The sequence below is a fragment of the Ascaphus truei genome, chromosome 2, assembly GCF_040206685.1.
Source record: "Ascaphus truei isolate aAscTru1 chromosome 2, aAscTru1.hap1, whole genome shotgun sequence".
Taxonomy (NCBI): Eukaryota; Metazoa; Chordata; class Amphibia; order Anura; family Ascaphidae; genus Ascaphus; species Ascaphus truei.
Window position 1 is genome coordinate 273,823,488 of NC_134484.1, and position 72,089 is coordinate 273,895,576.

At 43.5% G+C, this 72,089-nt stretch overlaps 1 pseudogene; it reads right to left on the reverse strand.

Annotated features, from left to right (window-relative positions):
- Nucleotides 1-30,545: 30,545 nt before the first annotated feature.
- On the reverse strand, nt 30,546-58,033 carry LOC142488211 (polyadenylate-binding protein-interacting protein 1-like; annotated as a pseudogene).
- Between the last annotated feature and the right edge of the window lie 14,056 nt (nt 58,034-72,089).

The window sequence follows — 72,089 nt, forward strand, 5'->3', positions numbered from 1 at the left end:
TCTCCCTGTCTTAAACCTCTCTCACTGACTGCCCCACACCTCTGGAAGCTCTTTCTCTCAATACCAGACTAGCACCCCCTCTATCCACCTTTAAGACCCACCTTAAGACACACTTGCTTAAAGAAGCAAATGAATAGCACTGTGGATAATACTGGACACATGATACATAAATCTTGGCCACCTGCAGACGCACTTACCAGAATTCCCTGCTACTGTCTCTGTACGTTCTCCCTACCTACCTATTAGATTGTAAGCTCCTCGGAGCAGGGACTCCTCTCCCTTAATGTTACATTTATGTCTGGATCACTTATTCTTATGACCTGTTATTTATATTATTTGTTATATTTATGATTACCATGTGTATTACTTCTGTGAAGTGCTATGCACATTAATGGTGCTATATAAACAAAGATATACAATACAATACAATATATAATTCAAACAGTGCGTGTGAGCTTTTACCAGAATCTTTTTAAAATATTCCCAAACATATCCTAATCCTATAGAAATACAATTGAAACATGTTTTTACTGGTTACACACAACCAGAAACACAATACAGAACACAGACAAAACTTCTCTCATACACAGTCATTCAACTTCACAAAATTAACAAACAAACAAAAGAAAAAAACATTTCTCACCTATTACAAAACAGTTGCATCCTGCAAACAAATTAATAAAAATGTCCTTCTCTTTCTTTATTCTCATAAATAATCTGCTCTCAAAACTAATTTGATGCTCCGGAATTTTTGAGTTAACTTTTGTATCCTTTGCACATTCCTCAAGCTGGAAAAGAGGGGGGGGGAGGCGTGGTCTGTGCTGCTGATTTTCTGATTCTCTTTCTTGTTGACATTTGAGCAGAAGGAAAATAATTATCTCCTGGTTTAAAAAAAACTCATCCCTCTGGCCAGAACAATTAAAATTTTTAAATATTTATCAGTGACAGGGCTAATTTATCATATGCCCATTCTTTTTCGTTCTCTTCTTCTTCTACGGACACCCAAACTCTCCTTTTTTCAGTGTTGTTCACTTCGTATTATAATGAGTGTACACCTTTTAGAAATTTGAACTTCATTGTGAGAAATTAATAATATTTGTGTTTTTGTAAGCACTTGCAAGTTAATGGATGGCTATTTGTATACATATGATAATTAGCATGATTTACAGTATCTTTCACACAGGGAATCATTCAGGAAAAATGTATTAGGGTATTCAAATCCATTGTACAGCTCTTCATCAAGGGCATAACAATTTAATTGACGTTTGTATCAGGAAGTGACTTATAACCACTTATTGCTGTGGGGAAATGGAGCATAAGGCTTATTCTCGCATACCTGATTTCTGCCGCTTCAGTCAGCCGGGCATGCCATGCCTAACTTTAGGCACAAAAACCTCATAAAATCTGAAGATTTAAACTGCCACAGACATTCATAGGGTTTCAAACAAACTTTTTACATGAGTTGGCGTGTTTTTCACTGGGACTTGCGTGTTTTTATTTTCACTGGGACTTCCAATACTTGAGAATCTGAGATTCTAAATCCTGGTGTGGAAGACCCATTTTGGTTTAGACAAAAACAATCTGTTTGAGAATAATCTTGATTTCTCTGGTTCTCTCTCTTTGGATGGTTCTGCAATTCCTGGCAAAATGTCCTGACACTTTACAATTATAACACTTTCTTTCCTTGATCCTCAACAGAATTCTTTTGGCCTATATTAACCTAAGGTATGTTTCCCTGTGGGATTCACAAAGAAAAAGATCCCTCTTTTATTTAAACATGTGCACAGTTGTCCTCTGTATCCATTTTTTTATTATTTTTGTCTGCAGACACATAACCTCTAACGGCAAACTTTGAGAACTTTGGTCTCCCATTATTCTCCTGCTACAATGATCAAATTTAAGTGATCATGTACAATTCTGCGAAACAATAATTAAATTTAGAAGGATCATCGCAGCAGGGAAAGGAGATGGAGCACAGCCGTGGAAGCAAGGAGTGAATTCAGATCCGTTGAAAATTTCTTTATTAATGAGACAACATGGTGCAGACAGATAACAAATTCCTCTTACGCGTTTCACACCGCACGTGGTGCTTCGTCAGAAAGAATACAGCATATGCCACCCCACTCTCAAAAATTGAGTGTAAACACACAGGACACAAATATAAGATAAAAAGTTCATGACATGTGCTACCAACTATGTCATTTATAAATTAAACTGTGCATGTGGCAAAACATATATAGGGAGAACAATACGACCCCTTAAAAATTAGAATATCTGAGCATCTCAGATCAATTAAGAAAAAAGATGACAGATTTCATGTGTCTCTGCATTTTTCTACCTGTCCTGAGGGTTCGATTAGTACCTTTACATTCAATGCCCTAGAACATGTTCCTAAACATGCTAGAGGAGGCAATAGAGAAGCAGTCCTTAACCAGAAAGATATGTTTTGGATTTATACCCTCGGGTCACTTGTACCCGGGGGTATAAATACCGATTGGGAACTTAAACACTTTTTGGTATAACTCTGTTCTTTTCCAATGACTTATTCATGAATTCATAAACTATGCTTCACTACATGTCGCTCCAATTATCATGAATTCTCTGCACTATTGATTATCATTATGATAATGACAATATATTTGCCATATACCGTATTTCCTCGATTCTAAGACGCACTTTTTTTCCCAATTTCACATCTCTGAAATAGGGGTGCGTATTAGAATCGATGTACAAAAAAAAAAAAAAACCTGCTTGGGGCGCTGCAGACGGAGGGCGTGCACCTTTCAGCGTTTTACCAAAAAGCGCGGTAGCCGGCTGCTTGAGCCACGGCCCCCCGCCCGCTCTCCCCCTTGTCTCAGTTGGTTGCTTGAAGTGCTGGACCCCCCTCTGCGACCCACAGCAGAGCGGCTGTAGCGGCACCACCAGCTGACCGCCCCTGACTGCTACTCACAGCTTCCAGCCCCACGAGCCCTCTGCTACTCACAGCTGTGACTGTCAGTCCCATGAGCCCTCTGCTACTCACAGCTTCCAGCCCCATGAACCCTCCGCCCCCCCTCTGCTACTCACAGCTTCCTGCCCCATGAACCCTCCGCCCCACCCACTCTGCTACTCACAGCTTCCAGCCCCACGAGCCCTCTGCTACTCACAGCTTCCAGCCCCACGAGCCCTCTGCTACTCACAGCTTCCAACCCCACGAGCCCTCTGCTACTCACAGCTTCCAGCCCCATGAACCCTCTGCTACTCACAGCTTCCAGCCCCACGAGCCCTCTGCTACTCACAGCTTCCAACCCCACGAGCCCTCTGCTACTCACAGCTTCCAGCCCCATGAACCCTCTGCTACTCACAGCTTCCAGCCCCACGAGCCCTCTGCTACTCACAGCTTCCTGCCCCATGAACCCTCTGCTACTCACAGCTTCCAGCCCCATGAACCCTCCGCCCCCCCTCTGCTACTCACAGCTTCGGCTGCCAGCCCCACGAGCCCTCCGACCCCTCCTTTGTCTCTGTCACTCTGTGTGTGTGTGTGTGTGTGTGTGTGATTCTCTGTCACTCTGTGTGTGTGTGTGTGTCTCTCTCTCTGTGTGATTCTCTGTCACTCTGTGTGTGTATGCGTCTCTCTGTGTGATTTTCTGTCACTCTGTGTGTGTGTATGTGTCTCTGTGTGATTCTCTGTCACTGTGTGTGTGTGTGTGTGTGTGTGTGTGTGTGTGTGTGTGTGTGTGTGTGTGTGTGTATGTGTCTCTCTCTGTGTGATTCTCTGTCACTCTGTGTGTGTATGTGTCTCTCTCTGTGTGATTCTGTCACTCTGTGTGTATGTGTCTCTCTGTGTGATTCTCTGTCACTGTGTGTGTGTGTGTGTGTGTGTGTGTGTGTGTGTGTGTGTGTGTGTGTGTGTGTGTGTGTGTGTGTGTGTGTGTGTGTGTGTGTGTGTGTGTGTGTGTGTGTCTGTGTGTGTATGTGTCTCTCTGTGTGATTCTCTGTCACTCTGTGTGTGTGTGTGTGTATGTGTCTCTCTGTGTGATTCTCTGTCACTCTGTGTGTGTGTGTGTGTGTGTGTGTGTGTGTGTGTGTGTGTGTGTGTGTGTGTGTGTGTGTGTGTGTGTGTGTGTGTGTGTGTGTGTGTGTGTGTGTGTGTGTATGTGTCTCTCTGTGTTATTCTCTGTCACTGTGTGTGTATGTGTCTCTCTCTGTGTGTCTGTCACCCTGTGTGTGTTTGTGTATGTGTCTCTGTGTGTGTGTATGTGTCTCTCTCTGTGTGACTCTGTGTGTGTTTGTGTATGTGTGTGTCTCTGTCACTCTGTGTTTGTGTATGTGTCTCTGTGTATGTCCCCCTCCCCTGCACTGTCTCCCTGCCCCCCTCCCCTTCACTGTCTCCCTCCCCCCTCCCCTCCACTGTCTCCCTCCCCCCTCCCCTCCACTGTCTCCCTCCCCCCTCCCCTCCACTGTCTGCCTCCCCCCCCTCCCCTCCACTGTCTGCCTCCCCCCCTCCCCTCCACTGTCTGCCTCCCCTCCACTGTCTCCCTCCCCCCCTCCTCTCCACTGTCTCCCTCCCCCCTCCCCTCCACTGTCTCCCTCCCCCCCCTCCTCTCCACTGTCTCCCTCCCCCCTCCCCTCCACTGTCTCCCTCCCCCCTCCCCTCCACTGTCTCCCTCCCCCCTCCCCTCCACTGTCTCCCTCCCCCCCTCCCCTCCACTGTCTCCCTCCCCCCCTCCCCTCCACTGTCTCCCTCCCCCCTCCCCTCCACTGTCTCCCTCCCCCCCTCCCCTCCACTGTCTCCCTCCCCCCCTCCCCTCCACTGTCTCCCTCCCCCCCTCCCCTCCACTGTCTCCCTCCCCCCTCCCCTCCACTGTCTCCCTCCCCCCCTCCCCTCCACTGTCTCCCTCCCCCCCTCCCCTCCACTGTCTCCCTCCCCCCCTCCCCTCCACTGTCTCCCTCCCCCTCCCCTCCACTGTCTCCCTCCCCCCCTCCCCTCCACTGTCTCCCTCCCCCCCTCCCCTCCACTGTCTCCCTCCCCCCCTCCCCTCCACTGTCTCCCTCCCCCCTCCCCTCCACTGTCTCCCTCCCCCCTCCCCTCCACTGTCTCCCTCCCCCCTCCCCTCCACTGTCTCCCTCCCCCCTCCCCTCCACTGTCTCCCTCCCCCCCTCCCCTCCACTGTCTCCCTCCCCCCCTCCACTGTCTCCCTCCCCCGTCTCCCTCCCCCCCCTCCCCTCCACTGTCTCCCTCCCCCCTCCCCTCCACTGTCTCCCTCCCCCCTCCCCTCCACTGTCTCCCTCCCCTCCTCCCCTCCACTGTCTCCCTCCCCTCCACTGTCTCCCTCCCCTCCTCCCCTCCACTGTCTCCCTCCCCTCCTCCCCTCCACTGTCTCCCTCCTCCCCTCCACTGTCTCCCTCCCCTCCACTGTCTCCCTTCTCCCCCATCCCCTTCTCCCCCATCCCCTTCTCCCCCATCTCCTTCTACCCCCCATCCCTCCATTCCCTCCTTTCTCCCCCCCCCTTCCCTCCTTTCTCCTACCCCTTCCCTCCTTTCTCCCCCCCCCCCCATTCCCTCCTTTCTCCCCCCCCCCTTTCTCCCCCCCTTCCCTCCTTTCTTCCCCCCCCTTCCCTCCTTTCTCCCCCCCTTCCCTCCTTTCTCCCCCCCCCTTCCCTCCTTTCTCCCCCCTTCCCTCCTTTCTCCCCCCCTTCCCTCCTTTCTCCCCCCACTTCCCTCCTTTCTCCCCCCCCCTTCCCTCCTTTCTCCCCCCCCTTCCCTCCTTTCTCCCCCCCCTTCCCTCCTTTCTCCCCCCCCCTTCCCTCCTTTCTCTCCTTCCTCCCCCCATCCATTCTCTCTCTGCTCATCCGATACTGTCTCTCTCTCTCCCCATTCTGTGTCTGCCTCTCTCTAGTGCAGATAAATGTATGCTACTGTTTGCTTTAAAAAATAAAAAAAAATCTGCACTTTTAATATATTGGGATTTTTTTTTCCACATTTTTTTTTATTAAATCAAGGGTGCGTCTTAGAATCGATGGCGTCTTAGAATTGAGGAAATAGGGTACTTTATATTGATTATTCTTATGGAATCTTTGATCATTTATATTATTAATTATTATTATAGATAGTTTTATCTATACATATGATAACATTATTTTATTTCAAATATATCTTTTTTATATATATATTATCACGATCTTTCTTTATTAGCTTTATCATCATAAATCTACATTTATTATTAATTAATTCATTAAAATTATACAACACATATGTATTCTTAATTAATTTATTTTTTTATTTATATCTATAAGGATTAATGACCTTTTTACTATTTTCTCTATATTTATCTGATTTGATATGCCATATATACCTATATATAATATATTATAGATAATATGATTCTGATGTCCTCAAGAAATTCACACAATACAGCATTTTTTGCTTTGTGTTTAATCGTTGTTGTTTTTAATCACTATATGTTTTTCCGCATTGATTGTATTAACTCTGCAGATTATTTGGATAAATGTGACTCCTCTCTTATGGCCATTTGACATCTAAATATATTATTGTCATTCTAGCTACAGTATAAAGGACAAGTATACTCCGATACATCACTTCCGGGAGGGAGAAGCAGGTACTGAGTCTATGAGCCCTCCCTCACTACCATAGGACATTTTTGTCCTTCTTCTCCACTCGTAGCTCAAACATTATGTGACGTTTATCCTCATCACCAACCAATGACTATACTTACATGCTCCGATACTTCACTTCCGATATCGAGTAACCGGCAAAAAGAGGGGACTCACACACCAATGCTGTATACTCTCTGACGAAGCACCACGTGCGGTGTGAAACGCGTAAGAGGATTTTTTTTATCTGTCTGCACCATGTTGTCTCATTAATAAAGAAATTTTCATCGCATCTTTTTGGCCCTGAATTCACTCCTTGCTTGCATGGCTGTGCTCTATCTCCTTTCCCTGCTGAGATGATCCTGTTGCCTCTATTATCTGGATGCATGCCATTGGAGGAAGTACAGGTGACCTGATGTGAGATAAGTAACCAATTTTGATATATCTTTGGTTTGCTGGGATACCGTACATGGTTTTGCATACTCTGGGGAAGCAGTCCCAATAGGAGGTGACGTAGTGAGTAACATTCATTTCTCATATGTATCACCTACCAGGACATTATATCCTATGCATCTCACCCATGAGTATATACCTGTATACTCCAGCACTCACTGTGATTTAGGTCACCTGTTTTATTTGCCCTCTTCAATCAAGCTATATATTTATTACTCTACATATTCATGTGAATAGTGTCCTGCCAAATTTGAGCACTGTAAATACGGAACTTTGTTCTATATACAATACCAATAATCAAATTTAATTGATAATGTACTGATGCAGCGGCCGTTATTCGAACACATCACGGCACCAATTTTCAGTTCTCTGCTGTTCCCCACACAGCATGAATACGGCCAGTCGCCCCACGCACCCACGCGCTTATCGCGGATGTTTTGTTTGAATTTCATGGATTCTGTTTCTTCGATTGCAATAAAATGGATGAATTTTAATGTGTACAGTACTGTACTACTGTGCTACTGTGTCAATTTCATGTTTCAAAAAGCCAGAACACTAAAATTCGTTTTTCTGCACTCGCCCCGCTTGCATCTTAGTGCGGGAAGGCTGGAATTCATTCTGCGGTTTCAAATCGAGATTCCGATGTACATGACGCATTAGGTGTTCGAATAACGGCCCCTGCATCAGTACAACTCTAATTCTGAGAGTAAAACAACTTGATTACGCAAAATTCACTTGGTGTGTTTTTAACAAGACAAAGTAAATATACAGTCAAGGACCTGTCATGCTCAGACAGCAAATGATGTACCACAACTTAGGTATGGTCTGAAGACAATCCCTTAAGCATACAAAGACTTCCCTTCATCACCAAAACACCAAAGCTTTTAGCGGGACTCTTACATTAGTACGTATAAAACCTTACAACTCTAAGGGGGCTATGCACTCAGCTCAATGGCTTTGCGTTCTGATTTTCCAAAAAAGCAGGTTCGTTAAAAAGTGAAGCCAGGGACGCGATTCACTAAGGCCTTGAGTCCATTTTTTAACGTACCTGCTCAAAATAGCTCAGAACAGTCACAGCGTACGTGATGCTTTTTTCCCCCCTGCTGGCGTTCTTAACCTTTACGTATGCTAGCTGATAGAAAAAAAAGCCGCATGTAACATTTGCATTGAGAACCGCACTTTAAAGCTCCCGCGTCACGTGACCGGGACATTTAAATTCTGCAGGGGATACCAGCACCCCATAAAGGGACCTGTATCTCCTGAAGTATGGGGTCCCCGAGGCTGAAACCAATGCGGTTCAGCTCAGGAGACCCCCCTGCACATCTACACTAGTATTAAAACACACATAATAATAAATAATAATTAATTACCGTAGCGGCTATCCGCTATGGTAATGAAGCTGCATTAATGTACATTTTAAAAATAGTGTGCGGGAGTAGGGGGTCCCCTGAGCTGAAAAGCATTGATTTCTGACTCAGAGACCCTCTGCTTCCCGAGTTACAGGCCCCAGTATGGGGCATCGGGTGCCAGTGTCGCCGCCATCTTTATATCGTCCAAGACACGACGTGGGCTCTAAAAAGATGGCGGCGACACTGGCACCGATGCCCCAAACCGGGGCCTGTAAATCGGGAATCAGGGGGTCTCTGAGCCACAAATCAATGTGTTTCAGCTCAGGGGACTCCCTGCTCCCGCACACTATTATTAAAATTTACATTAATGCAGTTTCATTACCTTATCCTATCCACTAAGGCAATGAAGGGGTTAAAGCACAATTTATTTATTTATTTATTTATAAAATATTTTACCAGGAAGTAATACATTGAGAGTTACCTCTCGTTTTCAAGTATGTCCTGGGCACAGAGTATAACAAATAATACATGGTTACAAGTACAGTTACATAAATGAACAGGGTATACATTATATACAAGACATTGCGTGCACAGTTAAAGAAAATATATATTATGAGCGTATGAAACAGTTACAGACCAGGTTAAAATGTGAGACAGCCTTAGATTTGAAAGAACTTAAACTGGTGGTTGATGTGAGAGTCTCTGGTAGGTTGTTCCAGTTTTGGGGTGCACGGAAGGAGAAGGAGGAACGTCCGGATACTTTGTTGAGCCTTGGGACCATGAATAGTCTTTTGGAGTCTGATCTCAGGTGATAAGTGCTGCAAGTGGTAGGGGTGAGGAGCTTGTTCAGGTAGCTGGGTAGCTTGCCCATGAAGAATTTAAAGGCAAGACAGGAAAGGTGAACTTTGCAACTAGACTCTAGTGTTGACCAATCTAGTTCTTTGAGCATTTCGCAGTGATGTGTGTTGTAGTTGCATTGGAGAACAAAACAACAAATTGAATTGTAGAGGGTGTCAAGTTTGCTAAGGTGGGTTTGAGGAGCCGAGCCATATACTATGTCTCCATAGTCAAAAATTGGCATTAGCATCTGCTGTGCGATACGCTTTCTGACCAGGAGACTTAGGGAGGATTTGTTCCTGTAAAGTACCCCTAGTTTGGCATAGGTCTTGGTTGTCAGGGTATGAATGTGCATCCCGAATGTTAAGTGGGAGTCAAACCATAAGCCCAGGTATTTAAAACTAGTGACAGGTGTTAGGGTGGTGTTAGCGTTGGTTCTAATCAGGAGCTCAGTCACTGGAAGCTTTACATATTTAGTCTTGTTCCCAAATACCATTGTTACAGTCTTGTCAGTGTTTAAAAACAGTTTATTTTGGGAAATCCAGTTTTCGAGTCTCAAAAAGTCAGACTGAAGTATGTGTTGAAGGTCAGAGAGGCTATGGCTGTGTGCATATAGGATTGTGTCATCTGCATACATGTGTATTGAGGCTTCCTTACAAGCTGTTGGAAGATCATTAATGAACACTGAGAAGAGTAGGGGCCCCAGAACAGAGCCTTGCGGGACACCACAAGTGATATCCAGGGGGTTGGAGTTAGAGCCTGAGATGGACACATGTTGGGATCTTCCTGATAGGTAGGACTGAAACTAGTTTAAAGCATGTTTCCCTATTCCAGAGCTCTGGAGTTTGTTAAGCAGGATAACATGATCAACTGTGTCAAAAGCCTTTGCAAAATCTAGGAATACTGCACCAGTGAGTTGTCCCCGTTCCATTCCACACTGGATTTCATTGCAAACTTTTAGCAGGGTAGTTATGGTGGAGTGTTTGGGACGAAACCCAGATTGGAATTGGCTAGGGAAATTTGTCTTGGTGTAGAAATCGCTTAATTGGAAGTGGACACATTTTTCCATGACTTTAGATAGAATTGGGAGAAGTGAGATTGGCCTGTAGTTTGAGACAGTGTTTTTGTCCCCACTTTTGAAGATTGGGACAACTCTGGCAGTTTTCCAGGTCTTAGAGATATGGCCTGCAGACAGGATAGAGTTGACTATGGATGCAATTGGTTTGGCAATGGCTGGGGCACCAAGTCGTAGGAACCTAGATTGTAGTAAGTCGGGTCCACATTGGCTGCTTAGTTTTAGTTTGAGGAGCGCTTGCATAATCTCCTCTTCAGATACTGGGCCAAATTGAAAATTGTGGGCAGTGTTGGGAGGGGGTGGGACTGTAGGGATACTCCCAGGATGAGATTCATGTTTGGGGTTTGTGCTGCGTTTCGCTAATAAGTTAGTGGCACACCCCACAAAGTAACCATTTAAGGCATTTGCGATGTCAGTGGGGTTTGTCAGAGTAATATCCCCCTTAGTGATATTACTTGGCTGTTGATGGTTAGGAGGCTGGAATATATTGTTGATAACCTTCCAGAAGTTAGCTGGGTTTGATGTATTGTGGTGGAGATTGTCAGAGTAATATTGTGCTTTTGCATGCCTTGTTTGCCTTGTGCACATGTTCCGCATGCATCTGTAGTGATTGAGATCCTTGGTAGTGCCAGCTACTTTGTAGCTTTTCCACAAGCATCCCTGAACTGGTAGAGTGCTATAAGTTCAGGTGTAACCCATGGAAGGTGGGCCCCCCGTACCCTTATTTTGCTAGTGGAGCATGGGTATCGCAGAATTTTAAGAACTCGGATTGGAAATAGTCGAGCGCAGAATCAGTGTCGGGAATTAAATCGATTCTGTGCCATGGGCACTTGGTAAGGTCATCCAGAAACTGTTGTGGGTTAAAGTTTTTAAATGTTCTAGTGAGGAGAACTTTAGGGCTTGAATGGGGCAGTTTAATTTTCCTTACACAGTACACTATTGCATGGTCACTGAAAATATCAGGAAGGATGCCAGAGGATTGGATTCTGCTGGGGTTTGAGGAGAGAATCCAGTCTAGCAAGGAATGGTTATGCGATTTCAGGTTTATCCGTGTGGGTTAGGAAATGAGTTGCGATAGGTTAAGTGACTTGAGTTGTATCTGGATTTTGTGGTTTTTAGGGTGAAGCCAATTGAAGTTGAAATCCCCAAGAACTAGAAGCTCACTCTTCTCATTCAGAGAGGAAATGGAGCCAAGAAATTGGGTGATATCAGTCAAGGATTGTAGAGGGGCTTTAGGGAGCAGTAGATGCCAGCAAGCAAGATGGGCTTAGAAAAGGGGAGGCAGATTTTGCCAAGTAGAATTTCAAAAGAGGGTGGGCTTGCTGGGCAATTTAACAGTGTAAATTGTAATGTGTCTGCAATATAAAATAACACCCCTCCTCCTCTCTTTGACCTACTGTAACTCTCCTAAAAATGGAGTATCCCTCAATGGCAATATTTGCATCAGGGATTTTAGGGGAAAGCCATGTTTCTGTAAGAACGATGCCTTTGGGTTTATGCATAAGGCACCATGCCCTTAGTTCATCCAGTTTGGGCAGCATGTTTATTGGGGACAATTGCCCCCAATAAACAACACACCTCCCCCCCGTCCCCTAACACATACAGTACGGTAATGGGTAAAAAAAACTATTATCCACATATGGATAATAATGCATTTGCCCATTGTAAATACATATAAATTACAATAAATACTGTCAATATATATTACACGTACCTTTTACAGGCACCAATGATGAAGGTCGTCTTCATCCTCATCTTCATCCTGCCCATGCCCCCTCCGATGCTGCAAAATATACACAATAATAAAAACATCCAATGTAATGTCCCCTAACTCCTTAATCACCATAGCGGTTATTAATTGCTACAGTCATTAAGGGGTTAACCCACCCTCATCTACCACTCTGGAGGCCTACATACCCTCCCCCACTAACCCCCCACCCTGTGAGGCCTAACCACCCTCACCCACTACCCAGCCCGGAGGCCTACCCACATACCCGTTGGGCCAATACCCCCTCCGACCACCCCCAGTACCCACAATAAAAACAATACACTGCCCCACAATAAACATCATTCTATTTATTAAATACATAACCCACCCCCTGTAACCCCCCCATAAATACATGATTTATTCTTTTATAAACAGGATTCATACCCCAGGCCCACGTGAGTTTGCGGTGGGCCTGACAGGTCACCTCACAGACCTACAGGTTACCAGCAACATGTTTCACACAGGTTCTGGAGGCCTGTTGATGGGTCTCGCCAGTCGCCATGGCCCACCAGGTGATCTCCGCAGGTCACCGTGGCTACAATTGGGTCCCCACGGTAGGCCCGTGGATGTCTGGGACCCCGGGTCAGACCCACAGGTGTCTGAGGGGCCTCGGGTGGATCCCATGGGGGTCTGGGGACCCACGGGTGGTCCCTATGGGTCTGCGGTGCCACCACAGATGTGTGACCACCGGTTCCTCCCCGCAGGTGTCCCCCATGGACCACGCAGCCTGGTACCCACGAGAAGCCCGAGGAGACCTCAGGTGGTCTCCAGAGGTCTCTCGCAGACCAAAAAGGAACCAACCCTATATGTAAAAAAAATAAACCGGACCTATACATTCAATACATACATCCACCCCCCCCCCCCCAACACATACAGTACAATAATGTGCAAAATAACTATTATCCAGATATGGATAATAGATTATTTGCCCATTATGAAACACATAAAACATGCATAAATCAAAACATGAATTTTTAATCTTAAAATTACCACATTGCATGTTAAAATAAATCCAGCAGCAATTGTAAATATAAACCAACAAACCAGCAGCTACACAAATGTATATGAAATGTCACACAATTGCATTGTGTGTACATGATGCAATTAATCTGTGCATCATGTAACACTATGCAAAATATATGTAACAATAAAATACACTATGAACAATGTCCCCTAACCACCAATGCCATCATGAAAATCAAATAGAAACTAAGCAACATCAATACAATTAGCATCAATCAATTAATCCATTTCCTCAAACAATTACCAACAATAGAAATCAATTATACAATTCCCTATTCAATTCCTAAAGCCAAACCATTGCCAACAGAATTTTAATTGAAAGTAACCCCCATCATTCTAATCTAACTACCAGAAATAAGCCATTACAAATAACCTGTAAATAAATACAAATTACATTATTCACAACAATGACAAAATAAAGCTGATAAATACATTAGCCATACATGAAAAGAACATAAACATTAGAAAAACAATCAATTATTATCCCTGTATGTCTATCCATATAGATAGATAAACATAACATACATGAGGCAATAATAGAGCATAAAATACAATGCATTTACATGCAAAAATCACATAGAATACACCCATTCAGTGTCCGTGAATGTATGTATAGCATAGGTACATAATAGATACATTCAGGGGCATTAAATGGGACTGAAAAAATAAAAGACATGAATCAAAAATCAAAAAAACCTGTAAAAGTAAAAATAATAAACTTTTCTTTTGTTTACTCACCATTAGATGCCCACTCACCGAAATCCAGGCGACACGGAAGCACTGGAACCAATCCACAGGTAACCATAAAAAAATTGTATTGTATGTCTTTATTTATATAGCGCCATAAATGTACATAGCGCTTCACAGTAGTAATACATGTCATATAAATAACAAATAATATAAATGACAGATCATGGGAATAAGTGCTTCAGACATACTGTAAAAGTAACATTAAGGAAGGAGTCCCTGCTCCGAGGAGCTTACAATCTAATTGGTAGGTAGGGAGAACGTACAGAGACAGTAGGAGGGAATACTAGTAAGTGCGTCTGCAGGGGGCCCAGCTTTATGTGTCATGTGTCCATGATTATCCAGTGCTACTCATATGCTTCTTTAAGCAGATGTGTCTTAAGGTGGGTCTTAAAGGTGGATAGCGAGGGGGCTAGTCGGGTATTGAGGGGAAGGTCATTCCAGAGGTGTGGGGCAGAAAGTGAGAAAGGTTTAAGGCGGGAGAGAGCTTTAGATACAAAGGGGGGTAGAAAGAAGACATCCTTGAGAAGAACGCAAGAGTCGTGATGGTGCATAGCGAGAAATTAGGGCTGAGATGTAAGGAGGGGCAGAAGAATGTAAAGCTTTAAAAGTGAGCAGGAGAATTGAGTGTGAGATACGTGATTTAATCGGAAGCCAGGAGAGGGATTTCAGGATGGGAGATGCGGAGACAGATTTAGGAAAGAGTAGAGTGATTCTGGCAGCCGCGTTTAGGATAGATTGTAGGGGAGACAGGTGAGAGGTAGGAAGGCCGGACAGCAGGAGGTTGCAGTAATCGAGACGTGAGAGAATGAGGGCCTGAGTCAGAGTTTTAGCAGTTGAGTAACAGAGGAAAGGGCATATCTTTGTGATATTGCGGAGGAAAAATCGACAAGTTTTAGAAACGTTTTGAATATGAGAGGAGAATGAGAGAGAGGAATCAAGTGTGACCCCTAGGCAGCGTGCTTGGGCTACTGGGTGAATGATTGTATTTCCAATAGCAATATGGAAGGAGGTAGTAGGGCCAGGTTTGGGAGGAAGTATAAGGAGCTCTGTTTTTGCCATGTTAAGTTTCAGTCGGCGGATGGCCATCCAGGATGATATTCCAGAGAGGCATTCAGAAACTTTGGTCTGTATAGCAGGTGTAAGGTCAGGGGTTGAAAGGTAAATTTGTGTGTCGTCAGCATATAGGTGATATTTAAACTCAAAAGATGTGATTAGGTCACCTAGAGAGAGTGTGTAGAGAGAAAAGAGAAGGGGTCCCAGGACAGAGCCCTGGGGTACCCCCACAGAGAGATCAATAGAGGAGGAGGAGGTGTTAGCAAAAGAGACACTGAAGGTACGATGGGAGAGGTAAGAGGAGATCCAGGATAAAGCTTTGTTCCGAATACCAAGAGTATGGAGAATGTGAAGGAGAAGAGGGTGGTCCACGGTGTCGAATGCTGCAGAGAGGTCGAGTAATATGAGCAGAGTGTAATGACCTCTGTCTTTGGCAGCGTGGAGGTGGTCATTTATTTTAGTGAGGGCTGTTTCAGTAGAGTGAGCACTGCAGAAGCCAGATTGTAGAGGATCTAGGACAGAATAGGTGTTGAGAAAGTGTAGCAATCGAGAGAATACAAGACGTTCAAGGAGTTTGGAGGCAAAAGGCAGGAGGGAGACAGGTCGATAGTTAGAAGGACAGGTAGGGTCAAGCTTGCTGTTTTTGAGTAATGGTATAATGGTTGCATGCTTGAAGGATGAAGGAAAGGTACCAGAGTATAGGGAAGAGTTAAAGATCTGTGTAAGCATAGGGATTATAGAAGGAGCAAGAGGTTTTAGGAGATGGGAGGAAATGGGATCAAGAGGGCAAGTGGTAGAGGGAGAAGAAGAGATCAGCAGTGATACATCCTCCTCCGAGATAGCAGAAAAAGAGTCAAGAAAGGCAGGAGGAGAGTTGGGAAGCATTGTGGGATGGGAGGAGGCAACAGATGGGATGTTCTGCCGTATGGACTCCACCTTTTCCTTAAAAAAGTCAGCAAAGTCCTGAGGTGAGATGGAGGAAGAAGAGGAGGCAGCTGAGGGTGGTCTGAGTAGAGAGTCAAAGACAGAAAAGAGATGGCGTGGGTTAGACTTGTGTGTGTTGATTAGTGATGAAAAGTAGGTTTGTTTAGCCTGAAAGAGGGCAGAGTTGAAACAGGATAGCATAAATTTGTAGTGAATGAAGTCTGCGAGCGTATGAGATTTCCTCCAGAGTCGTTCAGAGGAACGAGTGGAGGAACGCAGCATGCGTGTGTGGGAGTTTAGCCAGGATCTGGGGTTAGAAGGGCGAGGATGGCAGAGAGAAAGCGGGGCATGAAGATCAAGAGAGGAAGATAAGGCAGAGTTGTAGTTCCTGACCAGGTTGTCAGGGTCTGAAGCAGAACTGAGATAGGAGAGAGAGGAGCGTAAAGTGGAATCAAGAGCTGGTAGGTTAATAGAGTGCAGGTTTCTGCAAAAACAAGGGCGAGTTGGAGATGGAGAGAAGCGAGAGAGAGAAAATGAGATGAGGTGATGGTCGGAGAGAGGAAAAGGGGAAATAGAGAAGTCGGAGAGAGAGAAGTTTTTAGTGAAAACCAGGTCTAGGTAGTGTCCATCCTTGTGGGTGCTGGCTTCAGTCCACTGTTGAAGGCCAAAAGAAGAGGTTAGAGAAAGAAAGCGGAAAGCCCAAGGGAGAGAGGGGTCATCAATGTGGCAATTGAAGTCCCCAAGGAGAAGAACAGGGGAGTCTGACGAGAGAAAGAAAGAGAGCCAGGATTCAAAGTGAGAGAGAAAGGCAGAAGGGGGATGAGTAGAGGTAGGTGGGCGATAGATGACCGCCACATGGACCGGGAGAGGAGAGAAGATCTGGACTGTGTGAACCTCACAGGAGGGAAAAGCAAGAGAGGGGGAATAGAAACTGTTCGTAACGGCAGAGAGAGGAGAGCAGGAGCCCCACGCCTCCACCCCTGCCACCAGGGCGCAGAGTGTGGGAGAAGGAAAGGCCACAATAGGAGAGTGCAGCTTCCAGAGCAGAGTCAGACTGAGTGAGCCAGGTCTCAGTTATAGCAAAGAGAAGCAGGGAGTGAGAGAGAAAGAAGTCATGCACAGAGAGGAACTTGTTAGAGAGGGAGCGAGCATTCCAAAGGGCACAGGAGAAAGGGAGAGAGGAGGGAGGTTGGCAGGGGATGGGTATGAGGTTAGAGGGGTTGACACCAGAAGTAGTAGAAGTTGCATGTGGAAGGCAAATACGAGAGCAAGTAGAAATAAGGCAAGGACCAGGATTGGGAGAGATATCCCCAGAAGCAAGGAGGAGAAGCATGGATAGAAAGAGGATGTGTGAGGATGATTTGTAGGGGTGTGTTTTAGTGCAGGAGGAATAACTGTATGGTGACAGAGGGCGCAGGTAAGAGAGGAGTTCATGTGAACTGAGAAGTGGTGAAGAAAGGAGAGATGGTGAAATATGAATAGAGTTAGAGACATGATGAGGCTGGTGGAAGGAAGTGCATAATTTGAAAATAAGTGAGGTTACAGCAAATATAAAAAGTAAAGGCGGCATCACAGCAATAGTAATGTGTTGAGATGTGCAGTCTGGGATGATATCCTCCTTTCCAGTGTAGTTCAATTGCAGGAATCAGAAGCAGTAGATTGTGTCCACTTTTTCCACTTCTTTTTGAACTTCCTTTTTTAAACTTCCATACTACTTTAAAGATTTCTACTTAAAAGCATTTCTGCTTAGAAGCAACTGCTGCAAGCAGCAATGGCTGCTGTGATTTTACTTATATACATTTAGAAAGTCACCTGGTTGGTACAACAAACTTAATTAGCACATGTGAGGGTAGTTAAAGCAAATGGTTTTTCTAAGGTGGGTGTTGTCTTGCACAAGTGTGAAAGATGAATTAAATTAAGACAATAGGGGGATGATTTCCATACAGACAATTTGAGATGTTTTTTACCTAAATTGAACTAAATTGAACTAAATAGACAGCAGGGTATTAGGATTGCAGGACACATAGACAATTTGAGATGTTTTTACCTAAATTGAACTAAATTGAACTAAATAGACAGCAGGGTATGAGGATTGCAGGACACACAGACAATTTGAGATGTTTTTACCTAAATTGAACTAAATTGAACTAAATAGACAGCAGGGTATGAGGATTGCAGGACACACAGACAATTTGAGATGTTTTTACCTGAGAAAAGACAAGACAAGAGATGAGATGAGAAGCAGATCAATGGGCCCACCTTCCTTTTTTAAACCTCCATACTACTTTAAAGATTTCTACTTAAAAGCATTTCTGCTTAGAAGCAACTGCTGTAACCATAAAAAAATAAACCCTTACAATCCATAACGGTGTCTTCTTTCTTCTATTTGTAATCCTTCACGTCTGTCTTGGGGTCTTCTTTTCTTCTTTGGGGTCTTCTCCGTCTTCTTCCGCCACGCCCTTCTTCTCTTCTTAGGAGGGGAGGTGTTCCCTCGTCGGCGACTGGCTTCAAAATGAGGCGACATAGGCTTTTAAAGGCCTATGACGTCACATTTTGGTCAAATGTTTCCCACGGTCATTATTGGGCCGTGAAAAACATGTGATTTGGCCGGAAAAAAAAAAATGATGACGTCATTTAAAGGCAATGACGCCAGCCAATCAGAATGGCTGAGTTTCAATTGACTTTAAGATGACGTCATCAAAAGAAAGATGGCTGGCGACACATGGTACGGTAGCCAATCAGAGAGTGGGAACTCCATCCCAACTCTGATTGGCTCAAGTAGACCATGTGACAGAGGCTTTGCTTCAGCCAATCAGAATTGGGATGGAGTTCCTACGCTCTGATTGGCTACCGTACCATGTGTCGCCGGCCATCTTTGTTTTGATCACATCATCTTAAAGGCAACTGAAACTAAGCCATTCTGATTGGCTGGCGTCATTGCCTTTAAATGACGTCATCATTTTTTTTCTGTCCAAATCACATGTTTTTCACGGCCTAATCAGGACCATGGGAAACATTTGACCAAAATGTGACATCATAGGCCTGTAAAAGCCTATGTCGCCTCATTTTGAAGCCAGTCGCCGAGGAGGGAACACCTCCCCTCCTAAGAAGAGAAGAAGGGCGTGGTGGAAAAAGACGGAAGAAGACGGAAGAAGACGGAGAAGACCCCAAAGAAGAAAAGAAGACCCCAAGACAGACGGGAAGGATTACAAATAGAAGAAAGAAGACACCGTTATGGATTGTAAGGGTTTATTTTTTTATGGTTACCTGTGAATTGGTTCCAGTGCTTCCGTGTCGCCTGGATTTCGGTGAGTGGGCATCTAATGGTGAGTAAACAAAAGAAAAGTTTATTATTTTTACTTTCACAGGTTTTTTTGATTTTTGATTCATGTCTTTTATTTTTTTCAGTCCCATTTAATGCCCCTGAATGTATCTATTATGTACCTATGCAATACATACATTCACGGACACTGAATGGGTGTATTCTATGTGATTTTTGTATGTAAATGCATTGTATTTTATGCTCTATTATTGTTCCCCTGTATATAATGTTTATCTATCTACTGTCGCGGCCCCTTTTATTCTACAACATCACCGCATTTTTCCTGGATTTTTTTTCCGAATGCTACGCACTTCCCCCGCTGCATGCTGCATTCATGCCGCATTTATGTTGCATTCTCAGCCGCGGTTCATGCGCGGTTGATGCGTTTATTGAGAATGGTTCGTATTTAATAGGTTGCAAATCTTCGCGTGTCCGCCAGATGGCAGATATTCATGAATTGTAATGCGCATGCGCTTCAGTAATGTGTCGACTTGCAGGTGTTTCGTTTAAAAAAGATACCACAGTGGGCTATTGTAAATTGGCCTTGGGACTGAAGGAAGAGGTTACAATAATGTATCAATTTAGGCTTTTCATATTAAAGAATGACAAACACCAGTTTCTGTTATTCTCCAGTCAGTCCCACCGCCATGAGTGTACAAATGCAGCCCATGTTCCAAAAACCCGACAAAACGTACGCGTATTTATTATGGGCCGCGATTAATGCAACAGATGATAAGATGGCAACAGTTGTTCAAATTTATCAGTATTTTATCGAAAACTATGGCTTTTACAAATTTTTGCCACCTCTTCATGTGTGGAAGCGTGCAATAAGGAAAAAGTTATGTAGCGATCCATGTTTTTTTCGTATTGATCCCGAATGTATTGGAGGGTATTGGTGTGTATCACCGGCTTTTTCCTGTATCTATGATCATGCAGACGGCAAAAGGCAAAAGGTCGTGTTAAAACCAAGTAAGAAACGTCAGTCGCTGGCAAGCAATGCGCCAGCACCAGCACCGGCTTCCAATAACGGTCCTACCATCAGTGACAACCCTTGCTGTCTGTCCACGCACGGATACCTGCAGCCTGAGCCGGATTTCGCGTACAGTTTCAAGCAAGCTTGCATGTACCTAAGCGATTTCCAGCCTCATCAGCTGACTACAGGTGTAGTAGTCCCGCTGTCAACTGTCAACGTGTATGATCAAGAATACTGGACTGGCAGTGGCCCGGCGTCGACGCCAGCTGAATGGGAAATTCTATGGTGAGTAATGTTGCCTTACTTTATTCTGTTTTTTTTTATTTTGAAAATATCAATATCAGTGCGATTCAAAAGTAAAGCGATTCTCCTGTAAGCAATATCATTGGCTGAGCGGCTTCTACAGTACTGCAGATAGTGAACAATTGGTGGAACGCTAGGCGCATGCGCTTTGGAACCTTCTTGAAACGCATATGCGTGTCATCACATCGACGGTAGGCGCATGCGCATGTGAACAGGAGACGCCCCCGGAGAAAATTATTGGTGGGACTGACTGGGAACTTCTTTAGGGGACTGACCATTACAGTAAAACTTTTATTTTTGTTTTTCCTCAGAAAAGAAAACGGTAAATGGAGGGATTTTTGTGGATAATATCGCTTTGTGTAACAATGCCTGCACATTGCTGAATCGGATTTAAAAAAACACGAACCGGAATCTACAGTTTAGTGGCCATTGTTATTGATTAGGATAGAATACCTGAAACAGTATGCTGATGTTTTCAGACCCTATACAATAATTTTTATATATACTGTATAATAAACCGGAAAAAATAAAAAGTATGCATTTATTCTACATGTATTACAGTACATACAGTATGTGTCTTCTATACCAGTACATACAGTACAGTATGTGTCTTGTATTTTTTTAATACTCTTGTGATGTGTAGTACTGATCATGTCTACACTATACAGTACAGTATGCCTGGACAGTACATTCTAGAAACACTGTATTTTGTTACAGTATCAAAGGAGACAATGGAACAATTTAAAACAAATCAACATTTTCTTTTTTTGGTGGAGTAAGTACAAAAACATTTATTTACAAATACTGTACAATGTAAAAACATTTTAAGAGCACAGCAATTCAAAACATCAAAAGGTGTATGGTTTACTACTAGTGAAAACATTTATGTACAGAAAGTAAAAACATTTACAGTCAGTCAGTACAGTATGGTTTACAGTCAAATGTTGTTCTTAAAAAAAAATATTTATTCATAAAATATATAAAACGCAACATCTCCTTAATTTAAGTACAGCAGGTCAAAACATGTACAGTACAGCACAACAGTATGGTCTTACCTGTTATTAAAAAACATTCTTTATTCATAAAATATACAAAACGCAACATCTCCTTTATTAAAGTACAGCAAGTCAAAACATTTACAGTAGGATGGTGTGCAGAGCAGTCAGTCAGTCAGGCCTGCACAACTCCAGTCCTCGAGGGCCGCAAACAGGCCTGGTTTCAGGATAACCTTTGAAAACCGGGCCTGTTTGCGGCCCTCAGGGACTGGAACAGAACATTTACAAAAAATTTACAACAGTTGAACACTCACGCAAATGCGTACCCCACCAGATTGTCCTTCGATGGCCGATGCCTTGCATGGCGCAAAATGCCATTAATGCAGTCTCGAACGCCTTTCATTAAAGGATCTGTAATTGAAAAAAAGCGCTGCAATTCCTCCAGAATGGTCTTTCTTAAATTGTCAGGAAGCGCCTTTTTTTCGCGATTTCCTTTGTAGTTTACTTTCAAGGCCCACTCGCTGTACCTCAAGTAGGATACGTGGTGCTTAAAAATTAACAAGGCATACTTGTGGGGTACACCAGCACTCATCACACTATACTTCTCCCTGAGTGCCAGTGCCAGATCGCGCAGGATGATGTCGGGCACCGTATCGATGCAAGCGAATGTAGGTTGGGTTCTGGAAGCGGGTGTTCTTCTGTGAGCGGGTGTGCTTGTGGCGGCGGGTGAGAGTAGGTTGTCTGGGAGGAAGCTTTCCTCCTGTCTTGGTCGTCGTGTTGTCTCCTGGCGTAGTCTTGACGGGGTTGTCATGTTATACTCCTACTCAACGGCATACATGTCCACAAAATCTTCTGGTGGAGGGGGTGCGCTTGGTGATGGAAGGTGGTCGAAGGTCCCATTCATCACATCCATGCCACCCTCCTGCTCCAGTGTCGGGGATACAGGGAAATGAACACTGAACAAATTATGTATCCCCGTTATGTCAGTCTCTATCTTCTCCATCCGTTGATCCATCTTCTCCATCCGTTGATCCATCTTCTGCATCCGTTGATCCATCTTCTCCATCCGTTGATCCATATTTAGCATGGTCTCCAGAAGCAGATCTATCTTTGCCAGCACAATAGAGTTCCTGGGCATATCCACACTTATCCCATTCAGCATCCGGTCTAATGAGCTGCTTCTTGTGCATGGCGTGCTGTGGACATCTGGGTGGATGGGTGCTACAGACGATGAGATGGGGGTTCCATGTAGAGAAGCGGCAGCATCGCCGAAGAAGGGTGGAGGAGGTGACCTGTGGATATCCGGTAGAGGAGAAGCGGCAGCGTCGTCGAAGAGGGATGGAGAAAGTGACTCTGGATTCCCGGGCGAGAAGCGGCAGAGTCGTCTAAGCGCAAAGGAGAAAGTGAACCGTGGATTTCAGGGGCACCAGTGGCAGCGTCGTTGAAGAGCAGTGGCGAAGATGGCCTGTGGGTTTCCGGGAGGGCGGCGGCAGCATCGAGGACGAGTAGTGGAGAAGACAGGCTGATGATATCCGGGAGAGCGGCGGCAGAATCGTCGAAGCGTATTGAAGGAAGTGGTCTGCGGGTTCGATGGGTTGGCTGCCATTTGTTTTGCGTTGAGTGTACATCACCGTATTTCTTCTGGACATAATAAGGCTTACATCTATTTAAACCCTTAGCCTTTGGGGTCAGCGGAAGGTTTTCTTTATTGGCCTTAGCCTGTCGCTTTGGCCTTGGCTTGGAAACGGCTGCCGCCTTTCGCTTTTTCTGTGTGATAGGCACGGCAGAGGCTAGTGGCTTCCTGTGTCCGTAGAATCGGGGTTGGTCCATGGTTAGCAGATGGCACAATGCAGTAACTTGACAAGGGCACGTTTAGATAAAGATCATCGAGTGGTGGGCTATGCAAAGTGTGTAACCTTTTATGCATGGCGACGAGGTACAGGTGTTAAAAATGGGCATATTCTAATGTGAATCATTAACGTATAAATACACCATCCATTTTGTGGATTCACTGCACATTGAATACACATCGACTAAACATCGAATATACATTCTTATGTTTGTATTTCTTTCTACTCGCAGCAATGCCTGTTAAAAATATTTCAAAGGATCTCAGCATGCAAATTAAGGACATGTACACGAGCGGACACCGAATTGCAGATATCCAACGCTGGTTAGCTGCTCTGGCCTCGTTGTGCCATCATCCACCGTGAGCTATCATGCACACGGAAAAACCAGACAACGCACGAGGACACCAAAGGTAACTAACGCGTAAGTATATTTATATAACTATATTTATTTATTTATTTATTTATAAAATATTTTACTAGGAAGTAATATATTGAGAGTTACCTCTCGTTTTCAAGTATACAGTATATCTATCATTGCTGCATATTAATAGAACAATATATTGTGTAGATCTACTGTATCTAATTTTATAGTTATTTCGGTATATTTATATAACAACAATATATGTATATTTTTTATATTGCTGCATATTAATAGAACAATATCTCATTGTATACTATTTTTACACCAAATGATGTGCTGTGCTTGTGGCCTACTGCACTGTAACTTACCGGATTGTTGTTTTTCTGTACATTGTAGGGAGACAACTCTTCTGGTCGACAAAATAAGTGAGCAGAATGATGATAAGAGTGCATTAAGGGTCAAATACACTCTGCAGGAAAATCACAATCTGACTGTATCCGAGACCAGCATAAAGAAGATGAGATGCAGAATTGGATGGAAATATGGACGTGTGAGGTTAGTACTCGACAGTACAGGAGGTAAAAGTGTTGTTTAAGAAACTGTACTGTACGCCTAAAATTATTTATTCCTTGTCATTACAGACCGTACCCCATGATAAGGGACGTTAAAAAAAATCAAAAGAGTGGTCCAGGCCCAGGCATGGATAGACAGTGGAGAAACTTTCCAGGATTGCATCTTCACTGACGAGTCTACTGTATCGCTGGAGAGATTTGCCACCTTTGTATTCCACAAAAAAGGTCGCATATCTATGAAGTCGCGTCCAAAGCACCCAGTGAAGATGCATGTGTGGGGTGCCATCTCTAGGCATGGACCAGGATGCATTGTCATCATTGAAGGTAAAATATATAAAATATAATATATAAAATATAATTTAGCCTTATGCACTGTACTGTACTAGTGGCCAGTTTTTTGAGCACTTTTCTTTTCTTGTTATAGAAATCATGAATAAAGCTTTCTTCCAAGACAAAATTGTGCCTGAGATTGTGGAATACATCACACGCGAGTTCCCGGATGGTCACTGTTTCTACCAGGACAACGATCCGAAGCACACCGTGTCAACAGCGCTATCCTTGAGTGCGGTATCAACTGGGTGAAGACGCCAGCTGAGTATGTGCGGTAACCGTGTCTCATTTTTTTCCCACTGTTTTTACTGTGTACTGTATCTCTGTAACTAATTGTCCTTTTTTTCCAATGACAGATCGCCAGACTTCAATTGGATCGAAATGGTCTGGCATCAGCTGAAGGACCATATCCGAAAAGTCATGGAACCCTCCAAAAAGGATGAGTTGGTGCAAGGCATACTGAGTTTTTGGAACGATATACTCACCGTGGAATGATGCAATAAATATATTGACCATATTGCGACTGTGTTGCCCATTGTGATCGCGCGTAATGGGCAAGCATCAGGAAGGTAGTATGGTATACTGAAGTACTGTACTGTAGTATTGTAAGTACAGTATGATATAGGTAAGTATGGCACAGATTTTTTTCTTTCCTAGTAGTCAGAGTATACAGTAGTTCCAGTATAGACTAGTTTAACAGTACTACACAGCACACAATGCCATAATACAGTATGCGCATAACTGCACTAATTTTTTGTTTTCTTGTCTTTTCAGGAAAAAAGGGTGGACTGGGAGAGAAGGGGGGTGTCGTGTACAGTGTGTGAACTGTTTGTACAGTTACGTGTACAGTATCTAAACTGCAGTAATGATGTACACAAAACCTCTCCTCTCTCAATGAACTACTGTACTGTACACAGAATGAGGAAGAAGATAAATTACTATATATATATATATATTTTAAATTATATATTATTAATTAATATTATTATCAATGTGCATTATTCATGTTTATCCACCGGCCCTCAATTTCCATCTGACAGAAGAACTTAATAAAGACTGCATTAAGTATTATTCATGATTATTTTTATATTTGTTTTTTTTGGTTCCTGATAAAATAAAATAAATATTTATTTACATTCTTGATAATCATAATCATTGACAACAACCCCCCTCCCACACCTACAGTAGACCAAAGAAAAAGAATGAATGACAAAACAACATGAATCAGTTAATGGGTTTTTTAACTCTCAATTCTCACAATGCTGTGCAAATCAGATTTACACATCAAATTCAAGAAGGGATTTTTCCAATGCGTTACCGTAAACAAAGCCTCAAAGGGTTGGGGGGGGGGGATTGGGTTAGTCATGCACAGTAATCAGCTAGCTCCCATCACAAAGAGGATTACACGCAGGCGTAGTAAGGGGACGCTCGGCCTGGGAAGGATTAAGAACACAATGGCAAGCTTCAGAAAATGAATGACTCTGTAGAGGTGTCTGTTGATAAGAGTTTCAAATCCTTGAACGAGCCATGTGTGTGTGCGTGGGGGAGAGGGCTACAGGGTATAGCTGCATGAAGGATTAGCTGTGCAGCAGTTCAATTAAATGACATAATTTCAAAAGGCAGGTCATCATAATAATTTGATCACTACACCCCCAAATACAGTAAATAAAAAGCACACAAATCAACCATGTGCAGTCAAACGCACAGAGTCGCAGTCAAAAGCTACAGCACAGATTGAATATCGTAATATCAAGATGGTTTTTGCAGGCTTGTGGAGAAAATAAACATAAAAAATGACACTCACTCAAGCAAGCCGTGGTAAATTTACAGGCGCATGCGCAGTAATCAACTAGCTCCCATCCCAAAGAGGATTACACGCAGGCGCATAGAGAGGTGATGCTCTGCTAGGAACGGATTAAAAACACAATGGCAAGCGTTTTTTTTTTTGTTCCTGATAATATAAATATTTATTTACATTAATGATAATCATAATCATTGACAACAACCCCCACCCCCACACCTACAGTACACCAAAGAAAAAGAATTAATGACAAAACAACATGAATCAGTTAATGGTTTTTTAACTCTCAATTCTCACAATGCTGTGCAAATCAGATTTACATATCAAATTCAAGAAGGGATTTTTCTAATGCGTTACTGTAAATAAAGCCTCAAAGGGTTGGGGGGGAGGGGTTGGGTGAGTCATGCGCAGTAATCAGCTAGCTCCCATCTCAGAGAGGATTACATGCAGGCGCAGTGAGGTGACGCTCGGCTATGGACGGATTAAGAACACAATGGCAAGCTTCAGAAAATGAATGACACTGTGGAGGTGTCTGTCGATAAGAGTTCCAAATCCTTGAGCGAGGCTTGTGTGTGTGCGTGGGGGAGGGGGGTACAGGGTACAGCTGCATGAAGTTCAAAGATAATGACATACTTTAATTTCAAAAGGCAGTTCATCATAATAATATGATCCCTACACTCCCAAATACAGTACATAAAAAGCACACAAATCAACCATGTGCAGTCAAACTCACAGGGTCGCAGTCAAAAGCTACAGCACAGTTTGAATATCGTAATATCAAGTTGGTCTAGGCAGGCTTGTGGAGAAAATAAAAATAAAAAATGAGGAGAAAAAAAGATATATATTTTTTTTTGGTCACTCACTCTTGAACTTCGCAAGCAAGCAATGGTGAATTTACAGATGCATGCGCAGTAATCAGCTATGTACTGTAGCTCCCATCCCAAAGAGGATTACACGCAGGCGCAGAGAGAGAGGTGATGCTCGGCTAGGGACGGATTAAAAACACAATGAAAAGCTTCAGAAAATGAATGACTCTGTAGAGGTGTCTGTCGATAAGAGTTTCAAATCCTTCAGCTTCCCCTACTCCCCTGAAGGTTTGAAGTGAGGTAAGCGGGGGAGCGGAGGGGAACAGCAGGCGCAGCTAGGGGGTCGGGAAGGTATATAAATTGCGCGCGGATTGGAGGGGGGGGGGAACGGAGGGGACGCGGCTGGATGCGGCTGATGCGCTGACTATTCTCAGCACCAGCCGGAGTAAGTCCCGGTGAACCGGAGGCATTTGCTCTAATAAACTTTGTCGCCACTGTATATGATGCACAGATTAATTACATCATGTACACACTCAATGCAATTGTATGACATTTCATATACATCTGTGTAGCTGCTGGTTTGTTGGTTTATATTTACAATTGCTGCTGGATTTATTTTAACATGCAATGTGTTGATTTTAAGATTAAAAATTCATGTTTTGATTTATGCATGTTCTATGTGTTTCATAATGGGCAAATAATCTATTATCCATATCTGGATAATAGTTATTTTGCACATTATTGTACTGTATGTGTTGGGGGGGTGGGTTGGGGGGGAATTTATGTATTGAATGTATATGTCCGGTTTATTTCTTTTACATACAGGGTTGGTTCCTTTTTGGTCTGCGAGAGACCTCTGGAGACCACCTGAGGTCTCCTCGGGCTTCTCACGTGTACCAGGCTGCGTGGTCCATGGGGGACACCTGCGGGGAAGAACCGGTGGCCACACATCTGTGGGGGCACCGCAGACCCGTAGGGACCACCCGTGGGTCCCCAGACCCATGTCGGAACCACCCGAGGCCCCTCAGAAACCTGTGGGTCTGACCCGGGGCCCCAGACATCCGCGGGCCTACCGGGGGGACCCCATTGTGGCCCAAAGTGACCCGCGGAGACCACCTGGTGGACCATGGCGTCTGGCAGGACCCACATGTGTGAAACATGTTGCTGGTAACCTGTAGGTCTGTGAGGGGAGTGTTATGTATTTAATAAATAGAATGATGTTTATTGTGGGCCTGTGTATTGTTTTTATTGTGGGTACTGGGGGTGGGGGGAGGTGGTATTGGCCCCAAGGGTATGTGGGTAGGCCTCCCGGCTGGGTAGTGGGTGAGGGTGGTTAGGCCTCACGGGGTGGGGGGTTAGTGGGGGAGTGTATGTAGGCCTCCAGAGTGGTGGGTGAGGGTGGGTTAACCCCTTAATGACTGTATCAGTTAATAACCGCTATGGTGATTAAGGGGTTAGGGGACAGTACATTGGATGTTTTTATTCTTGTGTATGTTTTGCAGCATCGGAGGGGGCATGGGCAGGATGAAGATGAGGATGAAGACGGCCTTCATCGTGGGTGCCTGTAAAATGTAAGTGTAATATGTTTTTACTGTATTTATTGAAAGTTATATGTATTTACAATGGGCAAATGCATTATTATCCATATCTGGATAATAATAATTTTGCCCATAACTGTATAGTATGTGTTAGGGGGGTGTATTTAGTTATAAATGTTTTTTATTATTTTTGGAGGCGCAACATTGGTACTGCAGGTACCCCAGGACTCCCGCGGTGACCCCGGGATGGCCGCGGGGACCCTATAGGGTTTAATATTAACCTTAATCCTGGTTCTGTTACTATGTCATGTTTAATGACATTAGTTTTCCCTGGGGTCACAGAGGAAACGTCTGTCACGGTAGCCACAGGGTTATAATATACACCAAATACTCTGGGTTGAATTGTATATGACTGTGATATAATAAAGAGATTTTATTCCTTAAAAGACAGGTGGACACACCATGCTGGACAAATAACAATGGAAATATATATATTTACTTGGGAAGGGGACAATGAAATAGCCCAGGACTCAGGCTAGCAGTTCATCAGCGACAGGAACAATTCAGGTAGAATAACGAAGACAATGAAGACCATGGGCATAGAGCTTGCAATAGTTTATATAGGATTTGGGCTCTATCCCTTCATTGGGCCTCAGGTATTGGATGACAAGTACCTGGACCCAATTACCTTTTGCCACCTCACGTGGGAAGCAAGATAGTGACTGCCCACAGGGGGTGGGCACTCTTCTAGTCAGAGGTCCATTTCCTTAGCCCCACTCTCAAAAGTTGTCATCTCCAAGTCTGCCAGATGGGGATCTGGGCCAGGTAACTCTGACTATAGGTGTGATTTATGGCACTTAATCTAAACAGCCATGTCCTGCTCTTTCTCCACCCTGCATACTTAATCCGGGGAGTGAGCCTTTGTTCAGTGGTTTCCCTGTAGACACAATGTCGCCCTCTAGCCATTAACATACCTCATTTTGCCAGTAACGTTTGCGGGCTTTACAGTAGGCACGAAATACAGTAATCCTTATAAAAATGTATACATATTAAAATATTCCGTTCGGTTGGGCCGAGCAGGCTAAAATTGCCATGCCCTCATGCCAAAGGGACTCTGCATGGTGGCCAATTTTCAGCTTGCTGCGACCCACCAAACCGGAGATAACAATATTGGGTTTTAACACCTCATGTTATCCAGACCACATTTCTCCGCCATTGGAGTCAATTGGCAGCAACCACACTTTACACAGTTAACCATACTCCGTTCAGTTAGCCTGAGAGGGCTGGGAATGGCCATGCAACAATGCCGGAGGCATGAATACCTGGTGGCTAAATCCCAGTCCTCTAGCCCTCACCGAACCGGAGATAAGGATTTCAGGTATATACAATTTTACACTTCACATTTTTAAAACCTAGCGGCTTTTTTCCACCATTGTGGTCAATGGTGGTCGTGGTGGGTGCGACCCTTTCTCGCAGCCATTGCCCATCGAACCCGGTTGGGGTCGAGTGAGGGGGTTACCACGAGTTAGGGACAAAAATTTTTTTATCGCTAGCTGCCCCAGAACCAAAGTTATACATTTTAATAGACGGTGAACTTGGCCGTAACCGAGTTCTCAAGGCAATTAAGGGATCAAAAGCTCTTTCTTTAAAATTGTAGCAGCATTCGGATACAGCGGTTTGGCAGGCATCCAACATGATTATAATGTATCTCTTAGTTCTTAAACAGCGGACTCCAGGTATTCCCCATTGAAATGCATTGCCCCATTCATTTAAATGGAGAAGCTCCGCTTGTTGGTTAAAGAATGATATGTTGCCCATTTTTGCTAAACATCATACTTAACTTGCCTGGTGAAGGCTGACAGTGGTATCTAATTTTCACTATTTTTCTTGTTTTCTGATTCCAAGCAGAACTTCTCATACACTTCTTCTATTTCGGGATCAATCTCATCAGCATCAAAGTCATCAAACTTCGGGTCTCCACCACTGGACAAACTAGTACCATTTTCTTCGTAGTCTGGAAATAAATGACCTCTATCCAGTAGCTCCTGGTACTTCTCTTGATAATCGGGGTCTGCTGCAGTGAAAGGGACTCCTTCAGATGTGTAAAATGTGGCTCATTCATGAAATAATTGGGGTCATTGTCAGGTGTTGCTACATTGAAGGTGGAAGCTGCATAGACTCTTTCCCAGTTACTAGACCAAAGTTCCACTAGTTTCAGAAGCATCTGCTTTACATCTATGCTACAGTTTGCATCGAGAACAATGTTCTCCATTCACTAAATCATTTCGTCCATATCTGACTTCCATTTTTCTTTCAAAGCATCTTCTAAAACGGATCCAGTTAACTTTAGTAGTTTTACTGCACAAATTAGGTTATCATCCACTTAGTATTTCTTTAAGTCTACTCTGGAGAATCTCTGCCCAGGTCACGTGCCCTTTTGCTCTCCTAATCTCCAGGTTGAGATAACGTTCCCCCACATACAATACAAAGGCATGGAAGCATTTTCGCGTCGCATCATCTCCTTTCGCAGACTGATCCCTTTTTTCATATTCTGATCGACACCTCTGAAGCAACAACTGTTTGAAGTTATCAATCTTGGAGTTTATATGAAGGTTAAGAGATAAGAAATTACACAGTCATGCTCCCGTATAGGAAAAAATTGGAACAGAAGTGTCCTGCTGGTAAATAAGTTCAATGAGTTCTTGTTAGAAGTTGCCTGTAGTGACCCAGCTTTTAAGTACTGAGAAAAGGTCTATTTCAGCCTCAAAACTTCTGGGCTGTTCAGTTAGATGGTTCATAAAATCCTGGACAAATTCTGCAAGGGATGCGAGGGAGAACTGGATATCCCCCATTTTCATCCACAGAGTCAGAGAAGTCTGTGATATATCCTGATGGATAGAACTCCCCTGCATTCACAGATAGGTTTGACATTACTGTTGGAAAATCTGCAGATTGAGATTTGGACACTTTCAGGGAATTAGTCACGGTAGTAAGTACTAGAGCTGGTGGAGGAGACCTCTTCTCATGTGCCTGGTCTGTTGCAGTCACAGCTGTTATGCAGTGATAGCCTTCTGCTGTGTAAAGTTAGTTTCTTGTCATGCAGTGGTAGCCTGCTGCTGTGCAGATGCAGGCTGGAGCAATGCCTTGATAACTTATTCCATGGTGAGAATGAAGTCGCTTTATACCCTCAGACATATAATGTGGGTGCCCACATTAACCACTAAATGTGACAAAATATCCTTTTTTGGCAGAAGAGTTCTTGCCTGGGATCCTTTAAACCCACTGTCTTTTAGGAGAAAGCACAATCACAGGACAATCCTCACTCCAGCAGACAAAATTAAGACAAACAAAAGAATCAAAAATAAAGCCTTGCTCTATCTGAGCATTAACTATACAGCAATTCTCTAGCTATCTTTGGGTGGCTTCCCCACTTACCAAACAATAAAACACGGATATCATAAACAAAAGCTGTTGCAGGCCAGTGCCTGTCTGTAGCATCCAGCTCCCTTAGCTGGAATAAGGGAGAGGGAAGAACTGATCCAGGCTTTCTTAAGACATCTTTCTTAAACTCTGTTAATTAAGCAACTGGCTGTGTTTGCAGAACCTTCCCTGGATCTTTAACCCTTAGTAGGGGCTGGTATAGTGTGCGTGCCAAAGCAGGAGGTATATACCTCCCCTCTACAATTTTATATATATATATTTATATATATATGTGTGTGTGTGTGTGTGTGTGTGTCAAAAGGAGTGCTACTGAGCGTGGCAAATGTATACAACAAAAGAAAGGGGAGCCCAATGCTACATCCAATTGACAAAACATATAAATACAGTAAGTATAAAGTTAAATACTTCAATAATAATATTTTCTTGGTGGGAGACTTCCGGTGAAGTCACCGAGGATGGCCGCCTAAGACAGGAGCTCCTGAGACCCTCTGATAGAATCAAATAAGAAATTGCACCAACCGCAAAAGATTGTAAAGCTCTTCAGAGGAAAATACTCACTAATTTATCTGCGTTGGCTGGAAGAAAGAAGAAAACACAAAATCAAGATGTGTCTCAGTTTTTTTCAGCAACGTGGTGCACAGTGTTGCCTAACTGAGACTCCCAAGATTGCACCGCAACATGCGTGCCTACGGAGCTGCCCCGCGTGCAGCTGCTTGAGCAACAGGATGGCACGGAAAGCAAGGAGCTAACCACAGAATATATAGAGAATCTCTTTTCAAGAATGAGACAGAGTTTTCAAGAAGACCTGAGTGCTGCAATAAATGGTCTCAAATCAGACATACAGATGCAGTGGTCATAATTTTACGAAATCACGCGTTTTATACCTTGGAATACCCATGTGATGGATTACTTCCAACCGTACCGCCTTAAGACTCGAGTGCAGGCGAGTGCATAAAATTACATTTTAGTGTTCTGGCTTTTAAACACCTGAAATGGTCAAAGTAGGAAAGAAGCACATAACTGTACACATTAAAATTCATTCATTTCATTGCATATAATTGCACATAATCCATAAAATTCAAATAAAGCAACCGCGAAAAACGCGTGTGCCTGGGGCGATTGGCCATGTTCATTCCGCGTGGAGTACAGTAGCGAACACGAAAAAGGTGCCGTGATGCCATAAAATAACAGCCGCTGCATCTGTAAACAAACTATCTGAAAGAACTGATGGATTGGAGGTCAAAATGGAGGATAAACTCCAATCCAATCTTCAGCAGAAGATGAAATAAACAGGCTAGGGCATGAAACTAATGCTTTGAAATACTGTTTGGAAGATCACGAAAACCGGGATTACAGACAGAACTAGAGGATTCGGAATATTCCGGAGACAATTACAACTGAGACCCTCTGCACCTACCTGTGTAATTTATTCCTCCTTCTGGTGCCAGACATAAGCACTCAAGATCTGGAAACATACCGTGCTCATAGGGCACTGGGCCCAGATCAGAAGATCCAAGATGAAGAAAGGATGTGATTGTAAAATTTCACTCTTATACAGTACCGGCAGCTTTTATTCGAACACTTCCCACACGGCAGGATGCGTGCGGGAAGCGTGGTGACGTTGCGGCGCTCTGTGACGTCACAGTCACGTGCGCGCCCAGCTTCCCCGGCTTCCCCGGCTTCCCCGGTTTCCCCGACACCCCTGGAGTTTAAAGTGAGGTAAGCGGGGGTGCTGGGAAGCAGAGGGGCAGAGCAGGAGCCGGGTTCGGGGTCGTTAAGGGGGGCTAAAATGCGCCCGAAGTGGAGGGGGGGTGCGTGGAGGAAACGCGGCGGCGCGCGGTCTAGACTGGCGCCAGCCGGAGTAGATCCCGGCATGCCGCCGGCATTTGTGCGAATAAAAGCTGCCGGTACTGTACCACAAAAGAAAAGATAATGTTTGCAAGCAGGGTGATAAGGGACCTTCAGTATGAAAAAGAATCCCAACAAATATTCAGCGATCTGTCTAAAGTTATTATTGAAAGGCGTCACAAGATGAAACCCTTACCCAGCTCTTGAAAGATCACATCATATGCTACATATGGGGTTTACCATTCAAACTTATAGTACATAGAAACAGGAAATATAAGTCTATACGCGTCTGGAAAACACATCCCTGTTCCTGAAATCCATTGGCTTAAATGTTCAAGAAAGACAAAAATAATTTATGGAAGACCAAATGCCTCCCAACACTTTGGGACCATCAAGAACATCAGAATGTCTGTCCAGTCAAAAAAAACTAAATCAGGGGACTGAAAATAAAATGTAACAGCTATAGGAAGAAATCACTAAAGGATCTCCCAAGTTTCGTTACCCTGAACTTTCAGTTAAGCTTGGGTGAGCCTTTCCCAAGTTTCCATTTCACCACCTTATTATAGGCAGTTTACCTTATTTTGTTGGTCCATCTCATGCCTGGAGAGGCTCGGAGAACACCTGTTCTTGGTGTTCCCACACCATGATACAGTTGGGAGCGTGTCCACTAATGAAGGGAGAACCGCCCAGTTTGAGCTGCCCCTACTGTATACTAATCCCCGCCGAAGCGGGCAAGATTGTGGCTGAAGATCATTCTCACCAATCTACAAGGAACATCCCACCTGGGCCCTCCGGGGATCCAGAGCAGAGCTCCGGGTGTCACAGCTTCCAGAGCGCAGCTAACTACTCCCCTCTGCCCCCGTAATCACCCTTGGACATCACCTACTAGCCCCTGCCTTGTCCTCACTCCCCTTCCCCAGTCTCATCCTCCTCCCTTCCTTCCCATTGTGTCCCCTTGTGTCCCCCAGTTCCATCACCCCCCTCTACATACTTACCCTTCTGAGTAACCCTGGAGAATGCGGACCTCAGGATGGAACCATCAGGGGGGCAGTCTGTCCTCTCCCATTGGAGGATGAGTGAGCTTGTCCGGAATCAGCCTCCTGATGTCCATCACGGGGGGGAACATCTGTCAAAGCGGGACCATCATTGATCCTTGGAACAGACCCAGATATAAAAAAAAGCAAATGGAGAACCCCTCTATTCAGGAGGATTCACCTGTTAGTACCACCCCAGCACACGCCCCCCCACCCACTTTAGGTGCAGGGCAGTGGCGAGTAATAAGGCTCTCCTCGTCTTCCCCACCCACCCTCCCCCTCCCTAACTGAAGAAAAAGAAGAAAAGAGATATACCTCACCCCCCCATATCCTGTTTTTTTTTATCATGTAGGACTAGCCCAAATGGTCTTTCACGAAAGAAAAGAACAAAGCCTGGAAGGGAGATGGGGGTTTGACCTCCATATACTGAACCTGGTCTGCTCTTCATGCTCAAGGTAGATGCCTCTGATTTGGAAGCGGGGGCGGTGTTGTCCCAGAGAAAGAACCCTCAAGCTAGACTGCATCCGTGCGCTTTCTTTTCAAGGAAATTTTCTACCGCCGAACAGAATTATGACGTGGGAAATCGCGAACTTCTCGCCATTAAAATAGATTTGGAAGAGTGGAGACACCTACTTGAAGGTACAGAGAGTCCCGTCACCATTCTGATCATAAAAACTTGCTACACATTGAGGGTTCCCATCGCTTGGGGTCACGACAGGCACAGTGATTCTCGTTCTTCGCGCATTTTAACTTTGTCATATCTTACCACTCTGGTTCAAAAAATATAAAGGCGGATGTACTTTTGTGAAAATTCCTGGTGAAAGATAAGTCAGAGCATCGTCATGAGACCATACTTCATCCGACTTGTATACTTTCAGCTAACACCTTTGACGCCTTACCAGACTTCACAAAGGCTCAAGATCATATCCCAGAGGGCCTTAATGTTCCAGAGGGATGCCTGTTCACACCACCCATCTTCCACAGGAGAGTAATGGAATGCGGTCACGCTTCAAGACAGCTGGCCTCCCAGGTACAAGAAGGACGATCGACCTTCTGCAGCAGACCTTCTGGTGGCCAGGTATGCGTAAAGACATCAAGAACTATGTTTCGGCATGCACCACTTACGTGCAGAACAAGACACCTCTCAATAGAACCCGGTGCTCCTTCAACCCCTTCCAATCCCGGATCATCCATGGACACACCTCTCGATGGACTTCATCGTGGAACTGCCGAAATCTAAAGGGATGGATACTATCCTAGTGATGATTAACCGCTTTTCCAAACAGGCAGACTTTATTCCACTCAGGGGCTTACCCAGTGCCCCCAGACTGTCCGAGGTGTTCATTAAGGAGATCTTCAGACATCACAGAACACCCCAAGTCATCGTCTCTGACTGAGGCTCCCAGTTTATTTCTAAGTTCTGGAGGGCCTTTTGCCTGGGCATTTCTCTACACTTTTCATCTGGATACCACCCGCAAACTAATAGCCAAACAGAATGAACCAACCAATCCCTCGAGCAGTTCATTCGCTGTTTCACTTCGGACACTCAGGACAATTGGACGGACCTTCTTCCGTGGGCAGAATTCTCACACAACAATTTGCGGAACGAATCCACTCAACAGTCCCCCTTCTTCACAAACTATGATTTTCATCCCTTCATCCTTCCCACCAGTTTCCAGTACGAGTGTTCCCGCTGCTGAAGATAGGATTCAATACTTTCAGGGTTCCTGGGAGAAAATTCAAGAAAACCTTAGGCATGCCATCTCTATGCAGAAAAAACAAGCCAATCGTCATCGTCGTGACTCCCCCAATTATGCACCAGGACAAAAGGTATGAAGAGCATTTGCCTGAAAGTGACCTCTCCCATACTGGCACCAAGGTACATTGGACCTTTCGTCATCACGGAGAGGATCAATCCGGTCACCTATTGGCTAAAACTGCTGACAACCATGAAAATTCTCCTTGTGTTTCACAGTTCACTCTTAAAACACTTGAGATAGGATCCACAATCTCCTATTCATGACCTACCACCTCATCCCATCTTAGTGGATGGCCAAGAAGAGTTCGAATTGCAGGCAATTCTCAACTCCAGCGTATCAAGGGGAGGACTCCAGTACTTGGTACATTGGAGGGGCATCAGGCCTGAAGAAAAATAATGGATCTCCCAGGAACAGGTACATGTCCCCAAACTGATGTGGGCTTTTGCTTTTGACTCAAGTAACCTTCTAGGCCACACATGGGCTGCCCCGAGGTTGCCCCTGAAGAGGGGGAACTGTCAGGTCCGCGGAGGAACTCTGCCCCCCCGGGCGCATCACGAGCCATTGCTGGGAATGTGCGCGGACCTCCTCACGTGCACACGCGCTGCTGTACCATGGAGATTATGAGTCCTCCCCCTCGGGACATCAAGGCGACCAGGCTCGCTGATGGCACGCTCAACCCGCGCCACGCTCCTCATGCTCGCAGCCGCCGTGCCACTCAGGCAAGCGCATGCCGCACATCAGCTGATGCCTGGATCATATTAAGCAGTATCTCATCTGGCCTTCATCCAGCCTCCTCCTATCGCTGCTCTACCTACATCTGACATCACCACTCCTGGGATTCTCTCATTGGCTCCTGTCCCTTTATATGCCTATTCAGTCCTGTGCTGATTGCTGAGCATAGAATATTGTTTCTATGTTGTGCTTGCTATTACTGGTCGTTGTTGTGCTGTATCTGGTCTTGTGCCTTCTCATTGTGACCGCAGCTCAGACCCGGACCTCTGCCTTCTTGGACCCTTGGACTTGACTCGTCACTGGACTCCTGCTTTTTCCTCTCCTTGACCATGGCTACGGACTACGACTGCTCTTCTCTCTCCATCCCCTAACTACGGCAAGTACTACGACCATCTTTCACTCTCCTACCCTGACCCGGCTACTCGACCCTGATTCTGCAAGCTGGACCTAGCCCCGCAGTTGTAGGGCGGTGGTTATATACATCCCCACCTCAGCCTCGCAGTCTAATGCAGTTTGTGGTGAGCACACGTGACCGTGTGGAGTTAAAATTACAGATTTTTTTAAATAATATTTTTTAGTGATCCAATCAGGCTAGGGGTTTTAAAGGGTTTCAACTGCTCAATGGCAAAAGCAACCATCTCAACAGAAATTGGTTGTTTCTTCTCTCTGGCTGTTTTCAGTTTAATTTTGAGAGTTGAGAAGAATGCATAAAATAATCAAATTCCAGGAAGCTGTCAGTATTGTCACTTTGTATTTAAACCATTGGAAACAAATAATGTAATATCTTTAAATCTTCGCAAAGATTTTTGCCATTGACCTCTTTCAGAGTTTTTTGCAATACAAACTGAAAACGGATTTTTGGATTAAACAGTAAAGTTAATCTACTGTATGTCTTTTTCGATGCGTGGTTCAATGATTTCCTCCGACTCCAGTTCATAGTCAGAACAGCCACATGGTGTGGCACCATTTTCCTGAAAGAGATTAGGCCTTTCAAGGGAGACAAGGACAATTTACATTGGGATCGCATAAACCAGACAGAACAAAGGAGCTAAATAAAGCAGGTTTATTTTGAGTCAACAGGCACAACGTACAGTAATACACAGCTATACCACAACTCACCCAAAACAGGTATTACAGGGGTAATTATAGCTACTGCTGCGGCCGAGTTTATTTGAGCATTTGCCCGTTCTCGGCCGCAGCAGTAACCTGGCACGCGCCGGTGGGTGCCGGGCGCGCGCCGAAGCAGCGGAAGAGCGCCCTCCGATCAGGGTGCTCTCCCTCCCGCTGCCGGGTCCGCCGGGTCCCCTGGAACCCCCTGCCGCCGTCCCCCACATCGCGGGACACCAGGGCTCCCTCGGGGAGCCCTGGACGCGCGTGCAGGGGGCGCTGGCACCCGATGACGCGTGACCGGCACATTGGTGACGCGCGGCACGCCGAGGGAGTGGGGCTAGCAAGCCGGGGCATCCCCCAGCTTGCGGAACTAGCCCTGCTCGAATAAATCATGTCGGTAGTGTACAGTAGCAAGGTGCTAGGCACTGCTTCCATAGGCTTAACCCAGATAAGCTTTCACTCTCCCCAAGGTCCTGGTACCTTGATACCATCAGGGATGCTATTTGCAAGATAGCCCTTTTGAATGTCCCGCTCATCTATCTGATCGCTCATCTATCTGACCGATCCTCGTTCTCGTGTCTCCAGACAAACCTCGGAGATGCACCTGCTACGTAAGGATCAGAATAATTTGTGGATCTGAAATGGGCAGCTCTTTACATAGTTTCCCTGTCTCCATAGAAAAACATTGAAGACGGCTGATGACCAATCACTGCACAGATGCTGTGCACTGGCCAATCACAGAGTGAATGGCTTGCCTTTGATGGACCAATCAAGGCCATGGGCGATGACCATGCCTGTAGGGCATCTCACAGGGACGGAATTAAGAGAAGTGGGAAATTCGAACTGGCCAATGGAAATTGTGTTGATGCGGCTAATAGCCAGCAATGGTTCCCAAATCCAGTCCTGATATTTCCCACAGAGATAGGTGCCTCAGCATTTGTGCTGAACAAAGGCTCTGCTCTTTAAAGGCATAGTTCCACAGACTTGAGTATGCACTCCAACAATGTCCAATGTACGGTACCCACCCATATATGAATAATGAACCCAGATTCCTCTGTGTTCATGCTGGCTAAGTGAATTACCAGCCCTGCACACAAAGGAGGCAGAAAATGCATGCATCACTTTACATCAAATGACACAGTTGAACATTGCTATAAGATGAATACCAATGTTAACCCATAGTTATCAACCTAGTCTGATAGTGGCAGTGACTGAGCTTAACCTAGGTCTCTTTTTTAGTTTTGGAGGCATATTGAAACCATAAGGTGAATGGTGTTGGTGTTACCCAACATGTAGAGAAAATAAGGTGGGTAAATCAATCATAAATACAATACCTTTAAGTGTTTATGCATGCAGGAGAATCAAAATCCCTATATACAGTACAGATGCAGCAGCCGTTATTCGAACACCACGCATTGTATACCTCGGAATACCCATGTAATGGCACGTGATTTCTTCCAACCATACCGCCTTAAGACGCAAGTGCAAGCTAGTTCAGAAAATGACATTTTAGTGTTCTGTTTTTTAATTCAAAGAAAGCAACCATGATAAACACAGGTTTCTGGGGTGATTGGCTGCGTAATGCTGCGTGGAATACAGCGGAGCATATGAAAACGGCTCCATGATTTGTTTGAATAAAGGCCGCTGCATCTATATAACCCAAATTGTATATCTGCATAAACTGTAAATGTAGAACAAAGAATAGTGCATAAATGTGTCTTAAAGTAAATGCGACTACATTTTAGATCTCCAGAAAGCAAATGTAAGAAAACATACATATCTTGCAAAACTTCTGAAAGATGTAAGAGGCAGTAAGATGACAAAACTAATGTAAGGTTAACAGATGTTCATATTTTGACACACATACTGTATCTTCTTTTTAAGACCACAAAGCATTGGAGCAGATTTTTACAGAAACAGCAAATTGTCTGGGTTTAGCATAGGGCACAGTGTCAGTACCATATCAGGGCCAGTAGGAAGGGCCAAGGACCTCATGCTGTTAATACTGTGCACTGAAATACAGTATGGCCCTCACTTGAACATAGTTGGGGTGTAGATTGGCTGCTCCAATTGTTTGCCTGAGCCACAAACACCCCCTCTCTCATCCCCAAAGTCCTCTTCTTCCCTCCGTGCAACTTGCTCTACCCTACTGCCTCAAGCCACATGGTTCCTCCTCCTCCCCCTTGTAACCTGCCCCCCTACATTTCTGATTGTATAGGTTTTTGGCCTAGCTTGGTTTGGCTTTGGGGACTGGTCACCGGAATGTCGTCTGTCTTTATTGATGCCTTATCTTATTTCAGCCTAATGTAACCACATACATTCATAGATCTAAAGGCTTAGGTGTTCATGATCCTCCTAATGTGTTTGGTCTTGTACAGTGGTGTGGTATAACATGAAACTTTAAGATGCAGACATTTTAATTATCTATATTTAATTTCATAGTTTAGCCTGAAGTCCTTATTGTTATGGGTGATGGTGAAAGTATATTACTTTAATATTTGGAACCAGAGTACACTCAAGAAGGCTTAAAAGCCCCCACTCTCCAACATTGGTGGGGCTTGATAAACTGTTTTGACAATAGCATCACGCTGTGTTCAGTTTGGTGGAGGGACAAAGTCAGTCATAATTAATAATAATAATTTTTTCTTGTATAGCGCTGACAGTGTATACAGCGCTGTACATAGAATTTTTGCAGTCATCCGTCCTGTGTCCCCATAGAACTTACAATCTATTTATGGTTCTTGAGGCACAGGGAGATAAAGTGACTAGCCCAAGGCCACAAGTAGTAGACACCGGGATTTGATCCGGGCTCCCCTGCTTCAAACTCCTTCATCCCTAGTTTAAGGGGTTAAATGCACTTTTCCTGTGGAGGAGTTGGCTTGCAAGGCTAGGGCCCAAACATTTGCGGTGTTGAATTTGGGCCTATTCAGTTTGTTTAGTGTTCCCAGAATACATCTGATTGTTTGGAGTTCTGGCAGGTGTGGGTATCATGAGCTACAGCAATCGATTGAGCTCAAGATTACTGAAGGACAACATGGCAAGTTCAGCTGGTTGTTGATATAATTTAATAAAGCTGTGGCCTTTTTTCCTCAAATAACCATTGGATGTGTTTTTCCTTCAAAGTCAGGGGAAGGGGGTCCCCATGGTCTTCCAGTGAGGCAGTCCTCCTCCCCCTCCCGGCTTCACTATATATTTTTGTGGTTTTAGTTGTGTCTTTTTCCTAAAAAATATATACTGTATGTATGCTTATGAAAAAATGTCTTACAAAATGGGTGGGTGAATGTCTTAGGTATAAAATAATAATATATTTAATCTAATTGAAGTGTTTGTAATTTGACACATTTTACAGTAGAAAAGTTGGCGTGCAAAGCTGGAGCCCAACTATTTGGTTTGGATACAGATACAATTTAACAATAATACATTTGCTGGTCTTGAGTTTCGGCAGCAGTGGGAATTACAACCTGGAGCAATGCTGTAGTCTCAACTATTGGCCTGCATTGGTCATCAGGTTGTTGATATGATTTAATAAAGCTGTGGCCTTATTTTCCCAAAGACGCTTTGTGTTTATTTCATTTAAAGGGTGGGGATTAGGGCTCTAGGGTCTGCACTGCAATAACAATGCTGACTAATGCCAGGAGTTACGCCACTTTCAGAAATTACTTTTGCTTACAAAATATTAAAATAATATTGAGATAAACTATTGTTAGATTATTGTTTGTATACGGTATACTGGCCTTCTGATAACTAGGAATATTGTTTATGCTTTGACCACTTTATCCTTAGATACACCAAGCAGCACATTGTTGCAGACTGTCCCGGTACTAAAGTAGTTAAACACAAAGGTCAAAAAAGTATGCAAATATCTCCAGAGAAACATTTTTTTACAAACATATTTTTATTACCATGGGAGTATTTGAGTTTTTCATAAAAAGCTGAATTGAAAATAGAATAATTTGCTATAGAAGATATTCTGGCTCTTATGGCTTTTTTAGGCGTACCATGTGGAATTAAATTACCCTATTAACCTTCTAACTTCAAGGCATTCATATTAAAGACTATCTTTTCCCCCATTACATTGCATATTTTATTATAAAAATTTCCATTTTTATCATAGTCCAACTAGCTAAAACATAAAAAGGACATGAAAATTTGTGTAGGTTAATTTCCGAAGGTTTAAAAGCTGGCAGTGACATGTATTTTTCACTGATAAGAGTAAGAAAACATTAGTCTGTCGCCTTAGCATGACCTTGTTTCAAAAATCATTGTTTAATACGGCAAACAAACTTTAACATCGAGCTCTGTCCAAAGGCACCATTAGTGTAATTTCTTGTAACTTTTTTATTATTTTTATCTACCTGTACCTACAGATTTTTCCAAAAAATAGAGAGAAAGGTTTATTGTATTAAATACAATATATAATACTGATGATATAAGCTACATTGCAGAGCATCAGACCTGAAATGGTGATGCAACTGCAAACGAGGCAGAGATATGTTAAAGAGGTACACTCTATAGAAGAAACCTAAGCATATCAGAGAATCGATTGGAACTAGTAATGCTCATGATTTACTAGGGCATTTGTTGGTAGAATGTAATTATCACTCAGGATAAAAAATAAATGGTGGCCCTAAGGCAGTATGTGGGTAATGAGGAGGGCATAAACTCTTATGCCACTGAGTGGATGATCAAATGAAGGGGGTATAGGTGAATCCCTCATTGAGACCATGGGGACTCAGAGTCTTTAATTTATAAATCCATTCTCCCTCCCGTTTCAGCAACATGTTGTCTATGTTACCTCCTCGCATATTAATCTTGATATGATCAATGCCAATGAAGGAGAGGCATTTGGCATCTACTTGGTGGAAGTTATTGACATGACAACCTAGTATCCAGTTTGTTTTTTATGGAGTTAACATGCTCAAGTACCCGTCGTCGAAATTCCCTCATGGTCTTACCCACATATCTGTGGCCAAAATTACAGATTATAAAATAAATTACATTAGTTTTCTTACAATTAATGTATTGTCTGATGTCATACTCTTTAGAGTGATCAATGTTATGAAAGCATTTGGTTGGTGTAATATATTCACAGGCTTTGCAGTTTTTACATTGGTAAGTGCCCTTTAATGTTGATGTCAACCAAGTGGGCTTGTTTTGACGTTGAAAGTGACTATGTACTAGACCATCATATAAGTTGGTAGATCTCCTGCTTGTTATAATAGGTGTCTCTTTCGGAACTTTTGACAGATCTTCGTCTGACTTCAAAATATGCCAATGTTTAGAAAAAATTGACTTAAATTGTTTCCATCTGTAATTATACAGTAGGTCCCTATGCAGCGATCTTCATTACTAGTAGGTCTTATGGTTGGTGCTAGAAGTTTATCTCTGTCACTGTTAAGGGCTCGATTGTAGGCATGTTTAAGGCTTCCCATGGAAAATCCGCGATTAAGAAATCTTTCTTTTAGATTTTTAGCCTGTAAACGGAATTCCTGTTGTGTTGAGCAGTTACGTCGTAGACGCAAGTACTGCCCTATTGGAATGCCCTTAATCTGTGATGGTGGATGTTGACTATTAGCAGCCAATAGGCTGTTAGTTGCAGTTATTTTACGAAACCCTGTAGTTTGAATGACACCATTGACATCCTTGCTAATTTTTTAATCAAGGAAGGTGATCTCTTTTGTACTGTAGTCAGAGGTGAGTCTTAAACTCAGATCATTGGAATTGAGTTTGGCCACAAATTCAATAAGCATAGATCCTGGGCTGTTCCAAATAAGCAGAATGTCGTCTATAAATCTCAACCAAAGTTCGATGTGATCAGTGTATTCTTTAAGTTCTTCAATGAACACAGTTTGGTCCTCCCACTAGCCCAGGTACAAATTAGCATATGTAGGGGCACATGAGGTGCCCATTGTTGTGCCCTGGGTCTGGTGGTATAGAGTCCCATCGAACAAAAAATAATTATGGCAGAGGACGAACTGTAATAGGTCCATCACAAATGCACTGTGGCCTATATAACTCTGATCCTTGGTTGACAAAAAGTGTTGGCAGGCCTGAAGTCCATTAACATTAATAATACTGGAATACAAAGATTCTACTTCAAGTGTTACCAATAGAGTGGTTACATTGGTTTGGATACCATTTAGCCTAAGGAGTGTATCTTTTGTATCCTTAATGTACGACGGTAGAGTAGTGACAAATAGATGTAAAAGTCGATCAAGATAAATGCTGCTGTTTTCAGTAAGATTGTTGTTGCCCGAGACTATCGGTCTGCCTGACGGTCTCTGTTGGTCTTTATGTTTTTTTGGCAGTACATAAAAGGTTGCCGTTGTTGGTGACTTTGGTACCAGAAACTCAATTCTTTTTGATCAATGAGTTTGTTATTAAAGGCTCCTTTTAGTATGGTAATTAGTTCACTTTTAAATTTAATAGTGGGGTCTCTGTCCAAAACACTACAGCTTTTTTTGTCTTTCAGAATACGTTTACACTCCTTTACGTATTCATCAGTGTCCATTATAATGATGTTACCACCCTTATCGGAGGGTTTAATGGTAATATCATTTTGTGTCATAAGATCTTTGAGTGCAGTATTTTCTGCCTTAGTGATGTTATTTCTCATGTGTCTCATTGGTTTCATATTCTCCAGGTCCTTGGTGACGAGGTCTGTGAAGACCTCTACCTGTGGGCAAATTGACATGAAGGATGTAAATTTACTCTTTGGTCTCAGATTCGTAAATGGACCCTCCTGTCTTATTCTGATGGATTCATTGTTATCTAAAAGTGACACGAGATCCTGAATGTGTGTTTGCTTTTTTAGCATGAAATTTATGAAGAAGTAATTTACGTGAGAACAGATTGAGGTCCTTGACCAAATCAAAAAGATTGAAGTCCTTGTTATTCCATATATGTTCTGAACTATTAAAGGATAACTGATCAATATGAAACAAAGCTCATCCCTTGTCATTGTGCATATTGCATTCATGCACATATGAAATGTGTTTATAATCACAAATGTTTGTTTACAATTCTCATGTACGTTCATCTTTAACATATGTAAATAAGTATATTGAGTGTTGTCATATAGTGTAACTGGTTACATACTGCTGCGGCCAGCGTGAGTCTAACATTTGCCCGTAATTGACCGGGGCTTTTTTTGGCTGGCGCCAAACTTGGCCGCGTGCCAGCCGCATCTTCCCCTCACCAAGTACAAAATTAGAATGCTGTTCCCCTCCCCTTCCCACCCCCTGGCTGCTTCCCCCTTACCCCTGCTTCCTCTGCAGCCTTTGGGGATGCCGGGGAACCCTGACACGTGTGACCGACGCCACAGTGATGCGCGGCACGCGCCAGGGAAAAACTACAACAAGCCGCCGTCTGCCCGCACATTTCCCCCACATCGCGGTGGCGGCCGCTGTAGACTCAGCTCGGCCGCCACTGTACACAAAAATTGTTTCAACCGTGGCAAACATATGTAATAACACATGTATTATGTAATTATTGAACAATGTTTATATTACTATGTTCAATAACACTAATGTGTATTATTTGTATAGCGCCATTAATGTACATAACGCTTCACAGTAGTAATAGTTACAATCATATAAATAATAAGATATAACTAACACAGAGAGCAGAAGTGCTTCAGACAAAAGTAACATTTAGGAAAAGGAGTCCCTGCTCCGAAGCGCTTACAATCTAAAACTTATATAACTTCCTATTATATGTAATGATTGATTAAATGTTGATTGACTATATTTGGGATTATGTTTAGAGAAATGTGAACATGTTGCATCAAATATGTATACCTTATCCTCAAACGATAATTGCCAATAAAATGTATGATTGTTGGCTACGTGGGAGATCATGTCATTAGAATAAACGTTTTTTATCATTACTAGGCCATGCTAATGAACACATTTTAATTGATTGGTAATACACATGTATCTTATTTATTTGACTTAGGTTAATTTACATATTTAATTATCAAAAGTCAAGTGTCTTCATTCCATAGGTACTTAAACCCATCTAATTCAAAATTTAATTGGAGGTAGACATGGCGGATGAAGGTATTGAGCTGAGACATTTTATTATAAGAAGAAGAATAGTTGCTTGGGAGGAGAGACAGAGGAGAGAGGAGAGGATAGGTTGGAGGAGAGAGGGGAGAGAGGAGAGGAGAGAGGAGAGGATAGGGTGGAGAGACAAGGAGAGGATAGGAAAGAGGAGAGGAGACAGGTCGTGCCACGGCTACGTTTATACCGGGAACGTCCTTATTTTGGAGGGGCTTAGTGAGGATGAAATTGTTATCTGATATCGATTGAGTTCAGCAGCAATCTTAGCTCTTTACACAGAGTTTAGAGATTACTTATATTCAACAACAGGCAGAGGTCATGCAATCCCTGGCCTTGATAAAATGCTGTGCTCATTAGATTTTCTTGCTTCAGCATCTTTTCAGACAACTGTGGGCATAGTAGGTGGGGTCTCGCAGTTGTCATTCTCACGGGCCCTTAGCCAGTGTCTAGGTGCACTAACTAGATGCACTAGGAATAATATACATTTTCCTTGAGTAGCTGGGACTCAGGAATGGCGTTTACACCATAGCCGGGCTACCATGCACGATTGCACACATGTTGCTTTGACCCTGCCGAATTTAGATGAGCATGTGTTCCATTATAGGAAACACTTTCACTCCATGAAGGTGTAGGTCGTATGCAATGCCAACATGAAAATTCTAAATGCGGTAGCAAAATTCCCGGGTTCCAGCTACGATTCCTCTATCCTTAGAAGCTCATCAGTGTTCCATGCTTTTGAAACAGGTTTTTTCCAGCATGGTTGGCTGGTGGGTAAGTATATCGAATAGAATGAAGCGGTAATATCTATTTTTTTTGATGTGTATGTGTTTGAAACTTACTACTCATATAATTATAACATAGCTACTAGCTACAATTTAGTATACTCAGATGTATATGAAGAATTTGTTCAACATGCATGTTATAATGTGTAACACTTTGTTGCACATACTAATGGACATGTGACTACAAATTTAAACATAAATACAGACATTTCTAATTAAATACATGTGTTGTGTCAAACAGAATATTGCACATGTTTCAATCTTCAAAATATCATATGATTTCATGTCACTTAACAGTCTACAATATATCTGTATTTAGCCCAATATCATTATTGTTATAATCTGTTAACACATCTGCATGTTGAATTCTCAAATCATAGATGTTTAATCACCTCACATATGATAAAATATAATATTTGTCGAACATGTAGCTTTTTCAAGGTCATTCACACAACATATGTGTTGAAAGAATACAAATAGAAAACTTTCGATTAATATTTGGCATAAATGTATTCTAGGTGACTCTGGATATGGGGTACAACCATGGATCCTAACCCCACTGGCTAACCCTGCAACCCCTGCAGAGGAGAGATATAATGTGGCACATATATCCACTCGATCGGTTAGGGAGCGGACATTTGGACTGTAGAAAAGTCGGTTCAGATGTCTTGATAAATCAAGTGGCCAACAGTACAAGCTTAAGAAGGTTTCTGCCATAGTGATATGTTGTTGCATTATGCACAGTATTGCACTACGGCACAATCTTCCAGGCAAAATACGGGAGGGTTTAGAGGACAACACTCCTGGCTATGATGCAGGGGAGCAGACAGCCAGTGGGGTGGAGACACGTCTGTGGTGATGAAGGGGTACCCAGGCCATTAATAAAAGTATTTGGCCCGGCTGGGTGCCCCTGAGCCATATTGGGGAATTGTGAGTGTCAGCTCTTCAACCCAATTGTGACATGTAACTGCATGTGTAATAAATATATGTGTGGGTTTTTACTGTTCCAAGGGTGCTAACCAGCAAAGATGTGCAAGGCCTGAGTTTCAGGGGTGATTTTATGGTAAAATGTTGTCAGGATGTGTTTGGGTAGAAGGGGGCCAATGTTGCGGGTACCCCGAAACTTGCACTCGGGAATCTCCCCAGATTCCTGAGGACATGAGGAACACAGACCACCAGATAAAATCCTCCCTAGAAAGCAGTTTGCATCTCATCGACAAATCTCCCTGCTTCAGCACAAACCAGGGCAGTAAGACCGGGCAGGGAACTGGGTTACATTACAGGTCCCGGGGTATGCCCAAGTCCCAGAACCAAGTGAGGGGTTCCGTACCTCTCTTCCCAGATATAAGGTGAAGAGTGTTATAGGGGTTCTTAAGTTAACATGTAGAGTGTCAGCTCTGCAGCCCAGTATTGGCTGCAGTGCTGTAAATGTATTTTAATTGTCTGTGTGTGTCCCGCTAAGCTTAAGAGAACCACATCATTATGCTGCGTTGCATTGTATCAGTTATGTATCGTGTGTGCGCATTGCAATAGTGTTTCACTGCCAACCGCAAGAAAGGAAAATGGTTATTAAAACCAGCAGCCTTGCATATAGCATATAAGCAGCAAGCTAACTTTGGATAGGAATGTCCCAGTGCTCTGATTTTTGCTATGCATACTGCTAGGGGGTAAACATTAAACCGATTATGTTTTCTGTATTAGAAACTTTCATAAGAAGTAATGAATGAAAGTCCCCCTCTTTTTGGTGGATTAATATTATAATGGTAAGGGGATTTTCATTCAGGCCAAAACAGGAGGTGACACTTAGGGTGTAAGTACTAGGCTTTAAAATGCATGGCAGGAAATCCCAGTGAGCAAGCAATGCATAATTAAACTCAGGTTTCTAAAGCCACCCTGCTGATTCAGTTCGCCTGTGTCTGGAAACAGGCTGTAGTTCAAAGACCATTTTACTTGATATTTATACATATATATTTAGGCACTGTACCGTGTATGAGTTTCACTGGATGTGCTAAAAACTGAGCTCTGTCTGTGTTTTATGTTCTGTCTCTGATTTTAAATATATATTGCCATGCTCAGTAGCACTCCTCTGTGACACTCATATGCTTATATATATGTTGTGGGTATTTTGGGGGTTCAATAGGAGCTTGTTAGGTGTCCAGTATGTAGTTCAAAGAAACTGACATTGTCAAGTGTTGAGTGGGGAGAGGGAGAGGTAAATAGTTTTTCCTGACATATGTCCAGGTGTCAGGGGAAAGGCAGACTACATGTCACCAGGGAGGTGGGCTTGGCAAGGTATGCTAAGCAACTTAGGGGTGATGTTTGCACATGCTCACAGCATACCTTAAAGCCTCTGCCAGGCTCCGTGAAGTATGGGCGAACCTTGCCAATAGGTGGGATGTTTTGTTCCCATGCCACGATTGGTTGCACAGTGTAAAGATAGGTCTTGTGAGGTTTTAAAAGTCTGTGCAGCCAGTCAGGAGGTAGATTCAACATCCTGTAAAAAGATTTACCTGAGATTCCATCTAAGATCTTTCCTGTAACCAGATGTAACATCATAACTAAGTAAGTGTATTTTCGTATTATTTTGTAAATCAAGCTGTGCACGTTCATTCTGTAAATAAATCACAATTTATTTTATCTCACTTTTTGCTCATTCAAAGGATCCGGGTATTTTTGTGTAAAAAGCATTGGTCTCCCGTGAAAACGTCATAATGTGATGGCCACCTATTTCTCAGGTAAGCAACAATGTATGTGTGAAGCTTCTAATATTCTGTCATTGGTGATTATTTTATAATTTGTAATAATATTTTCATCATCATAGGATAGCGATGGCTGAACTCAACTTGTGAGTATGTGCCCATGTGCCTATGGTATGTTAATCTCTAACAACTTCTTTGTAGCCATTTAAAAACAGATTAATAAAGTGTGCATGAGGGGTGAATGCTTAACATTTGCTTTTACTTTAAAAAAAATGTGGGCTACTTGTAATTTATGTGATGATTGTGTCAACACTAATAGTTCTGTGTTTAGATGTGAACTAAGCTTACAACTGTATTGTACATCTACGTGTAACTATATTCTGATATATGTATAAAAGAATATGATAATGTTAATGTGACAGTATTGTGTTATAAATGAACATAATTTTGGTATGCACATATAATACATATTTTTAGGAAACAACATTCAATTTTTCACAATTATGTGACTTTTATGTAAGAAATCAAATAATTTGACATGATCAGAAATGATAAGCAACTCACTGTTTCGTAAATTCTGATGAACACACCCATACACAGTTACAGATATTCTTCGACCACTAAAATTAACAAAACATTCAAACTTGTACTACAATGGCTTATCCAAAGTCCATGATAGTAGTGTGTCCATGTTTGTTGGTGTGGGCATGTAGTGACTTGCATTTTAATCTACGACATGTGCGGATGTGCATTCGTCCTCAAGTTTACACTCAATCATGCACATGCGCAAATGAACATTTTTCACTGCTCATGCGCTCCAACACACACAGCCATTGATTCCCCACATCAGTTGCATGTAACAAAATTCATCTTTATTTAATGTAAGTTTAAATGGTTCTTCTAAATAAAGCTCTGACATATTTGCATGTTTTACAGCAACATTACTGTATATCAGGGCTGCACAACATATGGCCCGCGGGCCGCATGAGGCCTGCCTGGCCTCTCTGTGTGGCCCGCTATGACTCCGGCCGGGCGCCAGTTAATTAAATAAATAAATAATAATTAAAAAAAAGTAATTTTTTTTTAAATGGCGGCGATTCACCCCCCTCCCTTCCCCTCCCCTCCCTCCCCCTCCCTCTCCCTCCCCCTCCCTCCCCCTACCTCTCCCTCCCTCCCCGCTCCCAGGTTTTACGGGGCACGGGGGCAGCAGCAGCATGAGGAGGATGCAGTGAGTATTTTTTTTTTCAATAGCAGGATGCCGGGGGCGGGGATTAGTACCAGGGAGAGGGGGGAGGATGTGCTGATGCTGATCTAAGAGAGGTGTGTGTGTGTGTGTGTGTGTGTGTGTGTGTGTGTGTGTGTGTGTGTGTGTGTGTGTGTGTGTGTGTGTGTGTGTGTGTGTGTGTGTGTGTGTGTGTGTGTGTGTGTGTGTGTGTGTGTGTGTGTGTGTGTGTGTGTGTGTGTGTGTGTGTGTGTGAAAACGGGCTGGTGAGGGGGGCTGAGTGGGTATGAAAAACGGGCTGGTGGGGGGTGGGTGTGAAAAACGGGCTGGTGGTGGGGTGGGTGTGAAAAACGGGCTGGTGGAGGGGTGGGTGTGAAAAACGGGCTGGTGGGGGGGTGGGCTGCTGACATGTGAGGGGGGGTGCGCTGCTGACATGTGAGGGGGGGTGGGCTGCTGACATGTGAGGGGGGGTGGGCTGCTGACATGTGAGGGGGGGTGGGCTGCTGACATGTGAGGGGGTGGGCTGATGACATGTGAGGGGGGGTGGTGGGCTGCTGACATGTGAGGGGGGTGGGCTGCTGACACGTGAGGGGGGGTGGGCTGCTGACATGTGAGGGGGGGTGGGCTTCTGACATGTGAGGGTAGTGGCTGCTGACATGTGAGGGGGGTGGGCTGCTGACATGTACAGTATGGGGGGCTGCTGACATGTGAGGTGCAGGGGGGGGAAGTGATGTGAGGTGCAGGTGGAGAGAGAGTGATGTGAGTTGCAGGGGGGGGAGAGAGTGTCATATTGAGGGGTGGTGGAGAGTGTCATATTGAGGGGAGTGAGAGAGACAGTGTCATATTGAGGGGAGGGAGAGAGAGAGTGTCATATTGAGGGAATTGGGAGAGTGTCATATTGAGGGGAGGGGGAAAGAGTGTCATATTGAGGGGAGGTGGAAAGAGTGTCATATTGAGGGGAGGGGGAAAGAGTGTCATATTGAGAGGAGGGGAAGAGAGTGTCATATTAAGGGGAGGGGGAGAGTGTCATATTGAGGGAAGAGAGAGTGTCATATTGAGGAGAGTGAGAGAGAGTGTCATATTGAGGGGAGGGGGAGAGTGTCATATTGAGGGGAGAGAGAGAGTGTCATATTGAGGGAAGGGAGAGAGAGTGTCATATTGAGGGGAGGGAGAGAGAGTGTCATATTGAGGGGAGGGAGAGAGAGTGTCATATTGAGGGGAGGGAGAGAGAGTGTCATATTTAGGGGAGGGGGAGAGAGTGTCATATTGAGGGGATGGGGAGAGTGTGTCATATTGAGGGGAGGGGGAGAGAGTCATATTGAGGGGAGGGGGAGAGAGTCATATTGAGAGGAGGGGGAGAGAGTGTCATTTAGGGGAGGGTGAGAGAGTGTCATATTGTGGGAAGAGAGACATGGGGGATGCTGACTTGGGGGGGGCTGCTGACATGGAATGGGCTGGGGATGTGGAGGAGGGTATTGTGTGGGTGAGGGGGAGAGATGGGGGTATGAGAGATAGATGGGGAGTATCGTAAAGGTTGATAGTGAGGGGATCTGGGGGAGATATGAGGATGATGATGATGAGAGGTGCTGCTGAGGATGATGATGATGATGATGATGATGATGATGATGATGATGATGATGATGATGATGATGATGATGATGATGATGATGATTTAACCCGTGCGGCCCAAATTTTTTTTCCTTGGAGAAGTTCGGCCCTTCTCACTTTACAAGTTGGGCAGGCCTGCTGTATATGAACTGCAACATCATGTTAAAGAGCATATTTGATGTAACAAAGAGGTGCCATTGATGAAATAGCGAGTATCAAATGTTCATATGTAATGTATATGTTCTTGAATATTATATCATGTCAATTTGTAATACGCTATAATACATTATATAACGTTTGCCTCTACATTATTAGGACATGTATTGTCAAAATAATCAATCTTAACTTTCTATATGTCATTTTATCTTCATCTGTGACAAGTAGAGAAACAAAAGTGTGTAACTAGGATTAGGAATATACATACTAATTGCATGTCAAACATTAAACAAATCAATTTGTGTGTAATATAAAGAAAGTATCTACTACATATTGTGTTTGAGCTGTATGAAATAAACATACACAATCATTATGAAGGAGTATTTATGTCCTACATTGTATGTAAATAATGTATGGCATCAAATATCTAATCATTACTACCTTTAATATTTTACATTATGATTAAGCTAGACAGTGTATTAAACTTAAAGCTAAATTGTTGTTGAAGATGCTCTTTTAGCCTCGTCAAATCAGATATTAGTACTGTCACTGTTCGATATTCATTTCTGTACAACAAATAACGATAATTAAATATATATTTATTAACAATATGATTATGTTGAACCCTGTGTAACACAGAATATAATGTATGCAACATTGTATACGTAAATGCAGCGTTGAGCAATATTTTCGACTCACGACTCCCCCCCTCCCACCCTTACCTCCCTTACCTTCTCTTTGTCTCCCAGCAAGAAATTACGCAGTGGGGTCACATGATGTCACATTGCCATGCCTATGTGACGTCAAATTACCCCGCGGCGTCATTTGACGCCATGTTGCCATGGCGAGGCGTCTTTGAAGAGAAGGTAACTGAGTTGCAGAGGCTTCCCGCGATCCCCCGGCATTAATTTAAATGCCTGGGGGAAGAGCATGGGGCTTCTGCAACTGCAAGCACCACCCATAGCAAATATTGGCAGCCCAGTTTGCGCAACACTGCGTTAATACATAAGGTACACTTCAGTTAATATTTCTGCGTAATATAATCAAACTTATATCATTTAACTTATAAAGTGCTGATCGTAGTTTGCTGACTATAAGCGTCTCTCATGTCGCTCAGCATAATGGCCGTGCACAATGTAAGTTGCGCGCGCATGTGAGATGGGCGTTTTCATGCATTGTGTTGATTCTGCATCGCTACACTAGCACTTATACACTTCACATTAGGATGATACATCGATATTATGAATATGAAAAGACCGATTGTTGTAGAACACATCGATCTGCAATTTAAGTCATCATTTGTCACTGTACATATGATATTTATGCAGATATGGAATTAGATAATGTAAACATTTTTTACAATCATCCAGTTCTTAAAGTTTGCATGATATGTTCTCAAACTTAACATTGCACACGTTAGTGTGTCTGTGTCTGTTAGCGCAAGCGTTATTGATATTATGCAGATTACATGTTCATTTTAAATAAAGTAATTAACAATAATGCTAACGTTATAGTACATGACATGTACCTGATTGAAAGAATTCAATAATGTTCATGCTGAGATCCATTGTTCCATGCAGGCATATTGTGTATGTACATAATTGAGGTCATCATTGCATTGTGATGCATGTTATTTTCGTTTCCACTTGTTTGTCCATCATTGTTTTCTGCACAGTACACGGGCTGAGCCATGATTGGAGTTTGGCTAGTGCGTCCCCCTGCACACTGGTATGGTTGCTGAAAGTTTTGAATGTTTCCATAGTAGTTAGCTCCGTCTTCAAAATAATACTGTGTGTGGCACTGTGCTGCAGCGTCAGAGTAGACATCACTCTGTGAATGACGTTTTTTCTTGTGATAACTGTTGAATAATGTGTTTTTCTTCGGATAGGTGCCATGATCCAACCTATCCAACCACATCATGAATATATATTTATGCCAAAATGAGTGCTACTGAGCGTGGCAAATGTATACAACAAAAGACAGGGGTGCCCAATGCTACATCAAATTGAGAAAACATATATGGTAATAAGTATACAGTTTAAATACTTCAATAATAATAGTAATTACTTGGTTATTTAGTTAAACCCTTTGGCCAAAGCGTCGTAAGCCTGCATACTGTGAGGTTTCGGGGGTCATGGCAGTCGCAACATGAACCCGCTTACCTCCTATGGCCCCCGCTGCCATGGGACGTCCTCATCGCCGATCCCATCCGGTCCCCGTGGTTCTGGGGCTTCCCCGTCATCCCCAATGGGCCACCGCTGCCCCGCAGGCAGCCCGCACTCAGGTGGCTGCCATTTGTACTGAGCGCACGCCAGGTGAAGTTAATTTATTCATTGCTCTGTCAGTGAAACCACGCCCCCAACACACGTGCAGGCTACTACTCAGTGCTAAAGCTGCTCACCTGTGTGCTAACCAATCCAGGACAGCTACTCGTGCTCCTCCAGACCTGCCTCCACTTCCTATTGGTCAGCCTCACTATATAGTGCCTGTCTTACCACTTTCACATTGCTCGACATAGTCTCCACTTGTGGATGTCTACTCTGGTTTCATCTTCTCTTTGCTACTCAGGTTACGACACGGTTTGGCTGACTACTCTCTCTGGCTCTCGATCCCGGCTCCCTCCTGACTACGCTGCTTCTCACGTCCCTCGATCTCAGCTTGGATCTCGACCTTCCGGATCTCTCCACTCCCTGACCTTGGCAACGGCAACTACAACATCTCTTCTTTACCCGGTACCAGCAAGTATTGCTATAGCTATATCCATCTGGCCTGGCAACACCACAACACCACACTCCAGACATGCTCCTTCTGCTGCGGGTGCGTGCACACATACCTCCCACCTCTGTACAAGGGACAGGTATGGTCTGCGGGCAGCACCGGCGTTGCACATACCAAACATCAAGGTATAACCAAAAATGCAGGTCCTAACACTTAAACTGTGAACCCTTCCTTTGACCTCTGTATGAGGGGGAGCAACTACATTGAGTCTTGTCCATTCAGCAAAATGCCAGAACCTCCCAAGTTAAAAAGGTGGGGAGGGGTGAGCTGGAAACTGGAAGCAATGAATTCCATGAACTGATTATGTATGGTGAATTCTGCACTATTCTTCAGCAAAATTTCTTTCACCTATCGAATTTCACTCACCATTTTCTCATGAACAACCATCAACTGCTCATGACGTAAAACCTGGCTTTGCATTAAACGTTCTTCTGCTCTTTCAATTGAATCCAAGTGCTCCTGTTGGGCAGGATCAGTATTCACACAAGCAGGTTGGTGATGGCTTATCACAGGAGTATCCATTAACAAAAAGCATGGAGAATCCATTAATCCTGATATTCTTCCAGGACTCGGTATATCTGTAAAAAATCAATATTATAACAAAATTATATTATTGACAGATTAAATGACCATCATTGTTACTGTAGTTGTTCCAATGCCTGCTGATTCAATGTGCAATAATAACTTCGATTTGACACGAAATAACATTGTTAAGTCAATAGATGATGGACAATTGGGCATCAGTAATTTTAGACACATGGAAACAAACTACTTCATGTGACATGCTTTAGACATCAACAACACTATTTATATGTTGCTGCTACATCACATGTGTATTTGTATTGCTGACGACAGTCGGTCTATTTCAGTCACAATTGCAACTGTCACAAGGTCATATGCAGGTGTACCTGTGGCATAGAAGGTGTTATAATAATTAGAAGGTGTTAATATCATTATATCATTATGGGATCACCTTCAATTAATGGTAATGACTCATGTGATGCAGGGTATGCCATATGTGATGTGACCTGGGCTGCAGTTGGTGGCACAACTGATCCGAGCTGGGATGCTGTGCACACTGTGGATTCTAGAAATGGATTTTGTTACTAAGAAAGTATATGAATTTTAATTATCTGTTGATTAAATAATGTTATGTATTAATGTATCACTTCTCCAACTATTTACATTAATTGAAGTTTGAAAATCATCACCTGTTTATGGTACAGTACATAGCAAAATGTTTCTATGTAACAAATTAAGTATAACAAATATGTTCATATGTTATCATATAATGTTAATTTAAATATGTAATAGTGTAAATGTAGAATCACATAATAAATATTAAACTATGACATTAAATAATGTAGCCATGTATTATAAGGTAATGACATTGTTAATTTTTGAGTATTCAGAATTGATGAGAGTTGTGAAAACAACAAGAAAACTGTATTACTATCAAATTGTTTTCATCTACACAAATAATTACCTTCGGGAAACGGATGATCATACACACCAATATCCAGATCCCCTGGCAAGCCTTAACCTGGATGGGCAGCAATCGTGCACTCAACTTATCCTCCCAGGGAGTCAGGTTTAGATTGGGTGCAGGAGGTCCTCCCCTGTGCCTGAAGCATGTAAATGTTATGTTTGTAATTTGTATTTCAATTTTCTTTTGATATCGTCAAACCTCTTGCGACAGTTATCATGACTTCGAACTTGATTGCTACAGCCAGACACAGACACTCGAATGTGTTCCCACAAATGCCTTTTCACCAATGCCTATGTCATTCCTTTAAATATACAATTGTGAGGAATCCGCTCCTGGGTTTTGGCTGGAACTCATCCTTGCATAGCAGTGGAGTTTCCAGACAAACCCTCCTTGCTGCTGCAATCAAGAACCAAAAGAGAAGAAAAAACGGAGCACTACATCCAGTGCTGGCAAGCCAGTAAATAACAACAATAGTGCATTCCCACAATAAAAATTGAAGCTTGTTTAATGGATCAAAAGTACAAACAAAAGACACCAATGTGTTTTCGGACTATAAATAGCCCTTTATCAAGGTGAATACAGACTTACCTTCTGGAGTGCTATTTGTATATGATTGAGGTACAGTTGGGGCCATTCGCCGCCATTTCCGGATACGTCACGTGATGCGGAGCGCGTGACGTCAACACGGCAAGTGACGCAAGGCGTGGGGAGTGCGCTCGTCACCACCACTGCATAAAGCAGTGATCGTGGTGCGTCCGGTTCCAAGCGCCACCCTCCAAGGTGCGTCAGATGATACTGGGCGTATGACGTCAGCACGCCAGGTGAAGCGAGGTCTGACGTCAACGCGCCGAGTGACGTCAACGTGTCACGACCATGATACAAAAATAACAGCAACTTTATTAGTACTAAACACTAACACTCCAGAATAGTTATAGCCAATGAAATACACAATATTAGAAACAAATATGAATTAAAAAAGCAAGAAAACTAAAAACAATTGAACCAAATGTGAATGTAATCCTTAGATATTGGGTATATATACCATACTAATGTGAGGTAATATGTTTGGAAAGGTTTGAAAATAACTAATTTCATACTAATATAATAAAAAGTTAAATTAAGTAAACCATTTATGAATAGAAATAACAATTTAATCAAACATAAGTAATTATTTTCTTAGAACCCAATACATAAAAAGGAATGAGTTGAGACTGAAATTCAAATGATAATGCCTCTTAGACATAAATACATTAATAATTAATGCACCAGCAATGAAATATTTATGTATAATCAATATTAGTCATTGGTATGGCAGTTAGCACTCACGTTTATGTAGAAGGCAGATGCTTGTCCCATAGCGTAGAAATAAGTGTGTAGAAACCAGGGGGATCAGATCCCCGTGCGGCCTCCTCTACATTGGAAAGACCTCGCGCATGTTAAAGGAACGGATTGCAATACACCGCTCTACTATCAGAAAGGCGCTCAACATTGTGGATGATAACACTGAGCTTAAATACCTACCTGTCGCAAGACATTTTAAACAGATGTGACATCCTATGGTGACTATGCGATGTATGCCCATCCTCCAAGTACAGCCACCATCACGTGGAGGGGATAGGAATAAATTGCTTCTGCAACAGGAGGCGAAATTGATTTATGAACTGAGAACTATGTCCCCTTTGGGATTAAATGAGGACTTGAAACTTAGTTGCTTTTTGTAAAATCTGTTTACTCTGCAATGTCATTGTTCTGTTATTTTCTTCCATGTTCCCTTTTCCCTGTATGTTTACTTAGATTGTTTTGCACTTTGGTTTTTGTTTTTGTTTTCCAGTCCCAGGACTAGCGCACACGTAGTGCAGATCTGTGTTTAGACTCTAAAGCCATCACTGTTGGTGTGATATCGGATTAGCAGTGCAGTTTGTCACATGTGCATTATGCCAGTGTTGGACTATGCCCCTTTGTGTTTGGCCACCATGGGCTTCCATCTAGTACACACAGAGGCTTTTTTAAACTGAGTGCTCTATGTCACTACACTGTTGTAGCCACTATGGGGGTCATCTGGCAGCGACCGCATATAATCAGTACATACAGTCCCTTGAGTTACTAGGGACGCGATAGGGTTGCCATGCGGAGTTGTGCATGCACGGCATATCACGCGCGGAGCTCAGCACACGATAGTAGCAGTAGTGATGATTTGTGCACGCCCCTTTTGGGTTGCTAGGCATAGTAAGCCACATGACGCATCTAAACTGCGCCAGTAGCCCCCTATGTCACCATAGACGCGATCGGGTTGCCATGCGCGCTTGCGCATGTGCGGCCTTTCAGTGCGTTATTGGTAGATGATTAAGAAATACGGTGATTTTGTGCATGTCTTCCTGGGCTGTCAGGCACGTTTGTGGATGGCTATGTGACACACCAGTAGTTATGCTTGCACAGTTACAAATACAAAATGAGTATTCCCGGCGTTAGTAATGTCCAAGATACCGTAGTCCAAATTGAAAGTCTTAAATTGGAGACTTCTCTGGATGGTAGATGGAATGTTGAGAGAATGTTCCAGATCGATGGGGGTGTCCCAAGAGGTATCTCCACGATAGTTCTGGAATGATATGAAAAAGAACACACCAATTGCGCAGTAGGTAACAGCACAAGTCCCTATCTAGAACTGAAGAGAGCCCTACTCACAAGATAATCTCTTGTTGGTACAGGGGAGAGAATCTGTACTTGTCCCAACTTCAACACGTTTTCTCACGGACCCCACGTGGTCTGACGCGATTTTTCTTCCCTCAGAACGGCAATTGCACTCGCAGATGGACCCGATACAGCACACCCATGCGTGAAGGGAAATAGGACACAGATAGTGTAGTACACAATACACTTTATTAAAATACTAAAAACACAAATTACTCACACTTACATGGTATGAGGGATATTGATGTGGCACATGAATGCCGTCCGAAACTGTTGCCAACCTGCACAGCCGACGGAGAAGCTGACTGATAGCAGTACCCGCAACCGGCGAACCAATGACGTCAGATGTCAGAATTGCAGGGCCCTCACGCGGCATCAGGTGGCTATGGTGGTCGGACCGGATGAAAATACTAAGCTCCTCCTCCCTACGCAATTCGTGACTCAACGTCACTTCGTCAGGGGACGCGTCTGACCACATGGGGTCCGTGAGAAAACGTGTTGAAGTTAGGACTAGTACAGATTCTCTCCCCTGTACCAACAAGTGAGTAGGGCTCTCTTCAGTTCTAGATATGGATTTGTGCTGTTACCTACTGCGTAATTAGTGTGTTCTTTTTCATATCATTCCAGAACTATCGTGGAGATACCTCTTGGGACACCCCCATCGATCTGGAACTTTCTTTCAACATTCCATCTACCATCCAGAGAAGTCTCCAATTTAAGACTTTCAATTTGGACTACGGTATCTTGGACATTACTAGCGCTGGGGATACTCATTTTGTATTTGTATTTTTCGTTTACAGGTTGGAAACATCTGTGTATGTAGTTCCCCTTGGCAGCTCACATTAATCACTTTAATCACGTTTGATTATATACACATAATCACTTTTGTTTAGATCACCAAATTGTATGTAGATTAGCGCTTGTAGTGGGTTAAATTGTTTGTTGTTATGCTTGCACAGTTGATGTAAACATGGGCCAGCAGTGATGACAGATACCACATTAGGTGAGCTGATTGGTTTATCCTAGTATCAGTGCTGTGTATTGGTTTATCTGCTGTGGGCTGTACCTGGGAATGTGATTTTTGCATTTTTAATTAGATTCAGGTGTTTTCTCACATGGGGATGTGGGTATATATGCGTGTTCGGATCAGTCACTTGTGCAATGCCCTGAGGAAGGTCCCTCAACGAGGACCGAAACGTTGGCTGCCTGGTGTTCTTAATACACTTTCTTTTCGGCTGCCTGGTGTTCTTAATACATTTTCTTTTCTACATCTGCGGTGTGCTGTCTCAATTTGTTATCAGCATCCCCCTGGTTTCTACACGCTTATAATCAGTGTTTGACAAACCTATACATTTGCTCGCCCCGGGCGAGTGGATTTAACCCCCGGGCGAGTGGATTTAACCCCCGGGCGAGTAAATATTGGCCCAAGCAGCACACGTTTGGTACTAGGTGGCGAGTAGATTTTTTTGTGTGGCGAGTAGATTTTTTGGTGATTTGTCAACCACTGCTTATAATCAATATTAGATTTAATCAATATTAGACATTTAGACATCCTGTACATTGCTATAGAAAATAACAACTAAGACTTTGTGGATAAGCATGGACATTGTATTGCATTGTATGTCTTTATTTATACAGCACCATAAATGTACATAGCGCTTCACAGTAGTAATAGATACCATATAAATAACAAATAATATAAATAACAGGTCATGGGTATAAGTGCTTCAGACATACTATAAAAGTAACATTAAGGAAGAGGAGTCCCTGCTCCGAGGAGCTTACAATCAAATTGGTAGGTAGGGAGAACGTACAGAGACAGCAGGAGGGAATTCTAGTAAGTGCGTCTGCAGGGGGCCAAGTTTTATGTATCATGTTTCCAGGATTATCCAGTGCTATTCATATGCTTCTTTAAGCAGATGTGTCTTAAGATGGGTCTTAAAGGTGGATAGAGAGGGTGCTAGTCAGGTATTGAGGGGAAGGGCATTCCAGAGGTGCGGGGCAGAAAGTGAGAAAGGTTTAAGGCGGGAGAGAGCTTTAGATACAAAGGGGGTAGAAAGAAGACATCCTTGAGAAGAACGCAAGAGTCGGGATGGTGCATAGCGAGAAATTAGGGCTGAGATGTAAGGAGGGGCAGAAGAATGTAAAGCTTTAAAAGTGAGGAGGAGAATTGAGTGTGAGATACGAAAATTGATCGGAAGCCAGGAGAGGGATTTCAGGAGGGGAGATGTGGAGACAGATTTAGGAAAGAGTAGAGTGATTCTGGCAGCAGCGTTTAGGATAGAGGAGGGGAGACAGGTGAGAGGCAGGAAGGCCGGACAGCAGGAGGTTGCAGTAATGGAGACGTGAGATAATGAAGGCCTGAGTCAGAGTTTTAGCAGTCGAGTAACAAAGGAAAGGGCGTATCTTTGTGATATTGCGGAGGAAAAAGCGACAAGTTTTAGAAACGTTTTGAATATGAGAGGAGCATGAGAGAGAGGAATCAAGTGTAACCACTAGGAAGCATGCTTGGGCTACTGGGTGAATGATCGTATTTCCAATAGTAATGTGGAAGGAGGTAGTAGGGCCAGGTTTGGGAGGAAGTATAAGGAGCTCTGTGTTTGCCATGTTAAGTTTCAGTCGGCGGCTGGCCATCCAGGATGATATTCCAGAGAGGCATTCAGAAACTTTGGTCTGTATAGCAGGTGTAAGGTCAGGGGTTGAAAGGTAAATTTGTGTGTCGTCAGCATAGAGGTGATATTTAAACCCAAAAGATGTGATTAGGTCAACTAGAGAGAGTGTGTAAAGAGAAATGAGAAGGGGTCCCAGGACAGAGCCCTGGGGTACCCCCACAGAGAGATCAATAGAGGAGGAGTAGGAGGAGGAGGAGGAGTTAGCAAAAGAGACACTGAAAGTACGATGGGAGAGGTAAGAGGAGATCCAGGATAGAGCTTTATTTCAAATGCCAAGAATATGGAGAATGTGAAGGAGAAGAGGGTGGTCCACGGTGTCGAATGCTGCAGAGAGGTCGAGTAATATGAGCAGAGTGTCATGACCTCTGTCTTTGGCAGCATGGAGGTCGTCAGTTATTTTAGTGAGGGCTGTTTCAGTAGAGTGAGCAGTGCGGAAACCAGATTGTAGAGGGTCTAGAAGAGAAAAGGTGTTGAGAAAGCGTAGCAATCGAGAGAATACAAGACGTTCAAGGAGTTTGGAGGCAAAAGGCAGGAGGGAGACAGGTCAATAGTTAGAAGGACAGGAATGTTCAAGCTTGCTGTTTTTGAGTAATGGTATAACGGTTGCATGCATGAAGGAGGATGGAAAGGTACCAGAGTAGAGGGAAGAGTTAAAGATCTGTGTTAGCATAGGGATTATAGAAGGAGCAAGAGGTTTTAGGAGATGGGACGGAATGGGATCAAGAGGGCAAGTGGTAGAGGGAGAAGAGGAGATCAGCAGTGACACATCCTCCTCCGAGATAGTGGAAAAAGAGTCAAGAAAGGCAGGAGGAGAGTTGGGAAGCAGTGTGGGATGGGAGGAGGCAACAGATGGGATGTTCTTATGTACCTTTTCCTTAAAAAAGTCAGCAAAGTCCTGAGGTGAGATGGAGGAAGAAGAGGAGGCACCTGAGGGTGGTCTGAGTAGAGAGTCAAAGACGGAAAAGAGTCGGCGTGGGTTAGACTTGTGTGTGTTGATTAGTGATGAAAAGTAGGTTTGTTTAGCCTGAGAGAGGGCAGAGTTGAAACAGGAGAGCATAAATTTGTAGTGAATGAAGTCTGCGAGCGTATGAGATATCCTTCAGAGTCATTCAGAGGAACGAGTGGAGGAACGCAGCATGCGTGTGTGGGAGTTTAGCCAGGGTCTGGGGTTAGAAGGGCGAGTACGGCAGAAAGAAAGCGGGGCATGAAGATCAAGAGAGGAAGATAAGGCAGAGTTGTAGTTCCTGACCAGGTTGTCAGGGTCTGAAGCAGAACTGAGATAGGAGAGGGAGGAGCATAAAGTGGAATCAAGAGCTGGTAGGTTAATAGAGCGCAGGTTTCTGCAAAAATGAGGGCGAGATGGAGATGGAGATGGAGAGAAGCGAGAGAGAGAAAATGAGATGAGGTGATGGTCAGAGAGAGGAAGAGGGGAAATTGAGAAATCAGAGAGAGAGAAGTTTTTAGTGAAAACCAGGTCTAGGTAGTGTCCATTCTTGTGGATGCTGGCTTCAGTCCACTATTGAAGGCCAAAAGAAGAGGTTAGAGAGGGAAAGCGGGAAGCCCAAGGGAGAGAGGGGTCATCAATGTGACATATTCTCATGTGTCAAAAAGGAGGGGCCCTATTTCCTAGTCTGAATTAAGACCATATGGGATACGTGTTTGAAGAGTAAAAATCCCATATAGTTCTCTTTTATTTAGGATATTTAATCTATTGCCTCCTCTAATTGGACTCAGTACATGATCTATACCTAGAAATGAGAAATTGTCCACGTTGCCCAAACTGCAATTAGTGAAATGCTGAGACACTGGATGGTTAATATCTTTATTGGTGAACAAACGTAAGTGTTCAAGTATACGGACTTTTAATCATCTAATAGTTCTTCCTATATATTGTTTACCACAACCACATTTTAACAAATACACCATAACGTGGTGTCACAATTAATGAAAGAATTAATATGATATTTTTTACCCGTCTTACATGAAGAAAATTCAGATTTGCTCTCCATGTATTTACAAATTTTGCATTTTGAGCAAGTATAACTTCCTTTTGTTAATTTTTTAAAGGCAGTTTTTATTGTGGAGAACAAACTTGTAGAAACATGATTGGCAATAGTCTTAGCCTTTCTGAAGACAAACTTTGGCCCTTCTTCATAAATTGAATGTACACTGGCGACACACTTTATTCGAGCTCGGCTAGTCCCACGAATTCGGGTATACCCGGGTGTATTGAGGTTTGTGACTGTTTTCTGCCCGAGTGCATTGAGTTATTTTCCGGCAGGGATTGAAGCATTTTATTCCCGTTGGCTGCAATACTGCACAGTACATATATATATACTGCATTACAATTCATGAATTTATGCCATCTGGTAGACACGAGAAGCATTGCAGCCTATTAAATCCTAATCATTATCATTTAACAGATCAGCCGCCCATCAGCCAGGCATGAACCCAGGCTGGGAAGGCAAACGCAACGGGGCTTGTCAGAGGTGAGGAGCGGCGCATTCCAGGTATCTGCCAGGTACATACCGGGTATTTGCTCGAATAAAGTGTGTCGGTGCAGTAGGACTGGATCCGCAGCTAACACTCCCCAATGTTTCTTAACTATACTCTTTATTTGATTAGCTTGATTATTATGTTGCATAATAAAGAGTGGGGATTGAAAGTACGAGTCCCGTCACTTTTTAGTTCTGCCCAAAAGAACAGTTCTGTCCATCTCTTGGACATCAATAAATGTTTTATTAAGGTCCTACCTTGAGTATCCTCTGGCCTCAAATCGCTCCATCAGATCCTTAGATTGAATAAGAAAATCATCATCATTTTTACATATTCTTTTGAGTCTAATGAGTTGACCTTTAGGTATTCCCTTAAAGAGAGATCTAGGGTGGCAGCTGTCAGCATGCAAAAAGGTGTTGCGTGAATTAATTTTGCGATAAACTGTGGTGGTGATATTTTTGTGCATGTCATTTGATAATAATAAATCTAGATTGTGGATATGGTGAAAATCATATTTTTTAGTGAAGTGTAGATTTAAATCATTATTATTAAGGTACTCAGGGAATAAAAAAAAGTGAGTGGTCATCTCCATTCCAAATAAAAATAAGATCAACAATATACCGCCTATAAAAAGTGATAAAGTGCCTATAAGGGTTTCTATCTCCAAACACGTGGACAGACTCCCACCAACCTAAGAATAGGTTGGCATAAGAAGGGGCAAAACTTGTGCCCATTGCGGTACCACGTGTTTGGAGATAGAAATCCCCGTCAAACATAAAATAATTATGTGTTAACAGAAATTGAATTGCATTTAAAATAAATGTGCTCTGTGCCGGTGAAAGATCAGAGTGTTGTAAATAAAATCTGAACAAATTAAGTATAAATATGTAAATAAAATCTATCCAAATTAAGTATAACAAATATGTTCATATGTTATCATATAATGTTAATTTAAATATGTACTGCTGCGGCCGAGTTTATTCGAGCATTTGCCCGTTCTCGGCTGCAGCAGTTACCTGGCGCGCGCCGGAGGGTGCCGGGCGCGCGCCGAAGCAGCGGAGGAGAGGCCCGCCGATCGCGGCTTCCCCCTCTCCTCTCCGGGTCCGCCGGGTCCCCCGGAACCTCCTGCCGCCGTCCCCCACATCGCGGGACACCAGGGCTCCCTCGGGGAGCCCTGGACGCGCGTGCAGGGGGCGCAGGCACCCGATGACGCGTGACCGCGCATCGGTGACGCGCGGTACGCCGAGGGGCTGCCACTTGCAAGCCGGGAAATCTCCCGGCTTGCGGAACTGGCCACACTTCAATAAAGTGTGTCGCCAGTGTATGAAGGGGTGGGTAATAGTGTAAATGTAGAATCACATAATAAATATTAAACTATGACATGAATTAATGTTGCCATGTATTATGAAGTAATGACATTGTTAATTTTTGAGTATTCAGAATTGATGAGAGTTGTGAAAACAACAAGAAAACTGTATTCCTATCAAATTGTTTTCATCTACATAAATAATTACCTCTGGGAAAAGGATGATCATACACACCAATATCCAGATCCCCTGGCAAGCCTTCAACCTGGATGGGCGGCAATCTTGCACTCAACTTATCCTCCCAGGGAGTTAGGTTTAGATTGAGTGCAGGAGGTCCTCCCCTGTGAATGAAGCATGTAAATGTTATGTTTGTAATTTGTATTTCAATTTTCTTTTGATATCATAACCATGACAGTTATCATGACTTCGAACTTGATTGCTACAGCCAGATACAGACACTCGAATGTGTTCCCACAATTGCTTTTTCACCAATGCCTATGTCTTTCCTTTAAATATAAAATTGTGAGGAATCCGCTACTGGGTTTTTGCTGGAACTCATCCCTGCAAAGCTGTGGAGTTTCCAGACAACCCCTCCTTGCTGCTGCAATCAAGAACCACCTGTTATGGACTCACTCTGCAGTTTCCTTCATGCTGTTTGCTATGCAGCTCTGTCCCTATTGGCTGCCCATGCTATTTAAGGTTAGCCCTTCCCCCCAGGAAGTGGCTAAGCATAATCCAAGTCTGTTTGGATGTAATGGTGCTTGCTAAAAGCACGCCTGTCTGGCCATTCTGTTCCTGTGTGAAGCACTGGTTCCCCAGTGCTAAGCTTCTAGTTTCTTTGGCCTGCTACATATTTCCCTTGCAGAGGCCTTCATGCTGTCCTACCCCTGTCCTCCTTACAGGGGCCCTTTTCCTATGTGGATGCTGCTCCGCTGAAGTTCCTACTTTCCTTTTCCTATGCTGAAGCTGCTCCGCTGAAGTTCCTGCTTTCCTTGCTGAAGCGTCCTGCTGAATATTTGCTGATGACGACCCCAGCTTGTGACCGCGACCATCGCTCCTATGCCGCCTGCCTTGACCCCAGCCTGGATAACATTAACGATGCTTTCTCCAACCCTGATCTGCTATGTCTGACCATGGAATACGAACTCCGGACCTGACTTCATGGCCGAAGGTCGGTGCATATACATCCCCACATCAGCCCCGCGGTCCGGTATCAGTTTGTGGCAAGCACGATCATTACAGTATGCTTAGCCCTACAAACTCGGACCCCGCTGAGGTGGGTTTAAGCCAGTCCCGGTCTAAAAACCTGTCCCTGTCTGAAATACTGGCCCAGTCTGAAAGATTCTCCCTAACCTTGGACCGGCTCATGAAAAATAATGATCAGTCCCTGGACTCCCTCTCTGCTATGAGGCAGCCCCTCTGCACTTCACGTCCTGCTACAAGACCCCTTGGGGTACCCTGATTTTTTTGGGATCCCCAAGCTGATTGTCAGAAGTCAAAGGAGGAATTTTTCAAGTCCCCTGTTTCAAACTCAAGTTCCCCTTCCTCTGACTCTAAATCTGTGCCTGCTTTAACCCTTGCTAGTAAACCGTTTGGGGTGCCCTTTGTGTATTCTTGCAATTCCCAAGCCAATGTTAGATTCCTAGAGCCAAAAGATGAACTTACTATGCCTCCAGTTTCAAAGTCAAACTCTCCCCCTATTCTCCCCACAGTACCTAATGCAACCTCTGAATCTGGGATTCCCACTCCTCAGACAATTCTGTCTCTCAGTGACTCCTCCACAGTATTTGAGGTACTCACTACAGACTGCATGACTGCTACTGCGAACTCTGGACTGTGCATCATGAAACTTTCAGTAGTACAAAATGTCTGTACTGATTCAAAGGACCCTGTTTTCAAAACAGATTTATTCTGCACTGATTCTTCTGCAATATCTCCTGAAGCCATAGAGTCTGGGACTTCCACTCCCAAGTCAAATTCACTACCCTTGCTCCCTGTGTAGTGCCTGATGTGCCCTCTCCGGATTTCTTGGTGCCATCTTCTAAGTCTGTAGCACTCCTTTTGGACTTTCTTGCCTTGCCTGTGGTGTCCGTCCCTGCTTGTGTTGCTCCCACCGTGGGCACGGGCATGCTTCTCTCCAATTGCTGTTCGTGCCTACTGCGTCCCCTGCGGATGCCCAGATTTCAGACCTGATGTTCTCTAAACCTCACCTACCTAGGGGTGTTGACCTATTGATTGCAGTGCCACTGCTTTTCCTTTTGAAAAAAGCGCTCGCTGACAAACGCCCTCGCCGCAGATCTACCACTATGCCCAGAGGGTTCAGGAACAATTCCATGTCACCCAGATCCCTGAGTGATTCTGATATGGCACGCCCAGAGTTCTTGCCTGAAGGGGGGGGGGTACTGTGAGGAATCCGCTCCTTGGTTTTGGCTGGAACTCATCCTTGCATAGCTGTGGATTTTCCAGACAACCCCTCCTTGCTGCTGCAATCAAGAACCACCTGTTCTGGACTCACTCTGCAGTCTCCTTCATGATGCTTGCTATGCAGCTCTGTCCCTATTGGCTGCCCATGCTATTTAGGGTTAGCCCTTCCCCCCAGTTAGCCCTTTCCCCCAGGAAGTGTCTAAGCATAATCCAAGTCTGTTTGGATGTAATGGTGCTTGCTACAAGCACGCCTGTCTGGCCATTCTGTTCCTGTGTGAAGCACTGGTTCCCCAGTGCTAAGCTTTTAGTTCCTGTGGCCTGCTGCATATTTCCCTTGCAGAGGCCTTCATGCTGTCCTACCCCTGTCCTCCTTACAGGAGCCCTTTTCCTATGCTGAAGCTGCTCCGCTGAAGTTCCTACTTTCCTTTTCCTATGCTGAAGCTGCTCCGCTGAAGTTCCTGCTTTCCTTGCTGAACCATCCTGCTGAAGATTTCCTGATGACGACCCTGATGACGATGGTTGTGACCGCAACCATCGCTCCTATGCCGCCTGCCTTGACCCCAGCCTGGATAACGTTAACGCTGCTTTCTTCAACCCTGATCTGGCTATGTCTGACCACAGAATCCACACTCCGAACCTGACACCGTGGCCTAAGGTCGGTGCATATACATCCCCACCTCAGCCCCGCGGTCCGTTACCAGTTTGTGGCAAGCACGATCGTTACAACAATAAAATAACCTTGATCATGGACATATCTTCAAATCTATGTTTAAAATTTAAAAAAATTGTGTGAACTCAGCTAACATTTATTTGCCAGAGTGTACGTTAAGCACATGTATATACTGTAGTAACTATTTGTAGGCATACATCTACAATTAATATAGATGTAACTATAATATTTACATACAGTACAGTACTATTCTACATGAGTCTATTTGTAACATGGTTGCTAACACTATAATATAACATATTCGTACATATACAGTGGCGTGAAAAAGAAAGTACACACTTTTTGAATTCAATGGTTTTACATATCAGGACATAATAACAATCACTGTTCCTTAGCAGGTCTTAAAATTAGGTAAATACAAACTCAGATGAACAACAACACATGACATATTACACTATATCATGATTTATTTAACAAAAATAAAGCCACAATGGAGAAGCTGTGTGAAAAACTAAGTACACATTATGAATCAATAGCTTGTAGAACCACCTTTAGCAGCAATAACTTTCTTTATGAATTTATCAGTCTCTCACATCATTGTGGAGGAATTTTGGCCCACTCTTCTTTACAACATTGCTTCAGCTCATTGAGGTTTGTGGGCATTTGTTTATGCACAGCTCTCTTAAGGTCGCGCCACAGCATTTCAATCGGGTTGAGGTCTGGACTTTGACTGGGCCATTGCAACACCTTGATTCTTTTCTTTTTCAGCAATTCTGTTGTAGATTTGCTGGTGTGCTTGGGATCATTGTCCTGTTGCATGACCCAATTTTGGCCAAGCTTTAGCTGTTGGACAGATGGCCTCACATTTGACTTAGGTCTAATTTACTGCTTCCATAGGAATTAAGACACTAAGTAGCAGACAGGTGCTGTTAATCAAATGCCCTTGATTAATTGATCATCAGCAAGTGTGACCACCTCTATAAAAGCCAAAGTTTTAGCAGTTTGCTGGTCTGGAGCATTCAGGTGTGTGTTAACACAATGCCAAGGAGTAAAGACATCAGCAATGATCTTAGAGAAGCAATTGTTGCTGCCCATCAATCTGGGAAGGGTTATAAGGCCATTTCCAAACAATTTAAAGTCCATCATTCTACAGTGAGAAAGATTATTCACAAGTGGTAAACATTCAAGACGGTTGCCAATCTTCCCAGGAGTGGACGTCCAAGCAAATTCAACCCAAGGTCAGACCGTGCATTGCTCAGAGAAATTGCAAAAAAAAACAAGAGTTACATCTCAGACTCTACAGGCCTCAGTTAGCATGTTAAATATTAAAGCTCATGAGAGTACAATTAGAAAAAGACTGAACAAATATGGTTTGTTTGGAAGGGTTGCCAGGAGAAAGCCTCTTCTCGCTTAAAAAGAGCATGGCAGCACAGCTTAGGTTTGCAAAGTTGCATCTGAACTAAACACAAGACTTCTGGAACAATGTCCTTTGGACAGACAAGACCAAAGTGGAGATATTTGGCCATAATGCACAGCGCCACGTTTGGCAAAAACCAAACACAGCATACTGTACATTAAAAACATGAAATTGACACAGTATCACAGTAGCACAGTACTGTACACATTACAATTCATCCATTTTATTGCAAACGAAGAAAAAGAATCCATGAAATTCAAACAAAACATCTGCGATACGCACAGGTGCCTGGGGTGATTGGCCACGTTCATGCTGCATGGGGAACAGCAGAGAAATCAAAATCGGCGCTGAGATGTGTTCGAATAACGGCCGCTGCATCAGTATAAGCAAAAACACCTCATACCAACTGTCAAGCACGGTGGTGGAGCGATGATGATTTGGGCTTGTTTTGCAGCCACAGGACCTGGGAACATTGCAGTCATTGAGTCGACAAGTGCAAAAAAAGATTTGTGAGGCGCTTCTAATAGAGGTGCAATATTATAATTAAACCTTTTATAAAAAAGTGCTTTTATATAAATGTGTAAATATTGTGAATAGTGAATAAATAAATAAGTGAACTTCGCAGCTCAACCCTTAAGGAGAAGATTCAATTACTCCTGTTGTTGATTGTAGAAAGAAGCTTGTGGGGAGCGCAGGTGTCACCATATGTGGGAAAAAAATGGAAAAATATAGTGTAGTATGTTCTACAGAAAAAACAGCTCAATCAATCACAATTGAGGACTCACAATTTTTCAATAGAATACCAGCAGTGAATATGTTGCGTGGAAGGCTTGCTCAATATGAAGTATCAGGCTTCAGCAGGATAGGCCCTCAATGAAAGAGATGACACACAGTGCAACATTGCATGTTCAGTGTATATATATATTTCAAGGCAATAAGTATTGCACTTACATTCTGCACTATGTGCATAGACACATAAAAAATATGATGCGCAGCTCTCGTGTTCACCGCCAACC